Below are 72,089 nucleotides of genomic sequence, written 5' to 3' on the forward strand. Positions count from 1 at the left end.
CTGGCCGCGATTTACATTGACATCTGTGCAGAAACCTGCACAGATGTCTCTTAGTTCGCGGCCGAAATCGGGGCTGCCGGCGGGAATGAAATCGTGCGAGTTCAGCTGAACTCGCACGCCTTCACTCCCGCAGCCCAGTGTGAACCTGGGCTGAAAGTGTGACAGTGCTGAAAGCTGAAATTTCGCCTGGGCAGGTAAGCAAGTGGTTAAACTGGATAGGGGCAATATTTCAGGCACCGTACACACGTCCAAGAAACTCGACGGGCAAAACACATCGTTTTGCTCGTCGAGTTCCTTGTGAAGCCGCCGAGGATCTCGGCGAGCCAACTTTTCCCATTGACTAATGAGGAAATAAAGAACATGTTCTCTTTTTGGCCCGACGAGATCCTCGTCGGTTTCCTTGGCAAAAAGTGTACACACGACCGGTTTTCTCGGCAGAATACGTCTCCCATCGAGTTTCTGGCTGAATTCTGACGAGAAACTCGGTCGTGTGTACGGGGCCTCATACTTCTCACAGCATAAAGAAACAGAGGCTGTCCCTCACCTGTCACTTTTTTTTCTTCGGTGTCAAGAAAACTGTGAGCAGTGACTTATGCAGATAACAGAGGATTGAAGCAACAGACAGAAATGACACTTATGCCACGTACACACGATCGGTTCATCCGATGAAAACGGACCGATGGATTTTTTTTATCAGATATCCGATGAAGCTGACTTTCATCAGTCTTGCTTACACACCATCAGTTAAAAATCCGATCGTGTCCAACGCGGTGACGTAAAACACAACGACGTGCAGAGAAAAATGAAGTTCAATGCTACCGAGCATGCGTCGACTTGAATTTGAAAATGCGTGGATTTTTGACTGATGGATTTCCCCACAGACAAACGTTTTTTTCTATCGTTTTTGTTAACCACTTAAGGACCCCTTCACGCCGATATACATCGGCAGAATGGCACGGCTGGGCACATCAACGTATATGTACGTTGCCCTTTAAGCCCAGCTGTGGGGTCGCGGGGGGGGGGCCGCGGCGCGCTCCCGCGACCCGGCCTGAAGCTCCGTGACCACGGGACCCGCGGACCCGACCGCCGCTGGAGTCCCGCGATGGGCCCCCGGAGCTGAAGAACGGGGAGAGCCGTGTGTAAACACGGCTTCCCCGTTCTTCACTGTGGCGACGTCATCGATCTTGTGATCCCTTTTATAGGGGGACACAATCGATAACATCACACCTACAGCCACACCCCCCTACAGTTGTAAACACACTTGAGGTCACACATAACCCCATCAGCGCCCCCTGTGGTTAACTCCCAAACTGCAATTGTCATTTTCACAATAAACAATGCATTTTATATGCATTTTTTGCTGTGAAAATGACAATGGTCCCAAAAATGTGTCAAAATTGTCTGAAGTGTTCGCCATAATGTCGCAGTCATGAAAAAAATCGCTGATCGCCCCCATTAGTAGTAAAAAAAAAAATGCAATAAAACTATCCCCTATTTTGTAAACGCTATAAATCTTCTGCTAACCAACCATCGAACCGTTTTCATCAGACGAACCGATCGTGTGTACAGGGCATTAGTGCTCTGAATTGAGACAAGTACACACTATAGAAGGATATGCTTTCTTTATATTTCATGTCTGAGGTTTACAACCACTTTATTGATTTAGTGGTTTCAAAAAGCAGTCAACCAAACTATCAAACAAATTAGCTGGAGTCATAACAGAGCACATGTGCAGCACCATGGCAACTGCAGATCAAACAGAGGCTAAGATGGCAGCTTCCTTGACTTAAAAGGATGGGAGGGTTTAGTTCAGCTTTAACACAGCAGCCGGAGAAGGGTGGTCCTGGTGGCATTCCATTAGGGGACCTAAACGTCGTGGGAACAATAATCAACTCCAGGCTCGACTATGCAAACGCCTTGTATCTAGGTCTGCCAAAATACCTGGTTGCTTGTCTACAAGTCGTCCAGAACACGGCAGCATGACTGATAACAGGGAAAAAACCCTGGGAATCAATCACTCCCCCCCTCAGGTCCCTTCACTGGTTGCCCATGAAGGACCGGATCACATTTAAGGCCCTCTGCCTGACGCACAAATGTGTTCAAATCGCTCCCCAATATCTATGTGAGAAAATAAAATACCACAACACCAATCTTGTTCTCAGGTCAACTAACCAAAATCTACTTCAAATCCCCAAAGCCCGTTAGGCCTTGTACAGACGGACGAACTGTCCACTGAAAACGGTCCGCCGTTTTCAGCGGACATGTCCGCCCGGAGATTTCTGTCTGATGGTTGTACACACCATCAGACAGAAATCCGCGCGTACACGATACGCGGTGACGTGGCCGCGCCGTCGCGGTGACGTGCGCGGCCCTAGAAGTTCAAAGCTTCCACGCATGCGTCAAATCACCTTGACACATGCGAGGGATGGCGGTGGATCGGACGTGAACGGTGAGTCTGTACAGACGACCGAACATGTCCAACGGACAGGCTTCCAGCGGACATGTTTCTTAGCAGGCTAAGAAACATTTGTCCGCTGGAAAACGGTCGGCTGGACAAATGTCCGCTGGAAACCTGTCCGGTCGGCTGTACACACGACCGAACATGTCTGCTGAAACTGGTCCGCGGACCAGTTTCAGCAGACATGTTCGGTCGTGTGTACGGGGCCTTACAAGACAAAAGAAGAACAGAGATTTGCAGTCCAAGGACCCCGGCTGTGGAACGCATTACCAACCAATATCCGAATGGAAATGAATCACCAGGCCTTCAGGAAAAAAACTCAAGACCCACCTATTCTGAAGGCCAAAATTAGAAGGAAATGTATACCAAGCGGCTTGAGGGGATTCAGTTTGCATATGTATCGCTATATACGTTTTTCATTCATTCATTCAGGAAGAGACAGGCAGCTTCCGAAGACATCAGAAAGTAAGATGGCAACATGGAATTTAGTGTACAGCAATGGACTGGCAGATCACAGCATGCGAATATGTTTATTGTGAATAGCACCAGTGAAACAGGTAAGAGGATACAAAAAAAAAAACACTTAGGTTACAGATACAGTACATGACGAATGAGCTGCAATCTCACACTTACCTACAGGTGAAGACTGAGACTGAACCCCCAGTTTGGTGAATGGACCCCATACTGTCCCCTGTTTGTGTGAATGCAGAACAAGGGCACAGACAGCACTGAAAACCTGACAGGAGTTCTAACCTTCCAAAACAAAAATCAAGGGCCCGCTCACACCTGAATATTGTGCGGGAAACTCACGTTCTGTGCTGGTTTCCCGCACCACATTCAGAATGCACTGCTTTTGCGATCTGCAGTGGAAGTCAGTGCAAAGCTAATGAAACCCTAAATGCAGGTCAAAAATGTTGTGCGTTTGCCCGCACCAAATTGCATAGTGAAAATATACGATCTGGTTGCAGTGCATTTCCAAAAGTAGTGCATGAACTATGTTTGGTGCAGTGTGGTGCAATTTTAGCCCATTCAAAATGAAAAGGATGAAATTGCACTGCACAGAACTACATGTGGATCGTACAGGAACACTCAGCACGATCCTCTGCGAATCTCATGCAGTTCCTAGTGTGAAAAGGCCTTGATGCCGTGTACACACGACAGTTTTTTATGACGAGAAAAATGCAATTTTTTAAATTGGTCATTAAAAACGGTCGTGTGTAGGCTCCAGAGCATTTTTCTCGGCGTGAAAAATGGGCATTAAAAATTTAGAACATGCTCTATTTTTTCTCATCGGTTTTTCACTTCGTCGTTTTTTACGTCGTGAAAAACGTTTGTGTGTAGGCTTTAACAAAGGGGGAAAAAACACGCATGCTCAGAAGCAAGTTATGAGAAGGGAAATTGCATAATCAGCCCAAAGGGTGGCGCCAATCGAATGGAACTTCCCCTTTATAGTGCCGTCATACGTGTTGTACGTCACAGCGCTTTGCTCAAGCATTTTTTTTTTCACGATCGTGTGTATGCAAGGCAGGCTTGACAAGAATCACGTCGAGAAAAACATCGTTTTTTTCCATGACATGAAAAATGATTGTGTGTATGCGCTTTAAAAGTTTTGGCTGGAGTTCTATTTTACAAAGTTTTTTTTTTTGTTTTTTTGCATTAGATGATATAATAAAGATATTTCTCTTATCACCTCATCCCCCTATGTCTGAAATGTTTATCTGAGCCCATCAGACAGATGTTTGTTATGTCTTTATACTGTTAAGGAAGCACAGAAACAAGGAAGCACCAATTCATATTTTTCCCAGGATAGTAAAATCCAAACTTCTTCCTTGTTCCACAGGAATAGCGTGAGCTGATAATCTGTGTGCGTATCTCTGTGTGTTTGTGTGTACTATTTATATTCTGCTGGCCAAAGACCATTACTTCATTTTTTTGCGATACAGCACTGCGTCGCTTTAACTGATAATTGAGCGGCCGTGCGACATTGTACCCAAATAAAATTGATGTCCTTTTTTTCCCACACATAGGGCCAGATCCGCAGTGAGAGTACGCCGGCGTATCTACTGATACGCAGGCGTACTTTCAAATTTCCTGCGTTGTATCTTTAGTTTAAATCCTCAAACTAAGATACAACGGCATCTGGGTTTGATCCCGACAGGCGTACGGCTTCGTACGCCTTCAGATCATAGATGCAATACTTCGGCGTCCGCTGGGTGGAGTTCGCATCGTTTTCCGCGTCGGGTATGCAAATTAGCTATTTCCGACGATCCACGAACGTACGCGCGGCCGTCGCATTCTCTTACGTCATCTCTAGCCGACTTTTTCCGGCGTATAGTTAAAGCTGGTATTTTGCGGCGTATAGTTAGACTTGCCATGTTATGCCAAGTATGGCCGTCGTTCCCGTGTCGAAATTTGAATTTGTTTTTTTTGCGTAAGTCGTCCGTCAATAGGGATCGACGTAATTCACGTCTAAGTTAAAAAAATGACGTTGTGGCGACGTCATTTAGCACAATGCACGGCGGGAAATTTAGGGACGGCGCATGCGCAGTTCATTCGGCGCGGGGACGCGCTTCATTTAAATGAAACACGCCCCCTAATCGCCGATTTGAATTCCGCCGCCAAAAATACACTACGCCGCCGTAACTTACGGCGCAAAAATCTTTGAGGATTTGAAAAAACGCCAGGTAAGGTACGGCGGCGTAGCGTATCTCTGATACGCTGCGCGGGTGCAGATCTATGTGGATCTGCCCCATAGAGCTTTCTTTTGATGGTATTTTATCAACTTTGCGACTTTATTTGTTGGCGCTATAAACAAAAAAAGAGCGACGATTTTGAAAAAAACACAATATTTTCTACTTTTTGCTATAATTATTATCATCGTTTTTTTTTTTTTTTTAAAAAGCTAATTTTTTCTCAGTTTAGGCTGATATGTATTCTTCTACATATTTTTGGCAATAAAAATCGCAATAAGCGTATATTAATTGGTTTACGCAAAAGTTATAGGGCCAGATTCACAGTCAGCGGCGTAAATGTAGGCGGGCGAAGTGTATCGTAGTTACGCTACGCCGCCACAACTTAGAGAGGCAAGTGTTGTATTCACAAAGCACTTGTGTCTAAAGTTACGGCGGCGTAGCGTAATTTTGCCGGCGTAAGCGCGCCTAAATCAAATGAGGAACAGGGGGGCGTGTTTTATGTAAACTAATCATGACCCCACGTAAATTACGCTTTTTTCGAACGGCGCATGCACGCGCATGCTCAGTATCACGTCAAATTTTCTAATTAAATTACGCCCGCTCAATGCCTAGTCGACGTGAGCGTAACTTACGTCCAGCTCCATTCACGGACGACTTACGTAAAACACGACGCTGTTCCGACGTTTCCGACGTCCATACCTAACATGACTTACCCCTGCTTTATGAGGGGTAACTTTACGCCGGGGTATGTCTTACGTAAACAATGTATCTTGCTACGCCGGGCGCACGTACGTTCGTGAATCGGCGTATCTAGCTCATTAGCATATTCAACACAGAAATCTACGGAAGCGCCACCTAGCGACCAGTGTAAATATGCACTCTAAGATACGACGGTGTAAGAGACCGAATTTATGCGTAGCTGATTCTAAGAATCAGCCGCATAGATACGACGGCTCTTAGTCCGTAGGATTCAATATTGAGTTGGCCCACCCTTTGCAGCAATAACAGCGTCAACTCTTCTGGGAAGGCTGTCCACAAGGTTTAGGAGTGTGCCTATGGGAATGTTTGACCATTCTTTCAGAAGCGCATTTGTGAGGTCAGGCAGTGATTTTAGACAAGAAAACCTGGCTCACAGTCTCCGCTCTAATTCATCCCAAAGGTGTTCTATCGGCTTGAGTTCAGGATTCTGTGCAGGCCAGTCAAGTTCCTCCACCCCAAACTCGCCCATCCATTTCTTTATGGACCTTGCCAATTGTGGCCTGTGGACAAAAAAATTGTGGGGCAGCAAACAGTGGACAGGCCACCACTGGACCTTGCTTTGTGCAATGGTGCGCAGTCATGTTGGAACAGGAACGGGCCATCCACAACTAAGCCCACAAAGTTGGGAGCATGAAGTTTTCCAAAATGTCTTGGTATGTTGACGCCTTAAGAATTCCCTTCACTGGAACTAAGAGCCAAGCCTAACCCCTAAAAAAAAAACTCACGCCATAATCCCCCCTCCACCAAACGATTTGGACCAGTGCACAAAGCAAGGTCCATAAAGAAATGGATGAGCGAGCGAGTTTGGGGTGGAGGAACTTGACTGGCCTGCACAGAGTCCAGACCTCAACCCGATAGAACACCTTTGGGATGAATTAGAGTGGAGACTCCGAGCCAGGCCTTCTCGTTCACATCAGTACCTGACCTCACAAATGCACTTCTGGAAGAATGGTCAAACATTCCCATAGACACACTTCTATACCTTGTAGACGGCCTTCCCAAAAGAGTTGACGCTGTTATAGCAGCAAAGGGTGGGCCAACCCAATATTGAACCCTACGGACTACGACTGGGATGTCATTAAAGTTTGTTTGTGTGTAAAGGCAGGCGTCCCGATACTTTTGACAATATAGTGTATGTCACAATGTGTTCCAACCCTAATTTGTTTCCTTCACACTCTTCAAAAAGATACACACAGCATTAATTGAAGGTTAGATAGGAATCTTTGTACATTCTATTTACAGATTCTGACACTGGACAAGGTCTTTCAAGTTACACAAAGTTGATGTTTGTTCCCTAAGGCTATCCTCCCTCCAGAGGAATATTCACATTCTGATCGGTGATATGCAATCACTTCCAAAAAAAGATCTGAGTTAAAATATTAAATTCTAATTTAGTTTCTGGTGTCAGGGATGAAAGGAAGAAGTTTTCTTTTCTTTCCAGTGTTACTGTTAGCCTGGGGCTGTAATAACCTTCTGAGATCAGCTCTGGCTTTAATATTCCTCCTGTCCCAAAAACATAAGGATAGGAGTTAATCACAGTCACCCTCCACATGGTAAATAGACCTTTCTTACAGTCCTGTTATATGGGTCAGCTTCATAGAGAGTCTGCTGATTGACATAAGTTCTACCAAGCGTTTTGTCATTTGAAGTTTACATGTGATGACAAGGCAGAATGTGTTACGATGGGAAAATATGTCAAAAGACAAAAATAACGAATGCCTTTTGAAGTTTCCTAGCAGGGTTTTTATTTTTTTTTTTACATTTAAACATTAAAAACATTACACTGTGCTCACTATCATTTCTACTTAAAGAGGGACTCCACTCTTCAAAATTTGCCATGAAATCTACCTATTAGTAATGTTAGAAAACACACCCAATCATTTTGTTAAAATAAAAATACTGGTCTTTGCCGCTCTAATTTGTAAATGGAACCTCTTTCATTTCAACTCTTCAAAGCCTAGCAGATCTGCCCCGAAGCCCCTAAAAACCTCTGCTATCCTATGTGTCCTGTAATAATCCTAAGGTTGTGCATTTAGAAAAAAAGTGCATTCATAAGTGAAAGTGTATGTACATTCAAGTAATAAACCGCTCAGGATAGCAATTCCAGATTCTCACCACCGCCGCACATAAAGGGTGCTCGCTCAGTATGGAGGATACATGTGAGCAGAAAAAGTCTGTATGGCCACACTCCAAGTTAATAACTTTATTGAAGAAATAGTCCATACAACAATCAGATTAAAAAGCACGATAGCTGACACGTTTCACACCACTTTACCAGTGCTTAATCATAGCTCACATCATAGCAGACTTGTTCCCGCTCACATGAAAGTGTATGAACACTCATTCTGAGCAAATGGGGCAAAAAACGAAATTTGTGCTAGACAAATGTTTTTCATTGACTTAAAACAGAAAATATTGTGGTCTGGCCAGATGATGAAGAGAGCAGTTGCATAGACACACTGCTCTGGCTATAAACCGACATCCTTAACTTATCCTGGGTCAGTTTTTCTAGCCAAAGGTACCGAGGTGGGCATCTGGCAGGCTGGCTGAAATGGTAAAATACGGGCTGCCCCGGCCCCCATCCATGGCGGAGCAACTGGCACAGTTCAAGAGGCAAGATGGCGCCGGCACACAAGCAGGGCAGACAGACACGCTGCAGGCCTCCTCCTTTGATGACAAGAACTATGCTACAGGGGTGAGTGCTTCTATTCCTGCCCTCTTTCGTTTTCAAGCAGACCCCCTGATGTCCCGAGACTCCCAGCAATTCACTGTGACTGGCCTGTCTGTGGATTCTCCTACCCCTGCTGAACCTACACTGTCCACCATTATGCTAGCTATCCAGGACTGTAAGGCCTCCCTTTCTACTCAGATAGCATCTATTCGCATGGACTTTTCACTACTTAAACAGGATGTCCAGAACATCAGTGATAGAACCGGAGAGGCAGAGGAACGTATTAGCTCCCCGAAGGACACTGTCAATCCCCTATCAGTTATTGTGCGGGATGTCACTAGCGAGATGGCGGCACTCCGCGCCAAAATCGATGATTTGGAAAATCGTTCTCACAGGAACAACCTCAGATTTGTAGGGTTCCCAGAACGGGCTAAGGGCCCTCATCCTGAAAAATGTCTTTATTCCTGGTTGTGGGACATTTTTGGTACGAATGCGCCCTCATTCTCCCACATCATTGAATGCATGCATCGCACTCCTCCCTGCCCTCCCCCTGAGGGTGCCCCACCATGTTCCATTATTGCTTGCATCCTCAACTTCCAGGATAAAGTCGCCATCTTGCGGCTAGCTTGGGAGAAAGGCCCTCTCAAATTTAATGGGAACACCATCTCTGTCTATCCTAACTTTTCTGCTGAAGTTCAACGCCAGCGAATCTCCTTTTCTGCAGTGAAATCTCGCCTGCGCACGGAAGGTCTGTCCTATGCCATGCTCTTCCCTGCCAAACTGCGCATCATTTATGATGGTAAGGCTCATTTCTACACCAGCCCCAAGGAGGCCATGATGTGGTTGAATGATCGCTTTGGAGCTGCTTATAGATGCAAAGATGACTGACAGTGTCACATATCTGCCTTATTACCAGACCCCTGTGCACCACTATGTGTATCCTGTGCCTTTATTGCAATTTACACTGACTGCTGTTTAAGCCACCTTATCTCATTTGATGGGTGATACCCCTTCCCTAATGTGTCGGATGCTGTGATTTTTTTTATACTTATGCCACCAGGCCTTCGTTTCAGGAATCTCTCCCTCATATACTATCCTGCCCTGCCTGGATTGGAGGACAACGAATCCTGCACTTTCCCACGGCCTTCAGGACTTTGCACTCTACACCCAGACATGTTTATATTTTTTCTGCCACCAGTTAAGAGCCACACCTGACTCCACACAACCCTCACACCAGCTTGTGGCGAGGCCACAGAACAATTTTTTTTTGTGACCTTTGCTGACCCCTTTTGTCAGGAAGGTCTTTTGGTGAATGTTTATATCCCCGCCCCCCATTTTCAGCGGAGCTACTCTCTAAACTGTCACTTCAATTGCTGACTAGGCCTCCTGGCCCCCTACTTTACATGCTATTTTGGATCCAACACTGGACCAATTGGGTGGTGGGGGCAGACCCTTTCCCTCCATCCTTGATTGGATCCAGGTTCATGGCCTTACAGAAGTATGGCACTGGAAACATCCGGATGTGCACCATTTCTCCTGCCATTCGGACTCTTTCCACACCATGTCCCGATTAGATATGGCGTTTGTCCCGGCTCCCCCAGGGTGGCACACATGGCGGGCCTGGCATTTCCAAAATTCTTCCTCTATTACTTAGCATCCCAGCTGGTGCACGTCCATAATTGGCTGCGTGCAGTCCCGGCAAATGCCTGTACTTCCACGGAGGGGGCTATAGCGTCCTCCCAGGAGACTCTGCATAATATCATCTACAGGGGACGAGTCCCTGACCGCCCAGGAACCTCTCTACTGGCCACCTCCCTTTCATCTTTCCGTTACATTGTCAAGAAGGTATCCATGCATACCTGGTTGCAGTCCCCTAACAACCCTCTGTGGTTCAACCCTAACCTGCAGGAACTGTACTCTCTTCCCGATCCCAATCTCTGGTACTCTAAGGGGGTTAAATACCTATGTCACTTGTATAACACTCAGGGCTTTAAAACTTTCTCTCAACTACGCTTAGATTTTGACCTACCAAACGTGTACTTATTTACTACTACCAGCTTCGGCATGCTACACAGGCCCAGTTTGGTTCCCTAAAAGACCCCACTGACCTGCCACCATTGGAAAAATTGCTCCGACAACCGGATCCCACTAAACTTATTTCCACTTATTACGCAACCATGCTGACCGATTCTAACCCCAGATTCCATAGAGCTCAGGACAGATGGACCTCTATGGACATCTCCTTAGAGGACGAGGACTGGTCGGAATTTAGTGATACCTACAAAACGTCTGTCATTGCGTCCCGAGACCGAGATTTTCCACCAGACCCACCTTACTCCGGCGTGGTTGCATGGGATGGGTCTCTTGTCTTCGGCCACTTGCTACTGCGGCTGCGGCCAGAAGGCTGATTTCTTACACTGTTTTTGGTCACGCCCAATAATTCTGGACTTCTGGGGGGGGGTGCCTTTGTCTCCTCGGCGTTGGGCCTCCCAAATATAATTCACCCCAAGAACTACCTACTAGGCATTTTTGGTGACTTACACATGTCAACGCATGCCAAGAGACTGCTCCGTATACTTTATTTCTATGCTAAGAAGACCATTCTACTGTCCTGGAAGGGTGCACAGACCTCTTTGAAAGCCCTTTGGCTGAAACTTATTAATTACTCCATCCCGCTATATTAGCTTACTTTTGAAATCCGGAAACCTTTCATAAAATTTGGGGTAGGTGGCTGGCTAGCCCACTTACTCTTTCCCAGCACTAACTGAAGTACACTTGTTTGGCCAGTGTTGGACAGTGCCCTAAGGATCTCTAATGTATAGACTCCCACCTTTGCTTTGCCCGTATTGGTCTACATGCACTTTTTCCCGGTGTGCCTACTGTATATTCTTTGTATTGGTATCTCTTTATTTGCCTATGTCTGAGCATATTGCCTACCATTCTGAACCAGTCCATCTGGTACGGTGATTGTGTTTTTTCTTTGTGTGTGTATTGTTTTTTTTCTTCTGTTTGTTGAAAAACTTCAATAAAAATATCTTAAAAAAAAAAAAGCCACTAGATGGAGCAGAGTATTATAGGAAATTTCTAGCTTCTAGCGCTTTGCACTTTAAATGACAATTGTGCGGTCATGCAATGCTGCACCCAAACAAAGTGGCCTGGATTCAAGAAGCAATTGCGCCTGTGTAACCATAAGTTACACAGCGCAATTGCTTGCCCCGGCGTAACGAATACTCCTGATTCAGGAACCTTGTTACGCCGACTGTAGCCTAAGATATGCGCGGCATAAGGCTCTTATGCCCGCATATCTTAGGCTGCATTCTTGTGATGGCCGCTAGGTGGCGTTCCCGTTGTGCTCAGCGTATAGTATGCAAATTGCATACTAACGCCGATTCACAACGTTGCGCGAGCCCTGCGTACGCAATTTACGTTGTTTCCGTATGGCGGTTTTCGCATAAGGCTGCCCCTGCTATTAGCCAATGTTACGTATACCCGTCGTTCCCGCGTCGCAAAATTTGAAATTTACGTAGTTTGCGTAAGTGAATCGTGAATGGCGCTGGACGCCATTCACGTTCACTTTGAAGCAAATGACGTCCTTGCGACGTCATTTGCCACAATGCACGTCGGGAAAGTTTCCAGACGGAGCATGCGCTCTACGCTCGGCGCGGGAACGCGCCTAATTTAAATGATTCCCTCCCCCTACGGGATCATTTAAATTGCGCGCGCTTACGCCGGGCATTTTGCCGGCGCTCCCACGCAATTTACGGAGCTACTGCTCCGTGAATCAAGGGCAGCGCCGTAAATTCGCGGGGGCGCAGGGCAAAAACGTTGCCCTGCGCCTCCGTAAAAAAAATGCGCAAATCTACTTGAATCCGGGCCAATGTTTACAATTTTTTTTTAGACAGATAGAGCTTTCTTTTAGTGGTAATTAATCATCACTGTTTTTTTTTTATCTAAACAAATGAACAAAGACTGATGGGTAGCCTTTGCTTTGCTTAGTAATATTAGACAGCCTTATCATGCCAGTAATATTAGCCCCCCGGGGGCACACACTAGCAGCTTGTTCTGAAGGACGTCAGATGACGTCCAGTTAGAACAGAAGAGCCACCACCCAGACATCATTTTGCTATAGTTGGGATGTGGTTAAATCTATGAAAAGCATTTGTCCAGCACAGCAGTGCTTTAACTGGGCCGGAACGCGGCGGTACTCAGTACCGCCACTTCCAAAAATGGCCCTGGAGAGTACCAGCACCTCTCCGTGCGCCCAGTATGTGGGTTTACAGTACCGGAACGCAGCCGGTGGGCTTGTCGAGTTGCGGGCCGGTAATGTGTGTCAGACAGGCAGCGCAGTCACAATAGAAACTGTATGCCGCCCCGCCGGAGCCGACTCACTGCTGCTGAGTGCGCTCCTGGCTCCCTTTCCTCTGTCCTGTCACTCCTGTCCTGTGCGTTTCCTCGACCCCCCCCCCATGGAGGAGAGTTGGTTCATTCCCCGGCGTGCGCCGCGTGACGTCACGCCGGAGGCGAGGTGAGAGGAGGACTCGCGCAGGGAGCTGTGTCGGCGGCAAGGAAAGAAGCCCAAGTCACGAGGAGCCTCAGCTCAGCATGCGTCTACAGTTCCTAGTGCTGCTACTGTCTGGATCCTGGACTCAGGACTGCAACAGAGGAAAGTAAGAAAATAATTGACTGTATTGGAGGGAGGGGGGGTTGGACTGAGGTGACCATCAGTTTTTTAATAAAAAAATGGCAGAAAAAAATATTTTTGAGTTATTTTGAGCTTGCCTTCTCTAACTAAAAAAAAAACCCATTAATTGCAGCCTCACTGTGCCACCAAACGCAGCCAATGTGCCCATCAAACGCAGCCACTGTGCCATCAATTGTCGCCACTCTGCCCATCACACGCAGCCACTGTGCCACCAAACGCAGCCACTGTGCCATCACATGCAGCCACTGTGCGAACACACGCAGCCACAGTGCCATCAATTGTCGCCACTGTGCCATCACATGCAGCCACTGTGCCAACTCACACTGCCACTGTGCCATCAATTGTCGCCACTGTGCCATCACATGCAGCCACTGTGCCCATCAAACGCAGCCACTGTGCCATCACACGCAGCCACTGTGCCATCACACGCAGCCACTGTGCCACCACACGCAGCCACTGTGCCACCATCAATTGTTGCCACTGTGCCCATCTAATGCAGCCGCTGTGCCCATCAAATGCAGCCACTGTGCCCATCACACGCAGCCAAGGGTATTTTCATGTTCAGTATTGGGGGGGGGGGGGGAGCACCGGCGCCTAATAGAGTACCGGCACCTCTTTTGGCCCACTTAAAGCACTGCAGCACAGGAAATATCTTCCTGCACAGAACAAATGTACATGCATATGCAATTTCATTTAAATACAACCCTAATGCCGCGTACACACCATCACTTTCTGCGATGAAAAAAAACGACGTTTTGAAAAACGTCAATTTAATTGATCGTGTGTGGGCAAAAACGTCGTTTTATGTCTTCTAAAAAACGACCAAAAAAAATTGAAGCATGCTTCAATTTTATGTGTCGTTTTTGGCCGACGTCGCTTTCTGTGTTCTAAACATTGACCGTGTGTACGTAAAAACGTTGTTTTAAGCACGAGCATGCTCAGAAGCAAGTTAGGAGACGGCAGCGCTCATTCATGTAAAACGACTGTTCAGAATGGAATAAGCACATTCGTTAAGGTCTTTTTCAGCTTATATACAAGAAAAGAAAGCGCTTCTTTAACCCCTGCTTTTAACTGCTACCCAGAAATGGACGTTTGTTGCGGCTGATCTTGTTACATAGTTATGACAAGCTTTTAATTAGTTTCTTTCTTGTTTGATAATGTTTATGTTTGTGTTCTGTTATTTAGTTGTATCTTCCATCTTTAAAATTTTAAATATATATATTGGTCAACCTTTTTTTTTTTTGATTTTTATTTTGTCACCAATTTTATTTGAAATCTCTATTTTGTGTTGATTTGGGAGTGTGTGAAGTGGCTGCAACAACATAATTTTTTGTTGAACTCACCCACAAGCATGTTTTTTGACCTTGTTAATGTTTCCAAGAACTTTTCGGGAATGGGTCTGCCCACTCACTAATGATCTCTCAAATCTACAAAAAAGAAACATGGTCAAATTTGGCTGAAAAATTAAAATTGCATTTATTCTGCCCAAAAATTCACAAAAAAATGGTGACAACCCAAAAACACAACATAATAAAAACAAAGATGCCAAGGAAGGCAGCACTTTAGAGCGTGCTTGAACTTTGCTGAAAACAAGGGTCCCCGAAGCCACCAATTCAGCCTGTGAGTCAACATTAAAATTCCATCAGGGGCACCGTTTTATTTTTTTGGCTTTTTCTTCCCAGCAGCCTTCCCTGCAGTCTTCTCTGCAGTCTTCCCTGCAGCCTTCCCTGTAGCCCGAGTCCTTGGGGGCTGGGTTCCCGGAGGAGATGAAGTGCCAGGAGCCAGAGCAGCCTCATGAAGAGGAGGAGCAGGAGCAGGAGGAGCAGCAAGGACAGGAGGAGCAATCCGCACAATGTCGGTGTCGTCATCGAGCTGCCCCAGGGATGCCATGCTTATGGCTTTGAAGATGAGTTGTTCGCAGCGCACACGCTGGCTCTGCTCCAGATTGTAGAGCTTGGCTGCAATGAGCGCTGCGAACCCCTCAACTTCACTGGGTGGCTCTCGGATGGCCGCAGTAGCTTGGCGAAGCAGGCCCTGGGTCTCCTCCTCCATTTGGCGCAGACTCCTGAGCCGTTTAGCGGGATTGTGGAATGGAGGGATCCGGGAGATGGTATCCCGCCGGCGTGCCTCCTGGGTCCCACTGGGGCCTGCCACCTCCTGGCTCCCAGTGGGCTCTGCCACCTCCTGCCTTGCAGTTGGCCCTGGCTCCTCCTGGCTCCCTGTGGGCCCTGGCTCTTCCTGGCTCACTGTGGGCCCTGTCTCTTCCTGGCTTTTGTCTGCCTGTGTATCAAAAAAAGCAACATAGTTTATTTGTGTTTGTCATTAATCACACACATTTTTTAAATCATGAGTGATGCAAATTGAATGTCAATATATATTACACACAGGGTCGCCATCCCTAATTATGTGGCCCCTTACACACCTTCAGACATGGTCCCCCTGGAATTATGTGGGTTGTTGCAGGCCTAATTTTGGAAATAAGTGGCCTTTTCCCCCAAAAATTAAGTAGTAAATTTCGTGTCAACTAGATTGTACTCAAAAAGGGTGTTTTCCATCTGGGACCCCTTGCAGGTGTATTGCGTTACCCCCCCCCCCCTACTGGCCTCTCTGAAAATGCCACCCACTCCTTCAGAAACATTATTAATTGGCCAATTTTGTCCCCATCCTGTTTTGCCACTACTGACTATTGATCTTATCCCAAAACTTTGGAGATTCACTTAGAATTTCGAACAATAGTAACAGAAATTTAACATTATTACTAGACTTGTCATATACTAACTAAATTCATACAAAAAACACATACCATGCTCCATGGGTCACAATTGGGGTCCTCCAGGAACTCTTGCTCTTCCTCCGAGCTTGCCTGCTCTTGTCTGCAGAGAAGACTGGAGGATTGGCTGCTGGGAAGCTGGGAGCTACCTCTTGGGGGAAGGGTAGACATGGATGCCCTGGTCTCAATGTGGTCGTCCAGGAACTGCAGCTGACTGTAGTACCACAGGGTTGGTTTGTAGATGGAGTCAGCTGCAGCCCCAGTCCTCATTGAGGCCAGGACTTGGACCCGTTGGGCCCTGTAGGTGCCCCTGATGGAATTTATTTTGCTCTTCACTGTGGCTTTTGTGGCGTTGGGGACCCTTGTTTTCAGAAATTCAAGCATGCTCTCTTTTGCTTTTTCCCTGGCATCTTTGTTTTTATTGATTGTATTTTTGGTTTGCCACAGAACAGGATGTTCCTTCCATTTTTGGATAAATTCTGTCAGGAACTCCGCATCCTTGAAGGGATCCATTCTTTCTGCACATGAAACAGAAGCCAAAACCTAATGTAATTAAAGCCACTAGCTTACTTCCCCTAACTAGCCCACAAACTCATTCCCTCTTCACTATAATAAAGTCGCAAAAAATAACTTACGTATCGTCGTTAGCAAAGATCGTGACTTCCGCCTTCTTCCACAGACTATGCACGCCGTTTACAAACACGTCCGATCCCTTTTTACACTACGCACGCGTGACGCTCCGCACGACACCCCGCCCCTGACGTTCGGTATCGTCCTTTCCACGCCCCTTCTCTGTCGTTTGGTGAGGGAGAAAAGATGGACAACATGGAGGTCTATTCCAGCTCAAGCCAGGAGGCAGGCCAGGCCCAACCACGCCGCAGATTCCGATGCAGAGCCTCCAACATTTCATTCAATGAAATGGTGGAGATGGTCACCATATTGAGGAGGGAGGACTATGATGCCAAGCATGGCCCCTACATGCATCCAAATAAAGTTAAGGCAAAAATAATGGAGAAGGTCATCCGTAGGCTCCAGCGGAAGTTTGGAAAACGCAGGAGCAGAGAGCACCTGCGAAAAAGGTGGTCAGATTTAAAGAAGAGGGAACCCCTCCAACTTGCCAAAATAAATAGGGTGATTCGAAGAAGAAGTACGTTTTTTCCATGTGTATTAATTATTTGGGTGTGTTCTTTGTGCCATGTGTTGTTTTTTTGCAGGTTGACCAGAATTAATATTATGAATGTGGACGCATGATTCAGTCGTCGTAGTCGTCGTTCATTCGCTGACTTTCAATAATCCAATACCATATTACTGAGAAATGGCATCATGCCTAGTTTGCATGTGCAAAGGGGAGTTGAAGCACTGTATCATAAATAAAAACGTAATTGTAGGAATTGGGGGCGATCACAACCTATGTTGGGTGACACACAGGGGTGAGCAGATCCAGGGGATACTTGGTTAGCTTACATATAGAAAAATACACCAATTGTCCCCAGATTTTAAATTACTTTGTGAATGGATTAAATACTGGTCTATCTTCTTTGAACGCTTTTTAAAAACAACAATATTGCCCTCTTTTATTTTCTTTTAAAATATTTTTGGGTCCTTTCAGGCCGCTCTAATGTTTTAACCTCCTGTTTTCCCTTTCTTCAATCTCGTAGGGCACAATGGAATCACTGGCCAGCCGATAATTATAAACCCTCCTCTCATGGGTGAGGGTGCGTAGGGGAAATGGCCTCATGAGGTGGGGACCCAAAGCAAAAGCCTCATCTGCAACAAACACGAAGGGCAGACCCTCTTCGTTCTCCTCCGCAGGTGGCAAGGCAAGGTCCTCCGACTGAAGCCGTTGGGCGAACTCCGTCTCCGCAAAGACACCGCCGTCCGACATCCGGCCATTTTTCCCAACATCCACATACATAAACTCATAGTTGGCAGAGACCACCGCCATCAAAACAACGCTGTGGAACCCCTTGTAGTTGTAGAAATGGGATCCACTATGGGGTGGGGGCACAATGCGGATGTGCTTGCCATCAATGGCTCCTCCGCAGTTCGGAAAGTTCCAACGCTGGGAGAAGTCCGCTGCCACAGTCTGCCATTCCTGTGGCGTGGTGGGGAACTGGATAGAAAGATAAGAAAAAATCCATTCAAACAAACATTGTGAACAGAATATATCTACAATTTCAAGGGATCCCCCCAAAAATTAAACAAAAAAGGTTAAGATTAAAAAATAACATGTGAACACTAAGCATATTAATCACCCCCTCTGATGTTCAAAAACTATAATTAGGGGGAGAGGGGGCCCAAGATGAGTTTGTCACCTGAGAAACCACCCCCCAAAAAAAAAAAAAAAATTAATAAAACTAAATATTAGTATGTAGTCAAACAATCTTGGGGGGGGGGGTTTGGACAATGGAGGCCACAAATAAACGGGGATATAGGGACACACAAAATGCAGCACTACAATGGAGGCCACAAATAAACGGGGATATAGGGACACACAAAATGCAGCACTACAATGGAGGCCACAAATAAACGGGGATATAGGGACACACAAAATGCAGCACTACAATGGAGGCCACAAATAAACGAAGATATAGGGACACACAAAATGCAGCACTACAATGGAGGCCACAAATAAACGGGGATATAGGGACTATGATAGGTGGGTTTGGCCACAACATAGAATGATGGACAGGTTGGCTAAATACAATAAACATGTAGGGCTTTACAAATTGTGTAGAACAGCATACATGGAGACAAAGTGAACATTCTGAGCATATTAGAAACAGGTTAATTTTTTTTTTTTACGGCCATAGTTTGACCATTGAAAGAACACCACTTACCTTAACATAGTCCTCCTGAAGAACCTGAATGATGGCCGAACAGGTATCCGGGATTATGAGGCCCAGAGCCTGGGGGGAGATGCCTGTCGAGAACTTCAAGTCCTGCAGACTTCTCCCTGTTGCAAGGTAGCGCAACGTAGCAACTAGCCTCTGCTCAGCAGTGATGGCTTCCCGCATAACGGTGTCCTGCCTGGTGATATATGGCGACACCAAAGCCAAAAGCTGCTGAAATACGGGGTCAGACATCCTAAGAAAATTCCTGAAATCATCAGGGTTATTTTCTCGGATCTCCCGCAGCAGAGGCATATGAGAGAACTGGTCCCTGCATAGCAACCAGTTCTTGGTCCACAACCTCCTCCTCACCCTGTTCATGGACCGTCGCCGGGATGCAGCACACATCCTAACAACAAGCACAGCACGATCTCGGCGACGAGTTCGTACCCGCAACATGGCTAGAAAACGGTCGTCAAATCAGATCAGACTAAAAATTACGCCCTGAAGTACAGAATGGCCTCTGAAGAACGACCTGCTAAACAGCACCGTGCACACAAAACGTAATGCCAAAACAAATACGTCCTTAGTACAAGCACTGTATCACAGATCCGACGACAAATAGACAAACTGTACGACAGAAAACGAAATTTAAAGCACAAACACTGAAAATCACGAATCGTCTCTCACCAAACTTTTACTAACACGCAGCAACACAATATCAGCAAAAGAGGCCGTCTTCCGCATGGAAACGACCCTTTATAGTGACGTTGTGCGTGATTGACGGAACTGCGCTTTGCTAGAGCGTTGTGAAAAAGTGATGGTGTGTATGCTACGTCGTTGTTCAAATTGAAGTTTGAAAAATTTCGTTTTTTTCAATCACATAAACCGTCGCATTTTTTCATCGCAGAAAGTGATGGTGTGTACGCGGCATCAGAGTCTTGTTTACCAGCTTAACCAATTTGATTACTAGCATACAGTATATCATAATAACTAATCTGTGAGTGAACATCATCTCATCCTGTAACCTTGTTAAAGCGGGGGTTCACCCTTAGAGGGCACTTTTCCCCCTTAGATTCCTGATCGTTATTACTAGGGGAATCGGCTATTTATTTTAAAATATGTGCAGTACTTACCCGTTTACGAGACGCATCCTCTCCGTCGCTTCCGGGTATGGGCTTCGGGAATGGGCGTTCCTTCTTGATTGACAGGTTTCCGAGAGGCTTCCGACGGTCGCATCCATCGCGTCACGATTTTCCGAAAGAAGCCGAACGTCGGTGCGCAGGCGCAGTATAGAGCCGCGCCGACGTTCGGCTTCTTTCGGCTACGAGTGACGCGATGGATGCGACCGTCGGAAGCCTCTCGGAAGGCTGTCACTCAAGAAGGAACGCCGGCTCCCGAAGACCCATACCCGGAAGCGACGGAAGAAGATGCAGCTCGAAAACGGGTAAGTACTGCACATATTTTAATATAAATAGCCGATTCCCCTAGACCGAACGAGCAGGAAGCTAAGGGGAGATTTTTTTTTTTTTTTTAAATGGGTGAACTCCCGCTTTAATTCTCTCCAAAAACTCAGTGACAGTTATTTTCCTTGTCAAAAGATCTTTATTGTGTAGTTGACATTTGTACAAGCATGTTATCAAACAAAATCGACCTTAGGCGAAAAGAAAGTCCTGCTTTTACAAGTGAATTAACTAATAAAGAGTGGTGTCTTTACTTAGCTCATTACATTTCTCTAGCATCAATGGCTTAACTATTAACTAAACAGGGATCAAGAGGGAACAAACAGTACAGTTTATTGTCCAAAAACGTTCTGGTTATTGTTAGCAATTGTTGCTAGTCTTTGTGGTTCGGTTCTATGCGTCTCATGGAACTTCCATCTTGACCAAAGCCTCAGGTCGATCAAAGAGGTATGGCTTATTATTTAGGTACTTAGTGCTATGAGAAAGACTACACAATAAGGTGAAACACATTCGAAAGTAATGTAAGTAACAGAAAACAAATAAGTAAATAAAATAAAAGGGAGAAGGAGAACTGAAAGGGGGAGGAAGGAGAGGGAAGGGTGGGGTCAGGGAGTCTGCAGGACTAGATCGGGGACATTTCAGTAGAGCAGAAGTTTCTGACAGGATACCTGTGTAATGGCTGGGCTACCATGGCATCAAAACATCACCATTAAACGTTTTTTTCGTGACATATTCCAACCAGGGCTTCCATGTATCCTCAAACCTGGCGATCGTGTCCATCTCTATCGCAGTTATCTTGGCGTATATCATAGCTGTGTTCATTCTGTTGATAGTTTCGTTTAGATTCACATTTGAGGACTTCCAAGCTTTCGCAATGGTTTGTTTTGCTGCTGTTAAAAGCTGCCTTGTCAAAGTGAATCGAGCATGTGAAATACCGTCTGGCTTAAAATTGAGCAGGGCAATTTTGGGGTCCATGGGGATTGTTTTATTCGTGAGGACTTTGATTAATTTGAAAATTTCCAGCCAAAACTCGTGCACTTTTGGACACGACCACCAGGTATGGAAGTAAGTTCCTTTGTCTGAGCATTCTCTAAAGCATAAATCAGAATATGTCTGCGAGAATTTTGCCACCCTGGTCGGGACTAAGTACCATCTGGAGAGTACTTTGTAGTTTGTTTCTGCTGCTATTATATTAGTGGATACCGTTTTGGTATTGTTCCATATTTGATCCCATTCCGTTTGTGCCAGTTCAATGCCTAAATCATCTTCCCATTTACTCATGTAAGACAACTTCCCTGACCTCGGGTGCGTGAGTAGCTGGGAGTATAAGATAGAAATTACTTTTCTGGCATGAGGATTACCGTTACAAATAGTTTCAAAGGCGGATAATTGGTTTGACACTATTGTCGTGTCGGCTGAGGGTTGAAAGAAGTTTTTTATCTGGAGGTATCGAAAAATTTCCTTCGGGGGTATGCCATGAGTTTTGTTTAAGGTTGGGAAAGGGGTCACTACTGTTGAGTCGAAGAATTGATATTTTCGTATGCAGCCTCGATCCGTCCATTCCTTAAAGGAGTTAGGATAGACCCAGGCTGGGTAAAAAGCAGGGTTTTTAATAAAAGACAGCAGGGGGGCTGAAGGAGACATCAAGCGGTGTTTATTTTTAATTTTGTCCCACAGGGAGAGTGAATGTTTCATGATGGGATTAGTTATGTGCTTTCTTTGTTTAGGGGTGATCCACAATAGGTTCGAAATTGAAATTGGGTCGCATTCCATCGCCTCGATAGACACCCATAATGGTGCCTCTTGCTTAGCATGGTATTTGACTATTGTGGCCATTTGTGCTGCTCGGTAATAATTTACAAAACTAGGATATCCTAGCCCTCCTGCTGACTTTGGCCGATGTAATATTTGTGGTTTGATCCTTGGCCTGGAGGTACCCCATACGAAGGATGAAACTCTCCTTTGTATTATCCTGAAGTAGTGGGCCGGTATGGATATAGGGAGCACTCTATAAAGGTATAGGAGCTTGGGTAGTAAGGTCATTTTCACAGCCGCGATTCTTCCAAACCAGGAAAGAGGGAGTAGGGCCCAAGATTTTAATAAAGTCGTCAAATGTTTCAGGAGGACTGGATAGTTATGCGCATAGAGATCTGAAATGTCTGCAGTCAAATGTATTCCCAGGTATGAAATGCTTCTAGTTGGCCACTCAAAAGGGAGGCCCACTTTTGCTGCCAACAGTTCCGTACTAGAAAGAGAAATGTTCAATGCCGAGCATTTCCTGGGGTTTATTGCCAAGCCTGATATGGACGCAAATTGGTGTAAGATTGGGAGTAAGTTTGGACCCGTTACTTGTGGAGAGGAGAGGAACAACAGTATATCGTCAGCATAGAGGCAAAGTTTGTGAGTAACGCCGCCCAACTCGATACCGAGTATTTTAGGATCCACTCTAATCTTTTGGGCTAAGGGTTCTATCAGGAGGGCGAATAATAATGGGGAAAGTGGGCAGCCTTGTCTGGTTCCCCTCTGTATATTAAAGGTTTCAGATTTGTAGCCCGCATATTTCACGTACGCTCTAGGGTTCTGGTATAATTGCAGGATCCAATTTGTAAAGTTGGGGCCAAAGCCCCATTTCTTCAGCGTAAATTCCATATATGACCATGAGACTGAGTCGAAGGCCTGCCTGACGTCTAGGGAAAGAAAGCAAGCTGGAATTTTCCTCTTTTTAGCTATATTTGCCAGTAAGCATGCCCTTCTGATATTGTCCCCTGCCTGCCTATTGGGCATGAAGCCCACTTGGTCACGGTGTATCAGGGTTCCTATGATTTTGTTCAATCTATTGGCTAAAATCTTACCTAGTAATTTTACGTCTGTGTTTAACATGGATATAGGGCGGTAATTGTCGCAGCAGGTGGAATCGGAGTGCGGTTTGGGAATCATGCAGATAGTGGCCGTGAGAGACTCTTGTCTAAAGGACCTCCGATTTAGTAGATCATTAAAGGCTTCCACCATCATGGGAGAAAGTAGGTCTTTGTATGATCTATAATAACGGGCAGTGAACCCGTCCGGACCCGGTCTTTTATTTAATTTTAGTTCAGCGACAGCCTGTAGGACGTCTTCTTGCGTGATCGGTTCATCCATTAGAGCACTTTGAGACGTGTTTAGTTGTGGCAAATGTAAATCAGAAAAGAAGTCTTCCGTGTCCTGTTTGCTAAATGTGTTGGTTTCGGCGTACAGTTTTTTAAGGTGAGAGCTGAATTTTTGTACTATTTTGACTGGGTTACTAGAGATTATACCGTTTGCCGTTTTAAGTTGGATAGGCTTATATGCTTTGTTAATGGAGTTGAGCGACTTCGCAAGAAGAGTTCCTGATTTATTTGCGTTTTTGTAAAAAAAGTGCTTGGTCCGGAGTATCGCCCTGTCCGCCGAGTCCGAGAGGAATAGGTCATATTCCGTACGAGCTTTATCTAGTCGGGCTTTTGCTTTAGGTGAGTGATTGTCATGGTCTTACCTCTCTCCTGTCTCCTTCGTTTGACATGTGCTGGCGGCCATCTTGGTTTCTAGGTCTCTTGTAGCCTCCCACCCTGCGGCTCCTCCTTCCCACTGGGAGGAGCTGGATACCTGGCTCACATATATAGGAGGTCTGTGACTTCAGTTCCTTGCTTGGTCCTCCTGTGTGCACATGCTTCTAAGACTGCTGCTGCTTCTGGTTCTGATCCTGGCTTCGTCTGACTTCTCTGCTGGTTCCTGATCCTGGCCTCGTCTGACTTCCCTGCTGGTTCCTGATCCTGGCTTCGTCTGACTACCCTTCTGGTTCCTGACCTCTGGTTTCACCATCCGTTGGACTTTTGCTTTACAGCTTGATTTTCAATAAAGCCTTCTTATTTTCACTTATCTCTTGTTGTACGTCTGGTTCATGGTTCCGTAACATTAGGACCAAGCCATGAATTTTGACGGTACAGAGCCATCCTCGCTACCCACGCTGGTTGCCAGACTTGTTCAGCTGGAGTCCCTGTTGGGTCAGTTCACCGCGGCGTTGCAGACCCTGCTTGAACGCACGGCTCATTTCGCTCCCGTTGCCGATGGGTCGGTCGTCGCTCCTGGGCCCGCTCCTGCGGCCGATCCGACTGTTGCGCCAGAGTCTACCTCGACACCTGTTGTTGCGCCTGCGGTGTTTCGGGGTATGTCCGGTTCTGCCCCCCTTCCACAGCGATTTGGGGGAGAGCCAACTCAGTGCCGAGGTTTCCTTAACCAAGTGGGCATTTATTTCGAGTTGCTGCCACATGCCTTTCCCACTGAGAGATCAAAGGTGGGGTTCTTGATCTCGCTGCTCTCGGACAAGGCCTTGGCCTGGGCCAGTCCTTTATGGGAGAACAACAATCCGGTGGTTGCCGAGTTTTCCGGTTTTGTTGCTTCTCTTCGGAAGGTATTCGATGTGCCGGCTCGCGCCGCCTCTGCTGCGAAGCTCCTTATGTCCGTCAGACAGGGTTCACCATCCGTAGCCGAATACGCCATTGAGTTTCGTACCCTGGCAGCAGAGGTAGGTTGGAATAATGAGGCCCTGGTCGCTGCTTTCTCTCATGGTCTCTCGGATGCCTTGAAGGATGAGGTTGCAGCTAAGGACCTACCAGTGGAGCTCGAGGCTCTTATTTCTTTCCTGATTTTGATTGACACCAGACTCAGGGAGAGACCTTCCTTTAAGGTGAGCCTGCGGAGGCCTCCTAACAGTTTGGCGCCTACGTTTGCTGTCCCACCCGTGCCTCCCTCTCCTCCCACGCCTCCTGGTGTTGACTTGTCTGGGGGTGAACCCTCGCAGCTGGGGTTTGCTCGCTTGTCCGAGGGGGAGAGGGTACTCCGGAGACGCGAGGGCCGATGCATGTACTGTGGTCTCGATGGGCATTTTCGGTTGGCATGTCCGAACCGTCCGGGAAACGCTCGCACCTGAGATCCTGTCGGGGGCAGATCTTGGGTGGAGTCTCCTCGTCCCCGGTTTCCCGTGTTGATAAACCACTGATCACTGTTGTCCTCTCCTGGGTCGGGGGCTCGGTGACGACCCAGGCGTTGGTGGACTCTGGTGCTGGTGGTTTTTTCATTGATAGTGAGTTCGCTGCCGCCAATTCCATTCCTCTACAGGCTCGAGGTTCCCCGCTGGCTCTAGAGGCGATAGACGGCAGACCCCTCCAACCGTCACACATGACTCATGAGACCCTTCCAGTGGGGGTAGCCATTGGTGCCGCTCACAGAGAGTCGGTCTGCTTCCAAGTTATTTCGTCTCCACACTACTCGGTGGTCTTGGGGTACCCCTGGCTCCAGAAGCATAATCCGACTTTTGACTGGAGATCGGCCGAGATCCTCTCATGGTCACCACAGTGTGGGGCTAAGTGCATCCATGGTCCTGTCAAGTTGCTGTGTACTTCCTCGGACTCTCTGTTGCCTCCTGAATACGAGGAGTACCGGGATGTATTCGATAAGGTACGCGCAGTTGCCCTACCTCCGCACCGCCCATATGATTGTGCCATTGAGTTACAACCTGGTGCCGTTCCTCCTCGCGGCAAGGTCTATCCACTGTCGGTTGCGGAGAATGAGGCCATGGAGGAGTACGTGATGGAGGCGCTGTCCCGTGGTCACATTCGCAAATCCTCGTCCCCGGCAGGGGCTGGATTTTTCTTTGTGAAAAAGAAGGGCGGTGAGTTGAGGCCTTGTATCGATTACAGGGGTCTCAATCGCATCACGATCAAGAACGCTTACCCGATACCCTTGATTTCCGAGCTGTTTGATCGCCTTAAAGGGGCCACGGTCTTTACCAAACTCGATCTGAGGGCGGCATATAACCTGGTAAGGATCAAGGCGGGCGATGAGTGGAAGACCGCCTTTAACACCAGGACCGGTCATTATGAATCCTTGGTTATGCCCTTTGGGTTGTGCAATGCGCCCGCAGTCTTTCAGGAATTCATCAACGATGTTTTCCGTGACCTGTTGCAGCAGTGTGTGGTGGTCTATTTGGATGACATCTTGGTATATTCTGAATCCAGGGAGGCCCACATTCTGGATGTCAAACGAGTGTTGCAACGGTTACGAGAGAACAAGCTGTTCGGTAAGCTTGAGAAATGCGAATTTCACCGATCCCAGGTAACCTTCCTAGGTTACATCATTTCCGCTGAGGGGTTCTCCATGGATCCTGAGAAGGTTTCGGCTGTCTTACAGTGGCCTCAGCCCAGTGGTCTTCGTTCCTTGCAGCGTTTTTTGGGCTTCGCCAATTATTATCGGAAGTTCATCAGGGACTTCTCCATGCTGGCCAAGCCTCTCACGGATCTGACCAGGAAGGGCAGTAATTCCCAGGTCTGGCCGCTCGAGGCCATCCGGGCTTTTGAGGCCCTAAAATCCGCCTTTGTGTCAGCTCCGATTCTGTCTCATCCCAACCCTGGGTTGCCCTTTGTCCTCGAGGTGGACGCGTCCGAGACGGGAGTAGGCGCCCTTCTGTCTCAGCGTAGGACACCAGAGGGTCCGCTGCTTCCTTGTGGGTTTTACTCCCGGAAACTGTCACCCGCGGAGTGCAACTATCAGATTGGTGACAGGGAGTTATTGGCCATAGTGCAGGCTCTCAAAGAGTGGAGGCACTTGCTCGAGGGCTCGGTGATTCCGGTTCTCATCCTGACGGACCACAAGAATCTGACCTACCTTTCTGAGGCCAAGAGATTGACACCACGTCAGGCCAGATGGGCTCTGTTCTTGTCACGTTTTAATTACGTGGTCTCCTACCTACCTGGTTCCAAGAACATCAGGGCGGATGCCTTATCACGGCAGTACTCCGAGCTGTCCAGGGAGGAATCTATACCGACTTCGGTCATACCTCCGAATCAGATCCTGGCCGCCATTCGCACCAGCCTGACCTCTCCCCTTGGTGTGCAGATTTTGGCGGCTCAGTCTGGTGCTCCCTCTGGGACACCCAACGGCAGATGTTTTGTGCCTGAGGAGTTGCGCACTCGGTTGTTGCGAACCTACCATAACTCCAAGACCGCGGGGCATCCTGGTAAGAATCAGCTGTCCTGGGCTGTTTCACGTCTGTTCTGGTGGCCTTCCCTACGTTCCGACATCGCCGCATATGTAGCGGCATGCTCCGTTTGTGCCCAAAGTAAGTCCCCTCGGCACCTTCCGTTGGGCCTGCTGCAACCCATAGCCACCGGGGAGCGCCCATGGTCACACCTGGGGATGGATTTCATTGTGGACCTCCCTGCATCCCGAGGCCATACGGTCATTCTCATGATTGTGGATCGGTTTTCCAAAATGTGCCACTGTGTTCCTCTCAAGAAGTTACCCTCTGCACAAGAGTTGGCCACGATTTTTGCCCGGGAGGTCTTCCGGTTGCACGGTTTGCCCAAAGAGATAGTGTCAGATCGGGGGAGTCAGTTTGTGTCCAGGTTCTGGCGCGCCTTTTGCTCCCAGTTGGGGATTCATCTCTCCTTCTCCTCGGCCTACCACCCTCAGTCCAATGGGGCCGCAGAACGATCCAATCAGGCCTTGGAGCAATTCCTTTGTTGCTATGTCTCCGATCACCAGGACAATTGGGTTGACCTCCTGCCTTGGGCTGAGTTTGCCAGGAACACGGCTGTGAACTCTTCCTCTGGGACGTCTCCCTTCATGGCCAATTATGGGTTCCAACCTGCCGTGTTACCGGAGGCATTCTCTCCCCAGGATATTCCGGCTGTGGAGGATCACCTTTCTGCTCTACGTGCTTCTTGGGTACAGATCCAGAGGTCCCTTGAGGTCTCTGCGCAGCGCCAGAAACTCCAGGCTGATCGCAGACGAGCGCCTGCTCCTTCCTACCAGGTCGGAGACCGTGTATGGTTGTCCACCCGCAACCTCAACCTTCGAGTGCCCACTCCCAAGCTGGCTCCTCGCTTTGTTGGTCCCTTCCGAGTGCTTCGCAGGGTAAACCCAGTAGCCTATGCCCTTGCGCTTCCACCTGGCATGCGGATCTCCAACGTGTTTCATGTCTCCCTGTTGAAGCCACTGGTGTGCAATCGCTTCACTTCCTCGGTTCCTCGGCCTCGTCCGGTCCAAGTGGGCAATCACGAGGAGTATGAGGTGAGCAATATCCTGGACTCACGCCTGGTCTGCGGTCGGGTGCAGTTTTTGGTCCACTGGCGTGGTTATGGTCCTGAGGAGCGTTCCTGGGTTCCCTCCGCAGATGTCCATGCTCCTGCCTTGCTCCGAGCCTTCCACGCACGCTTCCCTCAGAAACCGTTTTTTTGCACCGCGGAGGAGGGGCCCTTGAGGGGGAGGTACTGTCATGGTCTTACCTCTCTCCTGTCTCCTTCGTTTGACATGTGCTGGCGGCCATCTTGGTTTCTAGGTCTCTTGTAGCCTCCCACCCTGGCTCACATATATAGGAGGTCTGTGACTTCAGTTCCTTGCTTGGTCCTCCTGTGTGCACATGCTTCTAAGACTGCTGCTGCTTCTGGTTCTGATCCTGGCTTCGTCTGACTTCTCTGCTGGTTCCTGATCCTGGCCTCGTCTGACTTCCCTGCTGGTTCCTGATCCTGGCTTCGTCTGACTACCCTTCTGGTTCCTGACCTCTGGTTTCACCATCCGTTGGACTTTTGCTTTACAGCTTGATTTTCAATAAAGCCTTCTTATTTTCACTTATCTCTTGTTGTACGTCTGGTTCATGGTTCCGTAACAGTGATCGAATTGGAAGGCCTCAAAGGCCAAATCGTGTTCTTTTTCTAATTTATAGGAAAGTTGCTTTTGTTCTCTTTTAAAAGTCCCAGCGTGCTTCTGTATTTTCCCTCTTAGCACTGGCTTGTGGGCTTCCCAAAGAGTTAACGGGGAGACGTCAGGGGTCTTATTTAATGTTATATATTCACTTAACTCTTGCTCAACTATAGTCCTGTACATGGGGTGTTTGAGAATTTTGTCTGGTAGATACCATGTTGGGTCCTGTTTTTTGGGGATTATGGAGGCTAATGTAGTGAGAACCGCGTTATGATCCGACCATGGAATAGGCAAGATGTCGGAATCCAACACCTCCGGCAGCATGCCTATCGTCAGGAGTATGTGGTCTATGCGGCTGGACGACTTATGGGGGCTCGAATAGTACGTGTACTTGCGTTTAGTGGGGTTCGTTTCCCTCCAGGAGTCCACTAAATTATATTTAGCCAGCAAGGTGGATAGGGTTCTTTTGACTTGTTTCGCGGGGGAGAAGGGTGTTTTATCCAAAAAAGGGAGAAGGACATGATTAGTGTCCCCACAAATAATAAGGCATCCAAATTTATGCGAGTTTATCACTTGCAGCAGATGCGACATGAATGGCAAGGGATTTAAATTTGGGGCATAATACGATACAATTGTTACCGCCTTATCCAAGATGTGGCCAGTCAGGATGTTGTAACGACCTTCAGGGTCTATGATTTCAGACTTAATTGTGAATGGCGTTGATCTATGAAAGGCTATGAGGGTGCCCCTTTTTTTGGAACTAGCTGATGCGGTAAAGACCTGTGGATAGGAGGCATGAAAGAATTTAGGGGTCGTACTGGGAGTGAAGTGCGTCTCCTGTAAACATATGATATGTGCTTTCTTAGCTTGGAAGTGTCTAAACGCCTTAACCCGTTTCTGTGGTATGTTGAGGCCCTGTACATTTAAGGTTAATACATTCAAAGGAGCCATGATAGCCAAACCATCTCAATGTTCTTACCTTGGTGTCCTGTACATCGATCTCCCGATCTAATCCATGCAGACTGAGGATAAGGGGGGGGGGAGGGGGGGAGACCTAAAAACGAAAATTTCCAAAGAAAAAGACAGCACATTAAAATAAAATAAACATATGTGCATCAATACGTAGAACAAACTTGTAAGTCTGGTCCGTGAACGGGGGGGAGGTGCCCGGTCAGGGAGAATTGGGCCCACGTCAGACCCTCGCAAATAACTGCGGGGGTCAGAGGGGAGCCGTGTGTGGCGCATGTGGGTTCCGATCGAGGGAGACCCGCGTCCTAAAAATTTCCGGTAAGCATCCCTAATGGAAACCGTGAGTGCAACGTTATAGGAGATTCCGTGGAAAAGTAGGGGCTACTAGTCTATCTATGGAGGGTAATTTGCAAGTCAAGGTGATAAAGGGGAGCATCAAGAAGTGTCTGTGTTTGAATAAAGGGTACTGGAGGAATCCTACATCCGAAACATTATGGTTGGGGCGATGGACTGATGCTATCGAACAGACGGCCTATTGTGAAGAATGGCCTAAGTGCCGGCATTCCCATTTACTGTTGGTATGCAAAGTGTTGTGGAAAAAGGATGATGGAGAATTGCTTTAGGTACATCTAGGGTACCAGGGTAGTTTGGCCACCCAGTAGGTGGGGTAGTGTGCCAATCACGCGGCGAAGGGATTAGGAGTTGCTGAGTGAATATGAGGCAAGATATATAGCCCCTGATCCTGGAAAGTCTGGGGAGATTGATAATAAAGAGAAAAGGGAAAGCACTAACTCAATTAAAAATGATAATAAGGAGCTTCTGCTCTAATAAATTTGCTAACTTAGAAACTCATGAACTTCTACTTAAACTTGTAAACTCATTGAGTCATACAACCAAGGTTTGGGTGAAAGACTAGAAGTCTAAAGGTAGGTAAGACTGACTTGCTTGCAGATCTCAGTCCATCGTGTCTTCTTGCTCCTGTGCTTGTTCCACAAATCTGCCTCTCTTATGTAATTGCTGGATGCCATTGTTGTGGTTCTGAAGCGGCGAGTTGTCCCGTGGCGAAGTGGAAGCTGATCTTCTGCGGGCTGCAGTTGCCGACGGAGGTCTGTCAATTATTTTGAAGTCCAGCAGGGCCTGTTGAAGCTGAGCTGGTGTTCTACACACAATTTTTGTGCCTTGACAGGTGAATCGCAGGGAGAAAGGGAAGCCCCATTGATATTTGATTTGGCGTTGCTGCAATTCGTATAGGAGGGGTCTCATTTCTCTCCTTTTGTTGATTGTCATTTGCGAAATGTCCGCAAAGATTTGATATTCATTCCCCTGAAAAGTTAGCTTGCTCTTCTCTCTGGTGGTCTGCAGAATCAGCTCCTTTGTTCGATAGAAATGAAATTTAGCTATGATGTCCCTAGGGGGACCATCAGCCTTCCTGGACGTTAGTGCTCGGTGAACTCTGTCCATTTCCAGCCTGTCAGCTGGTATCCCAGGTAATATTTCCTGACACAGTGCCAACATTGTACCATTTAGGTCAATGATAGATTCCGGTAGTCCCCTGAACCTCAAATTTGATCTCCTGGCTCTGTTTTCGAATTCCTCCAATCTATTTTGCAATATCAAGTTTTCCTCTTTTAAGGTGTCAATTTCAGATACACAGTCCTGAGTGTAAGCTTCTAAATCATCCATTTTAGTCTCAAGTACTTCTGTGCGGCCCCCAAGCTCCCTAATTTCTTTAGTCAGGCTATTTGTTATCTGATCTGAAGTGGTCTGGAGCGCCTTGTGCAGCATCTTTTCAAATTGCCTCAGGAGACTTGTGGGTACCGCTGTGCTGTGACATATTGCTGTGGGGTTTGTCACATTGTCATCCTCCTCACTATCTGAGACAGTAGTATTGAGAGAAGCCATTTGTTTTGCGCTTTTAATGCTGGCCTTTTTCTGCTTCACTGAGGTGAATCCCTCAGAGGGGGCTGGTGCCTTTCTCTCTGAGGTGATTTTGAGATGCTGAGGAGACTGGGGATGCTGCGCGCCGCTGCTGTGAAGAAATTTCCCCTTTCCTCTCGTTCCTTTCAGCACCATAGCGTATAAAAATGTTCTCTCACCCTTCCTGAAGCTTTGCCCAGTATTCTGGGTGGTTATGCCCACGGTGTTCCTCCGTTATTTGCGGGTCAATCTCTGTCACGAAGCGGAGCTCTAGCTCAGCATTGCCTACCCGCTAGGCTCCGCCCACCAGCCTGAAGATAGATCAGTGACAGTTATTTTCATGCCACCTACATGCTTTCTCTGTGTGCGTTGACATACCTTTCTATTAATAATCTGAGCACCGGGTCAGATCTCTATGAAGCCATGCTGTGTTCTCCATGTAAACATATACTGTAGAGCAAGGGTGCCCAACCATTTAAAGAGCGAAGGCCACTTTAGCAATTTGGTAACTGGTCATGGGCCACAATGAGCGGAATGAGCAGATGACAGGTCTGTGTCCACTCTTCATTTGCAGAGCAGACACGGAAACAGCCCGCTCTACTCTATGGACCCTCCAGTCCTATCCACCCAGACAGAAGGGAACAGATCCCTTTCTGATTTTTTAAGCGGATTGGTTTGGAGAAAGGCGGGTGTAAACGAAAACAAGTCTGTTTACATCTGCCACTCTATAGAGGTGAATGAGGGGGTCTAAGGCTGCATTCACACTGATGCACTGCGGTTTGCCCGCACCTCAACTGACCTCAATCTTCACTTCTTCCTCAGGATTCCTGGCTGCTGCTGTTCCCCAGGCGGGTATGGCTGGCGGCTGCTGCTGTTCCCCAGGCAGGTATGGCTGGTGGCTACTGCTGTCCCCCAGGTGGCTATGGCTGGCAGCTGCTGCTGTTCCTCAGGCGGGTATGGCTGGCGGCTGCTACTGTCCCCCAGGCGGCTATGGATGGCAGCTGCTGCTGTTCCTCAGGTGGCTATAGCTGGCAGCTGCTGGCTGTCCTCCAGGGCAGGTACTGCTGGTGGGTCCTGCTGGCTTGTACTGCTGGTGGGTCCTGCTGGCTGGTACTGCTGGTGGGTACTGCTGGCAGATACTGCTGGCTGATAATGAAAACGCTGGATAGCCGCACTCCAAATAGCTATGAGTAAACATTGTGATTGATATGAAATGCGTTAGCAGTGTGCGTTGGTCTGTACTTATACGGGGATGTACTTGGATTCTGTTTTTATGAAATAAAAGGTGAACATTTGGAGTGCGGCTATCCAGCGTTTTTATTTCCATGTTTCTGTTGCAACCAGAGCCGGCACCCATCCCTTTGTGGAGACAGCTGATACGAGGAGAAGTGATTATCTTAGAGCGGTGAAACTTTTACTACTGCTGGATGGTACTGCTGGTGGCTACTGCTGGCTGGCGCTGGTGGGTACTACTGGCGGGTACTGCTGGTGGGTACTGCTGGCTGTTATCCTTCCTGCCAAGCAATTATCTTCTCCCGGCAGAGGGCAAGAGCGGGAGAAGCTGTCCCCGCCGGTAGAAGACAGTGATTATCGGTAGCGGCCATAGAAGACACTTGAGATAATCGCAATCGATCAGCTTGGTACATTCAGCCTGCTCTTACACGGTTCGAATCTCAGCCAGTTCTTGCTGAACCAGCTGAGATTCGAACCATGTATGGCCGGCCTAAGGAGAGTAGGGGAGGGGAAATCGGGGGGAAAGGGATTGGGATAAGGAGTTGGAGTTGAACCGACATGGACACCCCCACAAGAAGTGTAGTAAGAATTTACCATAAGTGGTGAATTTTAGACTATAATTTTTTTTTAAAAAAGATAGATTTTTTACTTATTTTTTTTGGTATGCAAGAAGTAATGAAGTATAAAAGGCAAACAATGCTGATTTCCTTCACTTTTCATAAGTCTGAAGAACATTGTATTGTATTGAACATTGTATTGGGTTGTTTACCTGTAGATCAAACAAGCAATGGGAAAATACAAATTTCAGTCATTACCCAGACGTGAGAGACTTCACACATACAGTGTGATATCATAAGATGTTTGTGATCACGCCTACACATGTCAGTGGTTCCCCACAACGGTCAGAAAAAAGAAGCTGTAACTAAATTAGCATCCACAAAATTAGAAAAAAACATTTTGCTGATCACTTACCAGAAACAAAACTATAGACGCGCACCAGCAGAGTTCTTTAATCCCAGGAAATCCATTAGTGACAGACAGTCTGGAAAACCGCAGTAATATAAAACGCAGAGGTATGAAGTATATTCGAAGACTAGCTTACTCTGTGTGATTTGTTTGTGCTTTCTTAACCACTTAACCCCCGGACCATATTGCTGGTCAAAGACCAGAGCACTTTTTTCGATTTGGCACTGCGTAACTTTAACTGACAATTGCGCGGTCGTGCGACGTGGCTTTCAAATAAAATTGAAGTCCTTTTTTTCCCCACAAATAGAGCTTTTTTTTGCGCTATAAACAAAAATAGAGCGACAATTTCGAAAAAATATAATATTTTTTACTTTTTGCTATAATAAATATCCCCCAAAAATATATAAAAAATATTTTTTTTTCCTCAATTTAAGCCGATACGTATTCTTCTACATATTTTTCATTAAAAAATATCGCAATAAGTATTTATTGATTGGTTTGCGCAAACGTTATAGCGTTTACAAAATAGGGGGTATTTTTATGGCATTTTTATTAATATTTTTTTTTTTACTAGTAATGGCGACGATCAGCGATTTTTTTCCGGTACTGCGACCTTATGGCGGACACTTCGGACACTTTTGACACATTTTTGGGACCATTGGCATTTTTATAGTGATCGGTGCTATAAAAATGCATTGGATTACTATAAAAATGCCACTGGCAGTGAAGGGGTTAACACTAGGGGGCGGGGAAGGGGTTAAGTATGTTCCCTGGGTGTGTTCTAACTGTAGGGGAAATTACCGATCTTCTGTTCATACATTGTATGAACAGAAGATCAGCATTTCTCTCCCTGACAGGACCAGGAGCTGTGTGTTTACACACACAGCTCCCGGTCCCCGCTCTGTAACGAGCCCCTAGTGGCCTGCGCGAGAGCCAATGTATAGCTACGGGTTCTCGCGCAGGGGAGCCAACCTGCCGCCGTAAAATGACGGAGGCAGGTCGGCAAGTAGTTAATAGCAGTGCTTTCTCAAGTGAATGTTTAAGGCCGCGTACACACGATCGGTTAAACCCATGAGAACGGTCTGATGGACCGTTTTCATCGGTCCAAACTGATCGTGTGTAGGCCCCATCGGTTAGTTATCCATTGGTTAAAAAAATGCCAACTTGTTTTAAATTTAACCGATGGATTCCTAACCGATAGATAAAAAACGATCGTTAGTAGGCACGACCATCGGTTAAAAATCCACGCATGCTCAGACTACATTAGGGGACGGGAGCGCTTGTTCTGGTAAAAATAGCGTTCGTTATGGAGATAGCACATTCATCACGCTGAAACAGACAGAAAAGCGAGAAACGTCTTTTACTAACACAAAATCAGCTAAAGCAGCCCCAAGGGTGGCGCCATTGGATTTGAACTTCCCCATTATAGTGCCGTCGCACGTGGTTTACGTGTCCGCGTTCTGACACGATCGTTAACCGATGAAGCTGACTGATGGTCAGTCGTGCCTACACACCATCGGTTAACCGATGAAAACGGTCCATAAAACCTTCTCATCGGATGGACCGCAGCATAAGTCTTACCTGTCATTAATAGTGAAGATAGTTTATGAAAGATGCAAGGCATAAAATAAGTAGCTAAAGACTTGAGCTCCCGATTGTCTCTTTCCTACACAGAATACCTTTAAGCAGTAGGTCCTGAAAAATATCTGTAACTATCTAAAAAAAACTCTGCAAAGTGTTATTTGCATCTAAACTAACCGCATAGCATAATTCCAGCACAGTTTCTGGAAAAATAAATGTATGCAGCCCTCGTGCCTTTAAACTGCTACTAAAACCACAACAGTTAAATCAGTCTGTATATGCAGAATAGCATGCTTGTTATACTCACTATGGAACCTAATGGGTTAATCCTCTGCATTGTGTAAAAAGGCAGTTTGATCCTGTATGCACAGATCCTCCTCTTCTTGCAATGGCCCCATAAGATGTCTGGATAGGACCGAGTTACTGGAGTCACTCTGGCTCTGCCCATGCTCAGTTTGGTGTGTATTGCTAGGATGGAGAATTGGGGAGGGGAAATTGTGCTGGGGGAATTGGAGTGTGGGGGGATTGTGTGCTTAGAGAGGGCATTTGAGAGAGCATTTGAGGGGTAGAGGATTTTTGCTAGGGGGGGATTTCTACTGGGGGCATATGGGTAGAGAGGATTTGAGCTGGGGAGGGGCTAAGATCTGTGCTGTGAAGGAGGGAATTTCAGTAGGGGGGTGTATTTTAGTGCTGACACAAAATACATCCTGGGGGGGGGGGGGTGCAATTTGGCATGTTAGCCCTGGGCTCTAGATGATCTTGTCCTGGTGTTGATGGGGCAGATAGACATAAGTTGTAGGAAAGCTACAATGTTCAGGTCAGTGAAGAACTCCTACCCTATTTAATCAAGGAAAAGCCCAACGAGCCATTCTGTTATACAAGGGTAACCTCTAAAGGCATTTCATGAAAGTTAATTCTGCTATATAGCAATTAAGCCAAAGAATCCTGTACAGATGAATTCTTAAGGATTGAACTGGAGTTCCAGGCCATATGCTTAGTCCAGACAGCAATGGTCTGAAAGACTGCTATAAACACAACAGCAGGTTGCATGTCGAGGCCCGACTTTACTTACTCGGAGGAGTATCAATCCCTGTTGGGTTGAATCGACATCCTGTGGCATTTGGAGGTCACTTTACTGGTTCTGCCGAATTGGGGGAGAAGGAGGGATGGGTGTTGGCTCTTTCCCTTTCTGTACACTTCCCTCTCTCTTCTCTCCCACCCTCCCACTCACAATTCCATACATAAAAATTGCTTAGATATGACGCAGTGGCACAGACAGAGCTCGAAACTACGCATTTCATCTAAAGAGACATGATCAGGGGTGTAAGCCTGTCTTGGTCATTGTCTTTAAATAGAAATTATGAACTATCAAATTGGGTACCAACCTGTGACAGGGTTTGTACAGCTTGTGTTTAATAAGGCAATTACTTCTTGAATGGGAAGATGGAGCGAACGCGTGCAGGCCTAGCCTTGTTCTGAAATCGAGGCCACTACGTCCGTCAAATCATCAGCCCATTGCTTAGCGTAGTGCTTAGTGCTTCAATATCACAACTCCGACCCGAGAGGTACTGAATTCCTAATTATATATAAGTTTGTTTCACCTTGGAGGGGTGGAGACACAACTAGAGTTGTTTCACATTTAGAAACCTTCTGGATTTATGAATTACAGTCCCACTCCCCATCCGGTATAAACGTGGAGTGGGATATCAATGCCTTTATCAATAGGGCTTGATGGGTTTACATATGGTGTCCTCCATTACTATTATTAATTTGGGTAATTTAAGCAATAAAGTGGGGTAGCTCTATTATTTATAGACATTTAGGACAATTCTTATCTTTTTCTTTTTTAGAATATTTTATCTATTTTAACAACATTTTTTATTGAATTTGGCATTCCTCCTTGTGGATCAATTATTAGAAAAAAAAATCACATACTGTATATGAATTATTTGTATTTTTTTTCTTTTGTTTCTTCCTTTTTTGCACTTTGTCCTGCACTTTTTATCACATGTCCAATTTTTGTGTTATTTATGCTAATTATTTTTATAGTTTTTTACTTTGATACAGTGACCATTTAGGTACACTGATCTTTGTGCATTTGGGTTTACACACATTTGTCACAAGGTAACAGTACAGAGAACACATAGCATATACATCAGAGAGGACAGCATGTCCATCCAAGAGTTCATCAAGAGGGAGCCATGTTACAACATTTTCAAGGTGCAATTCAACACAATGACCATCAAAGCAACAAACAAATAGTATATGCAAAATTACCCCTAGGGACTAAGTGGTCAGTGGTCTCTGTACCCCTGAACCAGTAAAGTGACTTCCAAATGCCACAGGATGTCAATTTAACCCAACAGGGCCAGATACTCCTCAGAGAAAGTCGGGCCCCGCCATACAACCTGCTATTGTGTGTATAGCATTTTGTATCTACCTGATCTGATGCCTCAGAAGGTGAGAAATCTTCCTCAACCAACACATCTTTGTCTTGCACTGTCTAGGGCAGTGGTCTCCAAACTGCGGCCCGGAGGCCAGATGTGGCCCTCTGCTTGTCTTTATCTGTCCCTTGGGGCACTATTTCATTTAGTGATACCACCAATGGGGCACATGTCTTCCCAATGATAACAACATTAGGGCACGATTCCTTCCAAAGACACCTATTATGGGGCACAATTTATCCCAATGACACCAAAGATGTGTACCATTACTCCCACTGAAACAAACGATGGGGCATTATGTTTTTCCCACTGACATTGGGACCTTTTCTACTCCCAACAGCCACAGTCTGGCCCATGTAAAGTTTAAAGGATAGTTAACTGGCCCTTTGTTTAGAAAGTTTGGAGACCCATGGTCTAGGGCAAAGTCAAAGACTGACTCAGGAGGGAAGGCTGAAGAGGCACGGCTGTGATTGCTGCTGTCAAGGATCTCAACAAGGCCAGATATTCTGCCCATGAATTTTGACATTGTAGCAGAAAATTCCTCCAGCTAATAGACTGCAGACTCTACTGTCCACTGTTAACACTTTCCTGTAAAGACCGGAAGTTCAGGAGCAGCATTGAAAAAGCAGGAGCCAGCAGCATTGAAAGCTGTAAACTGCAAGTGTTAGGGAATTTTTTTTTACAGTTTACTGGGGAATGTTTATTTTATTTAACTAAAAATCTCTGATGCCGCATACACACGACTGTTTTCATGATGAGAAAAAGGCAAGTTTTTAAATTGGTCGAGAAAAACGGTCGTGTGTATGCTCCAGAGCATTTTTCTAGACGAGCAAAAATGCCCGATTGTTTTTTACAACCTGCTCTATTATTTCCCGTTTTTCACATTGTGAGAAGCGGTTGTGTGTACGCTTTTACGAGGGGGGGGGGGGACGTGCATGCTCAGAAGCAAGTTATGAGACGGAAGCACTTGTTTTGGTAAAACTAGCGTTCATAATGGAAATAGGATTTGAAGTATATTGAGAATTGGGAGGTTCCCCGTTGGGCTTTTAGGCAGCAATTGTCAAAATTATAGGAGTACAGATTATTATATTAAAATAGTGTTTATTAACAAGAAGCTTAAAAGTCACATTATATAGGGATTACAGTACATAAAATCAAATATATGAAGTCATATTCCATGGTGCAGTAGACATGACAGTTACACATTGTTATGTTGCATAATGTTACAATGTTGATCCCCGACGCGTTTCGACCAACAGAGGTCTCTTCAGGGGGATAGTTAGTTTCTAAAGGGGTATATCACAAAGATATGGAATTAGTGAAAAAGGCTGGCATGTCAGGATTCATCACATAGATTCAACCATGGGAATAGTATTTACCGCTAAAACATGGAATGGAAGATGTATGAAGCCGCTACATAGTCCGATGGAACCTACAGGAAGTCCCCACATTTCCGAGGGAAGTCCTCCCAAATGGGGTCTTCGAGGAGCCTCATTATTGACACCCACCCGGTGGGGGGAGGGGAGGATCGGCACCTGCAATGAGCACCCACAATAGCCATAGTAAGGTTGGGGAGGGTAAAGGTATAGTAATTACAGGTAAACCTATCAAGAAGATGGCTGAATTGTATATTGTATATATAGGGTAAAAGGGCAAAGGCAACTAATAGTTGCCATATATAATGTTAGTCAGGGCGTTTTTAAGCGTGCATAAATAAATAATGAGCAGTAGGAAGATTAGGATAATCTCACAATATAGTGTGTAGTGAGATGTAATAAAAAAATGTTTTTCGGATGAATTAAGATAATAAACTGGATATAAAAGTGCAGTGTAAGGTGCATATGACAGGACTGCCAAAAGATGGTCAGAGGGTAAATGATGTAGTGTAAAATACAAATGTGAGTGAAAATAGCATAAAATAATAATAGTGAAATAATAATATTTAAGTGAAAACAAATAACATATGTGCCCAATAATGAACTTGGGCAAATGAATTGTGAGATAAAGATATATAAGATAAAAAAAAAGTGGGATGGGTGTTAGTGTTGGAAGGTTCATTATAAAATGTGTATAAAGTAAATTGAGAATAGTTCATTATAGATTGTATATAAAGTAATAGGGAAAAATGCAGGTGTTACCTTGTATGGTGATGTAGATATCATGGGTAGTTTGAAGGTTTGGTTGCAAGTAGTGTGGAGCAGATAGACACGCAGTGCCCAGACAGCGTGGATGCAATAGCATCCAGCCTGGTCTATGTGGGATGTGATGCTCACACCCCAATGGCCAGTCCTTATATAATGCCCTGTGCATGGCCAATCAGGGTGATCGGGTGCAGGCGCACAAGTCCCCTCCCATGACCACCAGGAGATGCGGTGTCCGGGCCCTCAAATGGGGCCCACATGGGGCTCCCCCGGCGTCCTGGAAGGCTGAGAAGCTCCGACCGCCGTCGTCCTCTCCGCCGCAATTTGCGTGACGTCATGACGTAGCGCGCACGCCGACGTCTCGCGCATGCGCGCCAGTCCAAGACGTCCAGAAAGGATCCAAAGGACGCCGCCGGCAGAGGGGGCTCGCATCGGCGTACAGGGGAGAACCCCTTGAAACCCACCGAGGCGAATGAGAGGGAAACAAGTTCCTTCACCCCCCCGCCGGGAAAACACCTTTAGGGAACTCAAACCCCAGAGCTGATAGGGGACTGCCAGGTCCATCGGACCCCACAGCGGCCACACCCATATATAAGTGTTAAATAAAGTGACATACAGAATAGCAGCTAATTGTAATTGATGTAAAAAAGTAGCTGAATACATTTTGACAAATTATATTTGCACAAGAGCTGTGCATACGTTCCATGAATCAGACTCCTTGCATATATAGGTTTTAAATGGTTTAGAACAAATATTGATTCATTCAATATTTGGACATGTTGCATTACAGGAGTCTGTATAGGATATCTCCTGATGCATGATGGGGAGGGAAAAAGAGGATAAATGAATCAATCCGATCCGTTTGTTTATAGGTTGGTTGAATTGGAGCAAATGTTCATATAGAACATTTGAACATGCTGCAATGTTGAAACACTGCAGTATATATATATCTGGAGGTACCTCCTAAAATTATTAGGGGGGAAAAAACAAGAACGGAGATCGAGGAATGAGTGGATGAATCCAATCCCCTCAACATCAACAAAAAGGTGTATGTAGCACCTAAAAAAAAAAAAAAAAAATTATTAAATTTAAATATTATTATTTCACTATTATTATTTTATGCTATTTTCACTCACATTTGTATTTTACACTACATCATTTACCCTCTGACCATCTTTTGGCAGTCCTGTCATATGCACCTTACACTGCACTTTTATATCCAGTTTATTATCTTAATTCATCCGAAAAACATTTTTTTATTACATCTCACTACACACTATATTGTGAGATTATCCTAATCTTCCTACTGCTCATTATTTATTTATGCACGCTTAAAAACGCCCTGACTAACATTATATATGGCAACTATTAGTTGCCTTTGCCCTTTTACCCTATATATACAATATACAATTCAGCCATCTTCTTGATAGGTTTACCTGTAATTACTATACCTTTACCCTCCCCAACCTTACTATGGCTATTGTGGGTGCTCATTGCAGGTGCCGATCCTCCCCTCCCCCCACCGGGTGGGTGTCAATAATGAGGCTCCTCGAAGACCCCATTTGGGAGGACTTCCCTCGGAAATGTGGGGACTTCCTGTAGGTTCCATCGGACTATGTAGCGGCTTCATACATCTTCCATTCCATGTTTTAGCGGTAAATACTATTCCCATGGTTGAATCTATGTGATGAATCCTGACATGCCAGCCTTTTTCACTAATTCCATATCTTTGTGATATACCCCTTTAGAAACTAACTATCCCCCTGAAGAGACCTCTGTTGGTCGAAACGCGTCGGGGATCAACATTGTAACATTATGCAACATAACAATGTGTAACTGTCATGTCTACTGCACCATGGAATATGACTTCATATATTTGATTTTATGTACTGTAATCCCTATATAATGTGACTTTTAAGCTTCTTGTTAATAAACACTATTTTAATATAATAATCTGTACTCCTATAATTTTGACAATTGCTGCCTAAAAGCCCAACGGGGAACCTCCCAATTCTCAATCTACTTATAGGGCGAGCAGCTTTACCATCTCTTCAGTATGTGTCACTCCCTTTTCGTACAATATTTTTGGTGGCTAAACACCTCTTTCCCCCCCTGACACACAGAGACAAGACGCAAGTTCCTGTGCCTTTCCATTGTTTTTCTCAGTCCTGCATTAAATTTTTCCACTAATGTTGACCCACCCCCTATCTAGGAGATACGGGCCAACTGGATTTTTTTTTTTAGGTGCTACATACACCTTTTTGTTGATGTTGAGGGGATTGGATTCATCCACTCATTCCTCGATCTCCGTTCTTGTTTTTTCCCCCCTAATAATTTTAGGAGGTACCTCCAGATATATATATACTGCAGTGTTTCAACATTGCAGCATGTTCAAATGTTCTATATGAACATTTGCTCCAATTCAACCAACCTATAAACAAACGGATCGGATTGATTCATTTATCCTCTTTTTCCCTCCCCATCATGCATCAGGAGATATCCTATACAGACTCCTGTAATGCAACATGTCCAAATATTGAATGAATCAATATTTGTTCTAAACCATTTAAAACCTATATATGCAAGGAGTCTGATTCATGGAACGTATGCACAGCTCTTGTGCAAATATAATTTGTCAAAATGTATTCAGCTACTTTTTTACATCAATTACAATTAGCTGCTATTCTGTATGTCACTTTATTTAACACTTATATATGGGTGTGGCCGCTGTGGGGTCCGATGGACCTGGCAGTCCCCTATCAGCTCTGGGGTTTGAGTTCCCTAAAGGTGTTTTCCCGGCGGGGGGGTGAAGGAACTTGTTTCCCTCTCATTCGCCTCGGTGGGTTTCAAGGGGTTCTCCCCTGTACGCCGATGCGAGCCCCCTCTGCCGGCGGCGTCCTTTGGATCCTTTCTGGACGTCTTGGACTGGCGCGCATGCGCGAGACGTCGGCGTGCGCGCTACGTCATGACGTCACGCAAATTGCGGCGGAGAGGACGACGGCGGTCGGAGCTTCTCAGCCTTCCAGGACGCCGGGGGAGCCCCATGTGGGCCCCATTTGAGGGCCCGGACACCGCATCTCCTGGTGGTCATGGGAGGGGACTTGTGCGCCTGCACCCGATCACCCTGATTGGCCATGCACAGGGCATTATATAAGGACTGGCCATTGGGGTGTGAGCATCACATCCCACATAGACCAGGCTGGATGCTATTGCATCCACGCTGTCTGGGCACTGCGTGTCTATCTGCTCCACACTACTTGCAACCAAACCTTCAAACTACCCATGATATCTACATCACCATACAAGGTAACACCTGCATTTTTCCCTATTACTTTATATACAATCTATAATGAACTATTCTCAATTTACTTTATACACATTTTATAATGAACCTTCCAACACTAACACCCATCCCACTTTTTTTTTTTTTTTTTATCTTATATATCTTTATCTCACAATTCATTTGCCCAAGTTCATTATTGGGCACATATGTTATTTGTTTTCACTTAAATATTATTATTTCACTATTATTATTTTATGCTATTTTCACTCACATTTGTATTTTACACTACATCATTTACCCTCTGACCATCTTTTGGCAGTCCTGTCATATGCACCTTACACTGCACTTTTATATCCAGTTTATTATCTTAATTCATCCGAAAAACATTTTTTTATTACATCTCACTACACACTATATTGTGAGATTATCCTAATCTTCCTACTGCTCATTATTTATTTATGCACGCTTAAAAACGCCCTGACTAACATTATATATGGCAACTATTAGTTGCCTTTGCCCTTTTACCCTATATATACAATATACAATTCAGCCATCTTCTTGATAGGTTTACCTGTAATTACTATACCTTTACCCTCCCCAACCTTACTATGGCTATTGTGGGTGCTCATTGCAGGTGCCGATCCTCCCCTCCCCCCACCGGGTGGGTGTCAATAATGAGGCTCCTCGAAGACCCCATTTGGGAGGACTTCCCTCGGAAATGTGGGGACTTCCTGTAGGTTCCATCGGACTATGTAGCGGCTTCATACATCTTCCATTCCATGTTTTAGCGGTAAATACTATTCCCATGGTTGAATCTATGTGATGAATCCTGACATGCCAGCCTTTTTCACTAATTCCATATCTTTGTGATATACCCCTTTAGAAACTAACTATCCCCCTGAAGAGACCTCTGTTGGTCGAAACGCGTCGGGGATCAACATTGTAACATTATGCAACATAACAATGTGTAACTGTCATGTCTACTGCACCATGGAATATGACTTCATATATTTGATTTTATGTACTGTAATCCCTATATAATGTGACTTTTAAGCTTCTTGTTAATAAACACTATTTTAATATAATAATCTGTACTCCTATAATTTTGACAATTGCTGCCTAAAAGCCCAACGGGGAACCTCCCAATTCTCAATCTACTTATAGGGCGAGCAGCTTTACCATCTCTTCAGTATGTGTCACTCCCTTTTCGTAGGATTTGAAGTATAACCTCTGAAGTAATAATATATAAACATAAGATAAAAGGTACCATCATCCTGAAATTTTGATAAAGAAAAAAATGGGATCTGAGGTCCCCAAACCAAAGAGCCAAGGAAGGGTGGGCCGTTAGGACTATTGCGGTACTGGTGAACTTTGATAATAAAATACAGATAAAGAATAAACAAAATAATTTTATTAAATCACAACATAACAATACAAGAATTAAAAAAATGGTGACGACCATACATAACACCAATATAATAATCCCGGATAGGGAGAATTAATGGAAAGAAGGTCACGACATTGAGCTTTACTAGTTTCGCGGCGCAAGCCGCTTCGTCAGAAGCATGTCTATGAGGAACCCGCGGGAGAGGAGGCGGGGATCACCATATAGCGTCCCATGTAACGGCCAGGAGGCGGACAAATAGGACGGGATCTTGGGGTATAAAATGGTGCATGGGGGGTGCTCCAAAATGGTGGGGCCCAGCTGGGTATGCATTGGGGCCACATATTGGCTTGGTAAAGCCGTACTTGGTAAGGTGATAACCAATAGTGACGGAGGGGTGGCCTCGAAGTAAGGAAGCCAGCCAATAGAACTCTGGGTTTGGTGAAGCCACAGTCATTCTGAGATTCAGCATCCGTAATGGAGATAGCACATTCGTCATGCTGTAACAGACTGAAAAGCACGAAGACTGAAAAGCGCGAATCATCTCTCACCAAACTTTTACTAACACGCGGTAACACGAAATGATCAAAAGCAGCCCAAAGGGTGGCGCCATTCGAATGGAACTTCCCCTTAATAGTGCCGTCGTACGTGTTGTCGTACGTGTTGTACGTCACCGCGCTTTGCTCGAGCATTTTTTTTCACGAACGTCTCTGTATGCAAGGCAGGCTTGAGAGGAATCACGACAAATCACGTAGAGAAAAACTTTTTTTTGCATGACATGAATAACGGTCGTGTGTACGCTGCATGAGGGTTTACTACTAATTTTTTGGTATTTATTGAACACACACATTGGTGTTTTATCTGCCTGGAGTTTGGCTTTAGGTTTGGAGTTCTTCAAGTAACTGCAGCATTATCCCTGAGTGAAAAATACATAGGACATTCTTTGTATTCTGAGATGTGTTTGAAGTTATGTAGTGTAGAGTTTGTACTATGTGTCTTTAGTCTCACTGATAGTGTGACCATGACTAACTCCACTTAACACCAGACTTATATTGTATTCAACTTTAGACTATTTTGCAGTTACACGTTTTTTCCCATACGCTTCCAGTAAATCAGCTGCATGTTTTAATCTTGTATGAGCAGCATGTACTATGCTGGGTACAAACAGTAACGCTGACCAATGATGGACTGTTTTTTTGATCAGCCAGCCGGCTGATCAAAAAGAAAGAAGTGCAAGGATTACCCCATCCACGCAATTTGAGGGGGAAGAAGGAACCCCCCCACTACGCTATTGTATTCTAAGAGCCGGGACTCCTCGATTGTCAGAATACACTGATCAGTTTTCCAGCCGACTGGCTGCATGCGCTGATCCAGTGGAAATTTTACAGGATTCCCATTCAAGAGAAGACGATTATAAGTTGACTTCTCTGTAGCAGTAACGGCCATAGGTGGATCAAAATTCGGTTTGTCCCTTCTGAATCTGACAAATGTCTATGCTCAGCTTTAGTTATTGATTTATTTTCGTTCACCAGCGGGGTGAATTGGCTGCAGCTGGTGCTCAAAGGAGGTTTTCCAGCAGGGCCGTTCGACAGAAGCCAATCTAACGGGATCATCTAACGATCAGCTTCTGTTGAACTGAGAGGGCTACACACAGACTGGAATTTTTATGGTCCCTGCTGAACCAGTTGATTTTTGATCCGTGTATACCCACCTTTAGGCCCCTTGATCACGAGGCTATCTAGGTTCACTGTGTTCCTCCCGGCGTTTTATGCACCTGGGAGGGATTGGTGCAGCATCTTGCCCTGCAGCCTATCAAAGTCTTTGAGCAGGCTGTGGCTTGACAGGGCTGAACACTGTACCAAGTGGTACTTGCGCTTAGTGCTTTATGTGTTCAGAAAGCCCTGTGTCCCTGGATATACTGCACCTACACAGCCTCATGTGCAAGAGGCCAAGGGGTAGATCCACAAAAGGATTACGCCGGTGTATCTACTGATACGTCGGTGTAATTTTAAATTTCCTGCGTTGTATCTTTAGTTTGAATCCTCAAACCAAGATACGACGGCATCTGGGTTCGATCCGACAGGCGTACGGCTTCGTACGCCTTCGGATCTTAGATGCAATACTTCGGCGTCCGCTGGGTGGCGTTCTCGTCGTTTTCCGCATCGGGTATGCAAATTAGCTATTTCAGACGATCCACGAACGTACGCGCGGCCGACGCATTCTCTTACGTCATCTCTAGTCTGCTTTTTCCGGCGTATAGTGAAAGCTGGTATTTTGCGGCGTATAGATGGACTTGCAATGTTAACCACTTTAGCCCCGGGCCTGTTTTTCAGAGTCGGTGTTTACGAGACAAAACCATTTTTTTTTGCTAGAAAATTACTTAAAACCCCCAAACATTATATATTTTTTTTTCTAACACCCTAGAGAATAAAATGGAAGTCATTGCAATACTTTTTGTCACACCGTATTTGCGCAGCGGTCTTACAAGCGCACTTTTTTTGGAAAAAATTCACTTTTTTAAATGAAAAAATAAGACAACAATAAATTTGGCCCAATTTTTTTATATATTGTGAAACATAATGTTACGCCGAGTAAAATGATACCCAACATGTCACGCTTAAAAATTGCGACCGCTCGTGGCATGGCGTCAAACTTTTACCCTTAAAAATCTTGATAGGCGACGTTTAAAAAATTCTACAGGTTGCATTTTTTGAGTTACAGAGTAGGCGTAGGGCTAAAATTATTGCTCTCGCTCTAACGATCGCGGCGATACCTCACTTGTGTGGTTTGAATACCGTTTTCATATGTCGGCGCTACTCGCGTATACGTTCGCTTCTACGCGCGAGCTCGTCGGGACGGGGCGCTTTAAAAAAATTTTTTTTTGCTTTTCGCATTTATTTTTATTTATTTTACAATTTTTAACACTGAAAAAAAAAAAAAAAAAATTATCACTTTTATTCCTATTACAAGGAATGTAAACATCCCTTGTAATAGAAAAAAGCATGACAGGTCCTCTTAAATATGGGATCTGGGGTCAAAAAGACCTCAGATCTCATATTTAGGCTTAAATGCAAAAAAAAAAAAAAAAAAATTTGGAAATGTCATTTTTTCAAATGACAAAAAAAAAAATGTTTCTTTAAGACGCTGGGCGGGACTGACGTTTTGACGTCACTTCCGCCCAGCGGAGCTATGGGGACGGGCGAAGGAGATTTTTCCTTCAGTCTCGTCCCCGCTCAGCTGCCGGATGGTCGCGATCTCCTCCGCCGCTACCGACGGCTCCGGTAAGCGGCGGAGGGCGCGGAACAGCGGCGGGAGGGGGGGGCCCCTCTCCCGCCACCGATAACGGCGGATTCGCCGCGGAGACCGCCATTATCGTTAACACGGCCGCCCACAGAAGAGATGAATATCTCGATTGTGGCAGCAGCTGCTACCGTTACCGAGATATTCATCTCTAAAGTGATGACGTATAACGGCGGTGGGCGGTCGGCAAGTAGTTAAGTATGGCCGTCGTTCCCGCGTCTAAATTAGATTTTTTTTTATTTTTTGCTTAAGTCGTCCGTGAATCGGGATGGACGTAACTCACGTATAAGTGAAAAAAATGACGTCCTAGCGACGTCATTTAGCGCAATGCACGACGGGAAATTTCGGGACGACGCATGCGCAGGGGAGCGTTTCATTTAAATGAAACCCGCCCCCTAATCGCCGATTTGAATTCCGCCGCCAGAAATACACTACGCCGCCGTAACTTACGGCGCGAAATCTTTGAGGATTCGAAAGAACGCCAGGTAAGGTACGGCGGCGTAGCGTATCTCTGATACGCTGCGCGGATCCAAATCTCTGTGGATCTACCCCCAAGTGTCCATCCTAAACTGATATTTTGTTTGTTTGCCACTGACAAAGAGATGAACCACCTATTGGCATCATGTATCTCGAAAGTCTACATCAGACAGGTGATTCTGTCATTGGTGATGCGTCATGTGTATTTTTTCTTGGATGTTGGTCTTCTTCATGTATTTCCTCCAGATCTGTGCAGTAATCCAGTGTGAAATTTTACCTCTGGTCAGAGTTTCCTGTAATAAAGAGCGGTCACTGCTGCTCTCTTGTGCAGGGTGACTGGCAGGCCCAGACTGGGACAAAAAATAGGCCCGGGCATTTCAGACTGAGCATCCCAGGGGGGGATTGAATAGGCATTCGTGGGGGCTGTTGGTAACGGGATTTGGAATACTCATAAAGCCAGTTATTAAGAAAAACTCCTTTATAACTGGCTCTGTGAGTAATATATTAAAACTGGCTTTGTGAATACTGCAATGCCAGTTATAAAGGAGTATTGCTTTATAACTGGCTTTTTGAGTATTACTTTAAGACCCCTTTTACACTGGGGCATTTTTCAGGCGCGTTTGGGCTAAAAATAGCGCCTGTAAAGCTCCTGAAAAATGCCTCCCCTGTAGTCTCAGTGTGAGAGCCCGAGTGCTTTCTCACCATGGCAGTGAGCTTGCAGGAAGTTAGAAAAAGTCCTGCAAGCAGCATCTTTTGGGCGATTCGGGAGCGATGTATACACTGCTCCTGCCTATTGAAATGAATAGGCACCGCCTGTAAAGTGCTTCGTCAGCAGCATTTTAACCATTTATTCAGTCGCTAGGAGGGGTTAAAGGCGTCCAGCTATCGGGCGAAAAGCATGTGAAATTACAGCAGTCCACTTTCAGTGCTTGTTTATGGAATGTTTGTTTTTAAAGGAAGTTCGAAATGCGCCGTTAAAATTAGAGGAGACCGTGCCCAGAGACAGTGGCATAGCATAGGTTGTTGGCGACCCAGAGCAAGGCAGGTAATTTGCGCCCCTTAATCCGTGGACTTGCCTATTCTTATCTCGCATCCGGAGAACACTGCGGCATCCCCGCCGCCATGGAACTTGACATGACATCAAGAGCAGCACACTGTGGACAGCGCCCTTTTAAATTTTCTACCCGGGGCCATAGCCGCCAATGAGGAGGGGAATATGGAGGTCATGACAACCACTCCACGACCCCTACCCTTACACAGAGCTCCCTCTTCTTTCTAATATACACATTTCTTTATTTTAATACAACTACAAAATAATGGAAGGAAATTGTGAAGATCATTTCATTACTTCACCATATACACTGCACTGTAAATAAAATTGTAGCACTACCTCCGAAGGAGCTGCTGGTTTGTTTTGGGTGGCATGTTACCGCTATTCCTCTGCCGTCTGGGTGCACGATGAGAGCTAAGAAGAACTGCAATGTCCACACTTTAGATGTCTTTTTCTGTGCTTTATTACCCAACGGGGTAAAATACAGTAGTAGAAGCAATAGTAGTTGAAGAGGTAGAAGGGATAGTAAGAAGTAGGTTCAGGTGTATAACTTAGTTCGGAAACACTCCTGCTTCCAGCAATAAACTTTCGTCGCCACTCTAGCCAGAGTGGGTATTGTGCACCTGTATAGGCCTCTCTCACCAGCCTAGCAGCCAGGGTGTCACACGGAACTTTAGCAAAGTCTCTGCCACAGACCTTCCCAAAGATGGAGATGTTTTCGGTTCAGAATCCTTCTCAACACAGGATCTCTCTTGAACAAACTTTGGTAATTCAAAACTGACAGGCGACCATCATTCAGCCCTTCAGTAATGGTGTGTCCTTCGATGAAGTCTAAGGCCTCTCCTGAGATACCAGCTTTGTGCCTCGTGCTCAGTACTCCCCCAGACAGGTTCTTCATCGGGCGGCTTCCTCCCTCAGGACGGACATCACAGGATCACTCTGCAACTGTAGACCCAGTCTGACTACCAGGCCTACACGGTAGAACCAACGTGGTCCTGGAGCCAGGAACACTTGTCCCCCAGCCATGAGGGCCACACACGGGGGGGGTGGTGGGACGACAGACCAGCGATCGACGACCGCAAACCAATGACGTCTGTCCCTTAAGTACTCTCCCAGAGCATGCACAGCGAGGCGACCAACCCCCACTGATTGGCTACTGAGGAAAAACACCCAATGCACCTTGACCTGACTGCTGCCACCCTTGGCCTGGGGTGGTATAGGCACCCTAGGCAGCAATAGTGGTCACTCACAGTACAGCCATGGCTGGAACAGAGGCCCATATTTGGCAAAAATAACACCGTCAGAGGCAACTAAATCTCTGACCACCCTCTAAATTTAAGGCAGCACCAGCTATAAAAGTAGCAGGGCGCTACAAAATAAAAAATGGAACATACTGAAAACCACTAAACCTTGCCTTTAATATCTGTAAACTGAATTAACAGTATGCTCTTTGGAAGAGTTACCCTGCTGCAGAGGAAAGCTGTCCCACAGAGCCCAGATCGCATTCCTATTTCAGAAAAACCCAGCAGACTAAATATTAAAATGTTTAGATCAAAGCAAGCTTTAAAGATCTTAAGAATACCAGAACTTCTGGTAGAGTAACCTAGTTATATACAGATGTTCTTTGTAGATAGGGTATATGGTGTTGCATTAGGAGGAAAGGGATTCACACATAAATACACACTTTCTCTATCTCAGTTGCTGATGTCAGACTGCTGCAGACACATTTTTCTTCATAGGAAGCTATATTTATCCTCATTTAAGTATTTACTTTAGTAATTAAATACAAATCTAATACATTTATTTAAGTGGAACCTGTCATGAGATAAAAATGTAGGCTGAGGGCCATCTACTACTGGGGAATGCTTGCCATGCAGGGCATATCTCATGCTCTAAAATTGCGTCTGCCCATGGAATGGTAGCAAACTATGGTGCCTAAAATTCTCCATAGGTGACGCTTTAAACGCCTTAACAGATTATGGGCCAGATTCACAGAAGAAGTACGCCGGCGTATCTACTGATACACCGGCGTACTTTCAAATTTGCCGCGTCGTATCTTTAGTTTGAATCCTCAAACCAAGATACGACGGCTTCTGGCTTTGATCCGACAGGCGTACGGCTTCGTACGCCTTCGCATCGTAGGTGCAATACTTTGGCGCCCGCTGGGTGGAGTTCACGTCGTTTTCCGCGTCGGGTATGCTAATTAGCTTTTTCCGGCGATCCACGAAGGTACGCGCGGCCGTCGCATTCGCTTACGTCGTCGCTAATCGGCTTTTCCCGGCGTATAGTTAAAGCTGCTATTTCGTGGCTTATAGATAGACTTGCCATGTTAAAGTATGGCCGTCGTTCCCGCGTCGAATTTTGAATTTTTTCGTCCATGAATAGGAAAGGACATAACTCACGTCTACATTCAAAAAATGACGTCGGTGCGACGTCATTTCGCGCAAAGCACGGCGGGAAATTTCAAAACGGAGCATGCGCATTTCTTACGGCGCAAAATCTTCCTGGATTCCAAATCCTGCCAGGTAATATACGGCGGCGTAGCGTATCTCTGATACGCTGCGCCAGGGCAAATGTCTGTGAATCTGGCCCTATCAGTTTAGAGTTGCACAGGAGGTCTGGTGCTATAATTATTGCTCTATCTCTGAGTATTTGAGTATTTGTATGTCCTTCTTCTCTTATCTGTCTTTCTATATATTGTATTTCGTTCACCTCACATATCCAATCTGCGATGTTTGGGCTTTTATTTTCTCTCCATTTGCGAGCTATTATTGTTCTAGCTGCTGTTGTCATATGATGAAAAATATCCTTATTAATACTTTTTATTGATTCTGGCATCAGGGATAATAATGAGATATCTATATTTAGATTCATCTCTATTCCAGACACTTTTAGATATATCTCATGAACTGTTTTCCAGAATTTTCTCACCAGATGACATTCGTACCAAATGTGGTCCATAGTTCCCCTCTCCATTTTACATCTCCAACAAATATCTGTTTGTCCACTATTTAGATTTCAGAGATTTTCTGAGATTGGTTGAGAAGATAACTTCCATCTTCTCTGTCTATTTGGATTCCCATACAGTAGTTAATGTTCCTTAGTTCTTTGATTTCAAAATGTTCTTTCAGCTTGTGAACTGATTGTAATCCCCTTCTTTTTTTAAACAAGTTATAATGTCATCAACATAGATAAGGATGTACAGTATATCCATCTGTCTTCTTGATTCTTTGAATAGAGACAGGGGTCTGCTTTACTTATTGAGAATCTCTCTCTGGTAAGTACTTTGTTTACTTTTTCATTCCACATCCTTGCAGATTGCTTAAGACAGTAGATGCTCTTCTGAAGTTTACACACAGGGTTAGCTCCTTGCTCAAACCCTGGTGGTTGCTCCATGTAGAGATCTTCCTCAATGTCTCCATATAGGAAAGCAGTTTTAACGTCTAGGTGTTTCACTTGCATTCCCTTCCAGGCTGCAACACTAAGCAGCGCTCTGATGGTTTCTGGGAATAACTCTTGGCACCTAGTCTTCTTTGTATTTTTGGATATTCCATTCTGCATCTGGTTTTTCTTTGAAAGTCCACTTACTTGCTATAGTTTTTCTGTTAGGAGGGAACTCTGTGGGTGTCCAGGTTTTATTTTCCTGAAGTGATTTTAATTCTTCTTCTGCTACCTTTCCCCATATATTGGCTTCACATTTTGGCAGTTTTTCTATGTCTTCCCAGGATGTTGGTTCAAGTATGCTATGTGTTTTAACAGTGTATGGAAGCTTGGGGGTGGTATCCCCTTGTAGTCCAAGTGGATCTTCTGACTTTAGACAGTTCAACAGGATTTGGTTGGGAACTTGGTTTAGCCAAAGGTTCGCTTTGGTTGACCTTCTCTTCTGGTTTGCTTGGTATATTCACTTCACAGCTTTTGGGTATCAGTGTTTCTGGTGATGGGCTCTCCTCAAAGTCAAAGTAAACACTACGGCTTATTGTCACTTTGTCAGTCTTTGGGTGTAGGATTCTATAACCCTTAGTTTGCTTGCTGTAGCCTACTAGAATGCCCTCTATGGCTCTGTTCTCAAGCTTGGATCGCCTTTCACTTGAAAAATAGGCATATGCTTTACATCCAAACACTCTAATGTTCCCCTTTGCTAGGTTTTGATCCATGACACATTTCTAATGGAGTACTTTTAATGGCTCTTGAGGGTAGTCTGTTCTGTAGGTAGGCTGCAGTCATGACTGCTTTTCCCCAGTACTTGTGAGGTAGGTTGGCATCTGGCAACATGCATCTGGCCATTTCTATAAGAGTATGTTTTTTACTTTCTGCTACACCATTTTGTGTAGGAGTGTATGGTGCAGATGTCTGCTGTACTATGCCTTGTCTCTTCAGGTATGAGGCCACTTCTTTGCTTATGTATTCTCCCCATTGTTGGTGCGTATTATTCCTGGTTTGCTTTGAAATTTGTTGCTAGACATGGCAACGAACTCTTGAAGTTTCACTGATGTTTAATTCTTGTGTTTCATCCAGGGCCGGACTTTAAATAAAAACCAGCCCTGGAAATAATTTCATACCAGCCCCACAGCATTATTATGCCAGACCAGCGGCATTTTTTTCTTGTTCATGAAAGGGAAAACCATGCATTTTAAAGCACATTTGAAGAGTCTATTATATATAGATAAGACAGATATGAAAGCACATAGGGCTAGGGATATATGCATATACAGTACCAGCAAATTTCAGTTAAAAGTAGTAAAAGTGGAGCAATCATCATGGGGGGCAACTGGGAATGTGGCGGGGGAGGGACTCTGGTCACCAGAGACTACCTTCCGCAGAAAGAATACACTAAGGTAAAGGGGGGGGGGGTTACTGATATAGGGGGGAAACCTTTATATCAGTGCCCCTTACATTATTGTATTAACAATTGTATTAACAATTGTATTACATCAGTGACCCCCCTAAGACTGGCCTGGCGGTGCTGTCACGGACCTCCTCTTAGGTGCACCATGCGTGGCTCAATCAGACGGCTCCAGCTTGGTGGCTCTTTTTTTTTTCATATAGTCTCCTCACCACAGTCCACACACATCTGACTTCTCCCATGACCCCCATCCCGGCGGTGCTCGCACTCTTGACTCCTCTCCAGACTCCCCCTCAGAGACTGCAGATATAATATACTGTAAGACAAGAGATGGTCAGAGGTTGCGGGCATGATGCAAGAGATGGTTAGAGGTTACGGGCATGATACAAGTGGTTAGAGGCTACGGGCATGATACAAGTGGTTAGAGGCTACGGGCATGGTACAGGAGATGATTAGAAACTGAGCACATGATACTAAAGATGGTAAAAGAATGTGGACATGATACAGGAGATCAATGCAGCCTCACCAGTGCCCAGCATTGCCACCTTACCGTGCCCATCATTGCTGCCTCACCATGCCCAGCATTGCCGCCTCACTATGCCCAGCATTGCTACCTCACCATGCCCAGCATTGCCACCTCACCATGCCCATCATTGCCGCCTTACCAGCCCAGCATTGCAACCTCACCATGCCCAGCATTGCCACCTCACCATGCCCATCATTGCCGCCTTACCTGCCCAGCATTGCCGCCTCACCATGCCCATCATTGCCGCCTCACCGTGCCCATCATTGCCGCCTCACCATGCCCGGCATTTCCGTCTCACCATGCCCAGCATTGCCACCTCACCGTGCAACATAGCATCTCCCTAGTGGCCTAATACATCCCTATATGCTTATGGTGATATGATGTAGAGAACCCCCAAACTCCTGTTACGAGGAATGACGCCTGGGGTCCCTTACTGATAATCACCTGCATATAGAGGTGTATTTGAATATTGATCTTGAACTATATTTTTAAACGCTAAGCTCTGGTCGCATGTCGTAATGCCTCCATGCTTAGTAGCTCAACGCCTTTCTTTATGTGACACAGAGATGATGAATAGATACCCCTTCTGATACGAGGAGTGACGCCTGGGGCCCAATACTGAGTTGTCATATAGAGAATTGCATTAAAGTCCTTGCTAACCGCAGTTGTGGTTCACTACGTTCACCAGTGCTGTTACAGCATTATTCTTTTTCCAGTGCCTGGGTGCTGCTGGTGTGCTGCTGGGTTTGCTGGTTCTGCCTGGGCCCATAACCTATTAGGTTATTGAATAATGTGCTGGAAGCTTGTTGTATGCAGAATATACCTTTACCTTCATGGAGGATATCAAAGCATTTCTGTATCATGGAACAGGAAACAGGAGGATACAACTAAACCCACTTAGGAACAAAGGTACGTCCTCTAACTACATTACCAAAGAATACACATTATAACACTGCAGTGCCACCTACTGGTATAGATAGGCATAATGCACACAGTATAGTTCACAGTATAAAGCAACTACACATTACTTGCTGTTGTTCTTTCAACAGGTACCAGAGCAGGTGACAGGAACAAAATCAGAAAGTAGATATTTGCCAGCACACCCTGGATTGACAAAAAATAGTATCCAGACGAATAGTTTATTGCATGATCACAACATAAGAAGAGTGCAACGTTTCAGAGTCATGCAGAACCCGTTCGTCAGGCATGTGATACAGGAACAGAATCAGAATGCTGCCTTGAACTTTCCCAATGCTGCTCTTATACATTAGTCATTCACAAAACATTAATACCTGTAGGTAGAGTGTATGTAGAGCAACCCCCGCAGGAGTTGCTAGCTGATTTGAGTCCTCTGCTCCTGCTCCAGCCCTGTTTGAGGCCTCAACCTCACTGACACTGTCAGTATATGTTTCTTTACACTATAATGAGCATGCAAGAACTGGACTCACAACTTTATGGAAAATAGCAAAATGTATTAGCTAGCAAGTTTAAAGCGGTGTTTCACCCTGCAGAACAACTTTTTAGCATAAAATTCGGCATAGTAGCGCGAGCTACAGTATGCCTGTCTTAATTTTTTGATCCCCGTACTCACAGTGTAATCTTCCATAGAAGATTCCGACTGCCCGCGGGGAATGGGCGTTCAAGAGGGAGGGTGATTGACGGCCGGCTCTGGCACGTCACGCTCCCGGAAGACAGCCGGAGTAGGTCTCGGCTCTTCACGGCGCCTGCGCACAGACTATGCGCAGGCGCCGTGAAGAGCCAAGCCTATTTTGGCTATTTCCGGAGAAGCGTGACGCGCCAGAGCCGGCCGTCAATCACCTTCCGTCTGGATTGGAACGCCCATTCCTCGTGGGCAGTCGGAATCTTCTATGTACGATTACACTGTGAGTACGGGGATAAAAAAATTAAGACAGGCATACTGTAGCTCGCGCTACTATGCCGAATTTTATGCTAGAAGAAAAAAAAATGTTTTGTTTTTTTTTATAGGGTGAACCCCCGCTTTAAGTCAACCAACATAAAGCACAGTAATTGGAACACAATCAGATTCACAGAGTTCCTTGCAGTGATTTTAAATCCTAGAACATACTGGCCCAGATTCTCGTAGAATGGAGTAAATTTGGGCAGGCGTAACGTATCTCATTTACGTTACGCCGCCGCAAGTTTTTAATGCAAGTGCTTTATTCACAAAGCACTTGCGTGTAAAGTTGTGGCGGCGTAGCGTAAATCACCTGGCATAAGCCCGCCTAATTAAAATTAGGCGGGTAGGGGGCGTGTTTCATTTAAATGAAGCGCGTCCCCGCGCCGAACGAACTGCGCATGCGCCTTCCCTAAAATATCCCGGCGTGCATTGCTCTAAATGACGTCGCAAGGACGTCATTGGTTTCGACGTGAACGTAAATGGCGTCCAGCCCCATTCACGGACGACTTACGCAGACGACGTAAATTTATAAATTTCGACACGGCAACGACGGCCATACTTAACATTGGTTGCGCCTCATAGACCCAGGGGCAACTTTATCCCGGGAAAAGCCTAACGTAAACTTTGTAACTTTACTGCGTCGGACGCGTGTACGTTTGGGAATTCGCGTATCTAGCTAATTTGCATACTCGACGGGGAAAACGACGGATGCGCCACCTAGCGGGCAAAAAAAAATTGCAGTTATGATCCGACGGCGTAAGAGCCTTACGCCTGTCGGATCTAATGGATATCTATGCGTAACTGATTCTAAGAATCAGTCGCATAGATACGACGGCCCAGAAAAGGACCTACGACGGCGTACATGGCGTTGCGCCGTCGTAAGCCCTTTGAGAATCTGGGCCACTGTGACTCCCAACATTGTAAGCTATAGCTCTCCCAATTAAAGGAGCTGCAGCAAGTGGCACAAATAGGTAACAAAACTGGATATGGACTAGGCCATTTGGGAGTAAGCCTAGACCTGTGGTAATTGAATCAATGGCAAATACGGTTTTGCCCCATGAGGATGTCATCTGAATACAGTCTTTAGCATTAATCTGCTGGCTACGTTGAGAACCTTGAAGACATTGGTGCATGTGAATGAGGTATGTCTATGGTGATATTGATTGCTATCCTGCTCTCTGCAGGTTGGGTTGAAAGGTATACAGGGCCGATCCGAGGGGAACAGGCGCCTGGGTGCAGAAATATTTCTGGCGCCCCCACATGGGCGTCGTCATTTTACTAACTCCTCCCCTTTACACATGTTTCTATGGCAATGACTCAACCACAGAGATGCTCCCCCACAAAGTCTTCATTACCCTGGGATCCTTACATGATCTCTTAACAATAAACAAAATACAGGAAGAGAAGCAGAGTACTTTATTGGGACCTGGAGGGGGGCCTCTGTGATGGACACAGAGAGGGCTTCTATTAGAGAGTCTGTTAGATGTTCGGCGCCCCCACCTCTGCAGGCGCCTGGGTGCAATGTATTCAGATGACACAGCATCTCTGTGGTTGAGTCATTGCCATAGAAACATTTGTAAGGGGGAGGAGTTAGTAAAATGATGACCCCCATGTGGGGGCGCCAGAAATATTTCTGCACCCAGGCGCCTGTGACCCTAGGATCGGCCCTGTACATCACTACTCACTAGATTTTTCTTATTTATTAATACCAATTCGTATGTTTTGCTTAAAACTCCAAGAATAGCTCAGCACTGAACAATTGTAAGGAGTGACACTAAATTCTAGCTTAATAATAGCTCTATCATGAATACTGTCATCTACTTCTCTTACTCTAGCAGCGCTTTCTAAGTGTTGGCACACCTGTTAAGGAGTGGTAGCTCTATACATCCTTTGTTAGGTTTAGGCTATAGTGTAACTGCAAACACTTAAGAGTTACATATATTTATTTTGCAGTGTATACAGCATTATTTTTTTTCTGGCACTCAGGGAACATTAGTAAATTAAACTAATTTCTTTTGAACCTCCTGATAAAAAATATAAAAAACAGCGATGGGAATCGAGATATTTAAGCGCTGCACAAACTGGTGGTGCTATATAAATCCTGTATAATAATAATAATAATATTTCCATCTTTCCTTCAGTTTCTGCGGCTTAGGCCCCATACACACGAGAGAATTTATCCGCGGATACGGTCCAGCGGACCGTTTCCACGGATAAATCCTCTCAAAGATTTCCGCAGATTTCGATGCGATGGAGTGTACACACCATCGCATTGAAATCCGCGCGGAAATCCTCTGCCGATGACGTGTCGCGCCGTCGCCGCTATTATGACGCGGCGACGGGCGCGACGCTGTCATATAAGGAATTCCACGCATGCGTCAAATCATTACGACGCGTGCGGGGAATCCCTTTGGACGAATGGATCCGGTAAGTCTGTACAGACGAGCGGATCCATCCGTTGGAATGGATTCCAGCAGATGGATTTGTTGTGCATCACAGCAAATATCCGATCTGCTGGAATCCATCCCAGAGGAGATTTCTCCGCGGAAACAGATCCGCTGGCGTGTACACACCATAGAATCTATCCGCAGAAACCCATTTGCTGGGATTTATCTGCGGATGGATTCTATCGTGTGTACGGGGCCTTAGCATTAAATTCAAATGGACAGATACCGTTCTGAAAAATTTGGGAACCTACATCCCGTCCAGATTGTGATGCTCCTTTGACCTCAATTTTCCCCCATTATTGAGCAAAACCCATACTTTACTTGACATGTGGCATCGCTGATTCCACTCTTGGGCCCGGATTCAGAAAGATGCGCGTATCTTTAGGCGGGCGTAGCGCATCTCATATGCGCTACGCCGCCGTAACTTAGTCAGGCGAGTAGTGTATTCAGAAAGAACTTGCGCACAAAGTTACGGCGGCGTAGCGTATATGGTTCCGGCGTAAGCCCGCCTAATTCAAATGATTCAGGCAGTGGGCGTGTTGTATTGAAATGAGCCGTGACCCCATGCAAATGAGTTGGGGATCGAACGGCGCATGCGCGCGCATGCTCAGAGTCACGTCGCAAATACTCCCAAAGATACGTCGGCTCAATGCTTTGTCGACGTGAACGTAACGTAACCTACGCCCAGCCCCATTCACGTACGACTTACGCAAACGATGTAAAATACGACGCTGTTCGTTTCCGACGTCCATACCTTAACATGACTTACCCCTGCTTTATGAGGGGTAAGGTTACGCCGGACCGACGTCTTACGTAAACGGCGTATATAGATGCGCCGGACGGAACTACGCTTGTGAATCGGCGTATCTAGGTCATTTGCATATTCAACTCGTAAATTAACGGAAGCGCCCCTAGCGGCCAGCGTAAATATACACCCAATATACGACGGCGTACTAAGACTTACGTCGGTCAGCTGAAGCCAGATTTCAGGCGTATCTACATTCAAGAATACCGCACAGAGATACGACGGCGCATCTTTAAACTTACGCGGCGTATCAATAGATACACCAGCGTAAAGTCTTTCTGAATCCGGGCCTTGGTTTGGATGCTGTAATATTAATAAAATTAGAATTTTACCCAAATTTTTGTAGGCTTTACCAATAGTACTCCCTTCCTAAACAATATGGGGGATTGGCAGTTTCTGATGTACATAAATACTATCAAGCAGACCATTTGAGTAGAGTAATTGACTGGTGCCAACTGGAACAAGCTCAAAGTGGCGTTTCTTTTACCAGAACACCGTGGTGTTAGTTATAAATCATTACCGCATCACCTGAAAACTCATCTGCTGATAGAACCTGCAACATGAATCTGCTCGCAATTATTATCACAAAGGCATTTACTTTCTTTCCAAGATTCTCCAATGTTCCCAATACTGGGAAACCCACAATTCTTACCAGTTCTTCAAGATAAAACCTTTCGTGCCCTACTCGACTCTGGTTGTTTTCTGGCCTCTCATTTTCTGATGGTTGACAATTGGCTGTCGGTATCTACTCTCACGAGCTCCTGAGGCCCATTTCCTTTAGCCTTTTGGAGAGCTCTTCAGTTACATAATTTCTTACATTCATTAACATCAACAAGTACTTACAGACATCCCCTTACTGTCTTTGAGGAATACTGTACCGACAAAGGTACACTGTCCCATACTCTATCCATAACATAACTTGCTGATCACACCTCCAGAGGAACACCAGTTGCTCTGGGTTACGAAATGGGAGACTGACCTAGACCACACATTCATTCCAGAATAGATGAACCATATTATTAGGTCCACTCTCAAATTCTCTATTTGCAAAAGAATACAGGAAACAAACTTTAAAATCCTGTCGTGATGGTATCGGACACAGTCTTAGTTACACAATGGTTTCTGAAACACTACAAATGGTTGTTGGCAGGGCTCAAGTCCTGCGGGAACGCGTGGGAACGGAGTTCCTGCACTTTTTTCACAGCAGGAACGCAGTTCCCTTTGCAGGACTTGAGCAGCCGAGCCAATCCTTTACTAAGCGGCGATGCCCAGCTCAAGTTACTGTCAGGGGCAGGCGAACCTTAGTGATCCTTTATGTTACTGGCCGCTTCCTGTATATGGATTCATCGGGTAGTGTGCAGGTATTCCGTCACTTCCTCGATGCCGCAACGTCTCCTGGGAGCTTTTGTCATTGTTTCCAGGAGACATTGCGGAGGTCTGCAGCAAGTTATTGCGGGATTTAGAAAGAACTTGCTTAAAGCCAGACCGATTTTTGTGAAAGCCTTGCGTTCAAGAAGCTAGTGAGGGACGGCTTTGTTAGGATTTTTCACAGGTGTGACAGATTCAGGTAGTTCTTTTCTGCACCACTTTCACAATGGGTTGCTATTGCGGTTATGCACAACAATGGCAAAGTGTAAATGGGTGAGGTTTTTTTGTCATAAATATTTTCCCCCTGGTCCTCAAATTAAAAGAAAATCAAACTTTAGATGCTGACAGGAGTTCCTCACTACCCGTCAGCCTTTTAATTTGAAACCTGCTTTTTTAGATTTGTTTTAAAGTGCAATTGCCCTTGATTATTCTATATCATTTATAATGATTTGTGAAGTCACAATCATTGCCCACTACTAAAATAATTACAAACAGCACTCATCCACTGACACTACTCTCTCCGTAGCACTATGCTACCTCCCCACTCCACCCTATCTCCACCCTATCTATGCCTAAAACTTCGTACACACGATCAGTTCATCCGATGAGAACGATCTGAAGGACCGTTGTCATAGGTTAACCGATGAAGCTGACTGATGGTCCGTCGCGCCTACACACCATCCGTTAAAAAAACGATTGTGTCAGAACGCGGTGATGTAAAACACAAGGACGTGCTGAAAAAAACTAAGTTCAATGCTTCCAAGCATGCGTCGACTTGATTCTGAGCATGCGTGGATTTTTAACCGATGGTTGTGCCTACTAACGATCGGTTTTGACCTATCGGTTAGGAATCCATCTGTTAAATTTAAAGCAAGTTGGCTTTTTTTTAACCGATGGTTAAATAACCTATGGGGCCCACACACGATCGGTTTTGACCGATGAAAACGGTCCATCAGACCGTTGTCCTCTGGTTAACCTATCGTGTGCACGAGGCCTAACACTCCTTTTTTTTTTTTTTAAAGTGTATTTTGTGCGTGTACTCGAGAGAGGAGCTGGACTGCAGGAGTTGGGAGTAGGCAGGCCTCCCCCAGAGGCAATCTGCCACCTTTCTCCATGCCGGGTGGCAATGGTGGGTGTGTGAGGGGGTCCTCCCACACAGCCCGCCCTACCTGCTCCGCTTTGAAGCCCAACGGGGCAGAGGGACTCCCTATAAGGGATGAGAGGATCTAGCCCGCTCAACCAGCCCCGTTAGTCCTTCGCCTCTCTTTTTAGAGACCGCGTGGTCAAAGTGCGTGCATGTTAACCCAATTTCGAGTGCGTGTAAGTGTGGTGGTTTTTGTGGGAGGGGGGTGGGCGTATTAAGCGCAGGCTTACCTCGCATAGCACACCCACCGGAAGCCGGGCTGAGACCACCAAACTCAATTCACATGTAGCTGAGACCGGGATCCGAACCCCTAGCTGCAGAGGTGAATGGCTTGTCAGCGCAGTGCCAATCGCATTAAGCCACCACAGCTCCGGCCTAACACTCCTAACCTGCTCTTTCATCCTTTACTGTAGTGTTGTTCATCTTCTCTTTCTCTAACCATAGAGCTGCTCATCTCCTCCACCCACTATCTCCGTAGTGTTATTATTTTCCTTCACTTCCCCTCTCAATACCACTGCTTATCTCTAATGCCGCGTACACACGACTGTTTTTTTTTAAATGTCATTAAAAACGATTGTGTGGGCTCCAGAGCATTTTTCATGACATGGCCATTATAAATATAGAACATGCTCTATTTTTTAGCGTCGTATTTCACGTCATGAAAACCGGTCGTGTGTAGGCTTTAATGACGTGAAAAAAACGCGCATGCTCAGAAGAAGAAAGTTATTAGATGGGAGCGCTCGTTCTGGTAAAACTAGCGTTCGTAATGGAGATAGCACATTCGTCACACTGTAACAGACTGAAAAGCACGAAGAGTGAAAAGTGCGAATTGTCTCTCACCAAACTTTTACTAACACAAAATCAGCAAAAGCAGCCCCAAGGGTGGCACCATCTGAATAGAACTTCCCCTTTATAGTGCCGTCGTACGCCTAGTACGTCACCGCGCTTTGCGCAAGCATTTTTTTTTTCACGATCGTGTGTAGCAAGGCAGGCTTCACAAGAATCAGGTTGAAAAAAACTTTGTTTTTTCTAGACCATTAAAAATGGTCGTGTGTACGCGGAATTAGTACTCCTATCTCCATAACAGCCTTCACTTTCTCACTTTTCCATAGCATTGTTCATCTCATCCACATCCCCTCTGTATGAGTGAGTTAGTGCACCTTTTAGCATACTAATGCCCCTCTCCATAGTGTCATACATCTCCCCCGCCTCTCTTCTCCATAGTGTCATTTCTCTCTTCTGCCTCCCTTCTCAATAGTGTTCTTGATTTCCTCCATCTCCCCTCTTCATAGTAATGTGCCTCTGCCTCCTCTCTCCATAATATTGTTACTCTTTTTCACCTCTCCTCTCCATAGAGTTGTTGTCTCCCAACCCCATAGTGTCCTTACTTTTCTGCAACCCACCCACCCCAACCACTTCCTCTGTGTCATTGCTCTCCTTTGTCTCCCTTCTCTATGGTGTCGTTGCTCTCCTACACCTCCCTTCTCCATAGTTGCATAACTCTCCTCTACCTCCACTCTTCATTCATGGGCGTCCGCTAAAAAATTTTCAGGGGGGGGGGCACTTCGGCAGCGGCAAAACACAGTCGCATTTAACCCTTTCTTTGACTGCTAGCGGGGGTTAAAAGTGCCCCCCCACGTTAAAATGTAAAAACACCCCACTGTGCCCCATGCATCTTTCAATATCTCTTTATCACTACTGTGTACCCCCTCTCCACAACTGCACCTCTGGACCCCTTTACATTACACAGCACCCCACAGCTCTGGACCCCTTTACATTACACAACACCCTGCATCACTAGAACCCTTTACATTACACAGCACCCTGCATCACTGGAGCCCTTTATATTACACAGCACTCTGCACCCCTTTACATTACACAGCACCCTACATCACTGGACCCCTTTACATTACACAGCACCCTGCACCACTGGACCCCTTTACATTACACAGCACCCTGCACCGCTTTACATTACACAGCACCCTGCATCACTGGAAAACTTTACATTACACAGCACCCTGCACCCCTTTACATTACACAGCACCCTGCATCACTGGACCCTTTACATGACACTGGTAGACATGACAGACAGTGACAATCGGCGGTGCAGGCGGCTCTGGCCCACCGATGCGCGGTAAGCGGCCGTGGCTAAATGTGGTGTCTTACTCTTGATTCCAGGGGGGGGGGCGAACACCCTCCCTTGCCCTATGGAGCAGACGCCCATGGTGTTCTTCCTCTCCTCCACCTTCCCTCTCCATAATGCCATTGTTCTCCTCCACCTCCTGCCTCAATAGTGTCATTTTCCCCTCCACCTCTCTATAGTGTCGCTGTTCTCCTCAAACCTCTCCTCTCCATAGTGTTGCTGATCTCCTCCACTGCCTGTCTCCATAGTGCCATTGCTCTGCTTCACTACTCAATCCTTAAAGGGATTGTATATCCTCATGTTTTTTTTTGCATAGGATGCATTAAGGTGAAAAAACACCTTGCACTCTCCGCCCCTCCCCCCCCCCCCCCGAGCACGCGTTTTACTTACATGACCCCCGAACTTCCGTGGGCGCGATCCCTCGTCGTTTTCCCCAAGGCTTCTCGGCTCTTCATTGGATAGATTGATAGCAGCGCAGCCATTGGCTCCCGTTTCAATAAAATCCAATGACGGACCACCGGGGGGCCGAGTCATACAATCGGTGGCTATGGACGCCTATTGTATGCCACAAAAACACGCCTGCAAGGTAACCCCCTAGGGAGAGAGCTTCCCGAGGGGGTTAGCTATTGCAGGGAGGAGCCGCGAGAGCCGCTGTGGGACCCCAGAAGAGGACGATCTGTGCAAAACGAGCTTCACAGTGGAGGTAAGTATGACATGTTCATAGGCGTGCGCAACCTATTGCATTAGGGTGTGCACCCCAAAACTGAAACACAAATGCGTGTGTGTGTATAAATATATAGGGCAGTAGGGCAATGTACAGCATCGGTAGAGCAGTGGACTAGGTCAGTAGGGCAGAGGTTGGTGTCAGTAGTTTATTTTTTTTTTATTTTTTTTTTATTATTACATTTTTATAATTGCGTTTTTTTTATAATATTTTTACACAATCCTTTTTATTATTGTTTTTTTTTTACAATTTGTTTATGTTCCCCATTGGGGGCTTTGGTGAAATATTAGGGGTCTAAAAACGGGCCCCTGATGTCTCAATTTTGAGACAAAAAAAGGGACTGGGGACAGAGATTACCCAGTCCCTTTCTCTGTAGCCAAGCAGCTGGGGGAATCTGCCCAGTACAGGGTGATTAGGGTGTGCCCAGGCACATCCGGCATACCCTGTGCGCACACCTATGGACATGTTTGTTATTTGTATTTTTTTAAACATGAACCTTTATTATCACTTTAATGTTATTTCTCTTCTCTATCTCCCTTCTAAATAGTGTCACTATTCTCCTCAAACCTCCCTTTTCCATAATGTAATTTCTCTCCTCCATCTCTCCTCAACAATGTGTCACTATTCACCTCAAACTTCCCCTCTTCATAGTTTTGCTGTTCTTCTCTACCTCAGTCCTAGCTCCATAGTGCCCTTGCTCTTCTCCACCTCTCTTATGCATAGTGTCACTTCTCACCTCCACCTCCCCTCTCCATTATCTTGCTGCACTCCTCTGCTTTCCCACTCATGAGGTGGCAGCGGACATCTTGTTACACCCAGCCCATATAGATCTATATGGGCCGGGTGTTTTTGTAACAAGATGTCCACTGCCACCTTCTGACTGCAGGCTTACTGTGGCCGAGTGCAGGGTATACCAAGATGGGCGTTTTGGTGTTCTGACGGAACGTCACTTCTGTTACCGAATCTGACGGGTCGCCGATCCTGATGAAACAGGTACAGGGAAGCATTTGTCTTACTCGCAAAATCCTTTGAATCCTTTTATTGTTTCAATCAATATGGCAATTGCCAATCAGTGCTGCTCTTCAGTGCCCATCAGTGCCTGCCCATCAGTGCCACCTATCATTGCCCATAAGTGCCATCCATCAGTGCCACCTATCAGTGCCCACCATCAGTGCCACCTATCATTACCGCCCATCACTGCTACCCATCTGTACCGCCCATCAGTGCCACACATTAGTGCCGCCTATCAGTGCCCATCAGTCAGTGATAATTAGTGCTGCATATCAGTGCCACCTATCAATTCAGTGCCCATCAGTGCTGCATGTTAGTGCCTCATCATCAGTGCCCATTAGTTCCACCTAATCCTATCGGAACCCATCAGTGCTGCATATTAGTGTCTCCTCATCAGTGCCACCCCATCAGTGCTCTTTCATGCCACCTCATCAGTGCCCATCAGTGAAACCTATCAGTGAAACCTATTATTGCCCATCAGTGCCACCTATGAGTGCTCATCAGTGCTGCATATCAGTGCCCATCAGTGCTGCATATTAGTGCCTCCTCATCAGTGCCACCTCATCAGTGCCAATCAGTGCAGCCTACCAGTGCCCATCAGTGCAGCCTCATCAGCACACATCAGTGAAGGAGAAAAATTACTTGTTTACAAAATTGTGCTTTGAAAACTGTCACATGACATTCAAAAAAAGTATTGGTATTGGTATTGGCGAGTTCTTGAAAAAAAGTATCGGTACTTGTACTCGGTCTTAAAAATGTGGTATCAGTGCAACCCTAGCTCTAAGTGTTGGCAGCACCTGTTTTGTTCTTCTGATCAGTGGTAGCATGCATTTTTTTTTTTGGATTAATAGTATCAAGAGATTTCTTCAGCACCTGAGGTATGAGACTGTTTCCAGTAACGCATTTCCTCAGTAGACACAACAGCCATGAGGGACAATGCAGCTCTTAAAGTCACAAGTGAGCAATATCCTCAGAAGTGGCTTTTAATTACCAAGTGACTCAACTGCTATAACTTAAGGTTTGCTTAACTATAAGTAGATGTCACACCAGTTTAAAGGTGTATTAACTTATATATATATATATTTTCTTTATATATTAATAAATATATATATATATATATATATATATATATATATATATATATATATATAAAAAATTATATATATATATATATATATATATATATATATATAAAGGAAAACGTCTACCATCATTACTATAACCATCATGAAATTTTATTTTCTTGTGGCTTTCACTCTGAAGAAAAGAATGTACAGTATGCATCAGCCTTTCGCAACCTTCTTAACATGGAAGAACCCTTCCAATGAATTTCAGGTCTTAGGAAACCCCTGTTATTAATTACTTCATCTATAGCGCACAACGTATTAGCATAACAGCATGTTGTAGACATAAGAATAAATAAAATAAAACAAAATAGGAATAATAATATTAATTATTATTAATAATAATAATAAAAATAATAATAATAATAATAATAATAATAAAAATTACCATAAAAGGGTAGTATTCTGTAACATGGTGATCAGTGAAGAAATACTTATATTGATGGTCGCATGCGCGGGGGAGCCGCCAGTCACGGCACAATCTCCTTTAGAAATGGCACACTCGCCGTTTCTTAAGTTCTCTAAAGTGCGCCTGCGCCGTTGTCTATTGGCGCCTCTCTCATTTGTAAATATCTCCTAAACCGTGGAGGTTTTTCTTGCACCTACAGGTAAGCCTTGATCTAGGCTTACCTGTAGGTAAAACTGGTTGTAAAGGGTTTACAACCACTTTAAAGTCTCGTTTTTTTTCTATTAAAATAGCAAACATGTTATACTTACCTGCTCTGTGTAGTGGTTTTGCACAGGGCAGCCTGGATCCTCCTCTTCTCGGGTACTTAGCTGGAGCTCTTGGCCCCAGCCTCCTGTTGAGTGCCCCCCCCCCACAGCAAGCAGCTTGCTATGGGGGTACCCGAGCGGAGCTGCAGCTCCCTATATCCATTCAGACACTGGGCTGCGGATTGGTCCTCTCCCCTCTCTCACCTAAATGGCCCACTGAGTTTGATTGACAGCAGCGGGAGCCAATGGCTTGTATAATGTAGTGAATGGTTAAAGTTAGGGTTGTCCCGATACCGATACTAGTATCGGTATCAGGACCGATACCGTGTATTTGCGCTAGTACTTCTACTCGTGCAAATACTCCCGATGCCAGATAGAATACTTTTTTTTTTTTTTTCCCGAGGGCGGGTGGAGAGGGGGTGGAGTGCGGGTGGAGAGGGGGTGGAGAGGGGGCGGAGAGCGGAGCAGAGCAGTCCTCGTATGGGGGAGAGGAGAGCTGCTGCCACCTTAGACAAAGCAAAGTCAATCCCCCCCCCTCCTCCCGCCGCTGCCGACATCTAGTTACTATGCGCTGGGGGAACACAACAGCTGTCATTTGCATTTGAATAGCTGTGTGTTTCCCCGCCGCGCCGTCATGTATAGCCCCTTCCCCTTGCCCGGGCACTTTGATACGACGGGTGACCTGTCTATCAAAGTTTCTTGGCAAGGGGGAGGGGCTATACATGACGGCGCGGCGGGGAAACACCCAGCTATTCAAATGCAAATGACAGCTGTTGTGTAACCCCAGTGCATAGTAACTAGATGTCGGCAGCGGCGGGATTGACTTGGCTTTGTCTTAGGGGACACAAGGCTGCATTAGGGACATGGCTGAATTTAGGGACACAAGGCTGCATTAGGGACATGGCTGCATTTGGGGACACAAGGCTGCATTTGGGGACACGTGGCTGCATTTAAAAAAAAGTATCGTATTCGGTATCGGCGAGTACACGTATCGGTACTTGTACTCGGTCCTAAAAAAGTGGTATCGGGACAACCCTATTTAAAGTGTACAGTGCCTTGAAAAAGTATTCATACCCCTTGAAGTTTTCCATTTTTTGTCATGTTACAACCAAAAACATAAATGTTTTATTGGGATTTTATGTGATAGACCAACACAAAGTGGCACATAATTGTGAAGTGGAAGAAAAGCAAAACGTTATGTGTGGCAGAAAACTAACACTGCACATCACCCTGAACACACCATCCTCACTGTGAAACATGGTGGTGGCAGCATCATGTTGCGGGATCCTTTCTTTAGCAGATACAGGGAAGCTGGCCAGAGTTGATGGGAAGATGGATGGAGCCAAATGCAGGACAATCTTAGAAGTAAACCTGTTAAAGTCTGCAAAAGACTTGAAACTGGGGTGGAGGTTCAGATTCCAGCAGGACAACGACCCCAAACATACAGCCAGAGATACAATGGAATAGTTAAGATCAAAGCATATTCATGTGTTAGCATGGCCCAGTCAAAGTCCAGACCTAAATACAATTGAGAATCTGTGGCAAAACTAGATGTGCAAAGCTGGTAGAGACATCCCCAAAAGACTTGCAGCTGTAATTGTAGTGAATGGTGATTCTACAAAGTATTGACTCAGGGGGGCTAAATACAAATGCACAGCACACCTTTCACATATTTATTTGTTAAAAAAAATTCAAAACCATTTATCATTTTCTTTCCACTTCACAATTATGTGCCACTTTGTGTTGGTCTATCACATAAAATAAATGTATGCTTTTTGTTGTGTACCACCCATATGCAGCCAATCCATGTCCCCCCCATATGCAGCCAATCCATGTCCCTCCATATGCAGCCAATCTGTGTACCCCCCATATGTAGCCAATCCATGTCCCCCCCATATGCAGCCAATCCATGTCCCCCCCATATGCAGCCAATCCATGTACCCCCCATATGCAGCCAATCCATGTACCCCCCATATGCAGCCAATCCATGTCCCTCCATATGCAGCCAATCTGTGTACCCCCCATATGCAGCCAATCCATGTCCCCCCCATATGCAGCCAATCCATGTCCCCCCCATATGCAGCCAATCCATGTCCCCCCCATATGCAGCCAATCCATGTCCCCCCCCATATGCAGCCAATCCATGTCCCCCCCATATGCAGCCAATCCATGTCCCCCCCATATGCAGCCAATCCATGTCCCCCCCATATGCAGCCAATCCATGTCCCCCCCATATGCAGCCAATCCATGTCCCCCCCCATATGCAGCCAATCCATGTCCCTCCATATGCAGCCAATCCATGTACCCCCCATATGCAGCCAATCCATGTCCCCCCCATATGCAGCCAATCCATGTCCCCCCCATATGCAGCCAATCCATGTACCCCCCATATGCAGCCAATCCATGTCCCCCCCCATATGCAGCCAATCCATGTACCCCCCATTTGCAGCCAATCCATGTCCCCCCCCATATGCAGCCAATCCATGTCCCTCCATATGCAGCCAATCCATGTCCCCCCCATATGCAGCCAATCCATGTCCCCCCCCATATGCAGCCAATCCATGTACCCCCCATATGCAGCCAATCCATGTCCCCCCCATATATGCAGCCATGTCCCCCTTACCTGCATGCTGCTGCGCCGCCTCTTGGTTAATACGGGCGGGGAACATTACAGCTTTCATTTGAATAGCTGTAGTGATTCGCGCCGCATATAGACACTCCCCCTTGCTCGGGATTGGACAGTTCACCCGAGCAAGGGGGAGTGTCTATACGCGGCGCGAATCACTACAGCTATTCAAATGAAAGCTGTAATGTTCTCCGCCCGTATTAACCAAGCGGGGATGCGGCGTAGCGGCGGGGGGGGCGAGTATCGGATCTGGCATCGGGGGCATTTGCGGGAGTACAAGTACTCCCGCAAATACTTGGAATCGGTCCCGATACCGATACTAGTATCGGTATCGGGACAACCCTAGTTGTAACATCACAAAATGTGAAAAATCTTGAGGGGTAGGAATACTTTTTCATGGCCCTGTACATACCTCCCAACTTTTTGAGATGGGAATGAGGGACACCTATTAGCAAAAGTATGCAGACATAGGACACACCCCTTGCCACGCCCCATTAAAGGAGAATTATACAAAAAAGATTAGTTAAACCCACAAGTGTATTTTATTTATCACTACTATTCCTTTATATTGGCTTTTAAAAATTACAAATGCAGCAATCTAGAAAATGGATGAAAGGTTTATCGCCGACGCCGGGAAACACTTTTTGATAAATAATGCATTTTATATATAACTATACAGATCAGACCAAAATGAGGGACAACTGATGAGGGACACAGTGGGAACTATGAATATGTCTCAGAGACTGTCCCTGCAAGGGTCCACTGAAGCGCGCACACACAGAGCTCTCGGCTGTCTATAAGTGTCAGCCCCGCCCACCTCGCTCATGCACTAGCAGCCCGGAAACTTTAGCGGATGCGCGCAGCGTATTCGGGAGCGCGCAGAGCCGGTGT

The sequence above is a fragment of the Rana temporaria genome, chromosome 5 (assembly GCF_905171775.1).
Source record: "Rana temporaria chromosome 5, aRanTem1.1, whole genome shotgun sequence".
In the NCBI taxonomy this organism is placed as follows: domain Eukaryota; kingdom Metazoa; phylum Chordata; class Amphibia; order Anura; family Ranidae; genus Rana; species Rana temporaria.